The sequence below is a fragment of the Silene latifolia genome, chromosome 3, assembly GCF_048544455.1.
Source record: "Silene latifolia isolate original U9 population chromosome 3, ASM4854445v1, whole genome shotgun sequence".
In the NCBI taxonomy this organism is placed as follows: domain Eukaryota; kingdom Viridiplantae; phylum Streptophyta; class Magnoliopsida; order Caryophyllales; family Caryophyllaceae; genus Silene; species Silene latifolia.
The window spans coordinates 71,026,123-71,096,235 of NC_133528.1; the positions used below are offsets into that span (position 1 = coordinate 71,026,123).

The following is a 70,113-nucleotide window of genomic DNA, read 5'->3' on the forward strand; positions in this document are numbered from 1 at the left end:
ATCAATTTTGATATTGTTCTTAGACCATATTTGCTAGGACCAAAGGTTATTTCTGAATCCTTTACTTTTGTTTATGTATTTTATTTTATGACCATTGATCATCTGTTTTAAATCGTTATAATCCTTCTAGTTTAAGGGAAGTATACAGACTTATTTCCCACATATAGAACAAAGAAGCCTGATCATGATAAAAAAAGAAAAAGAAATAGCGTTTCATCAATTATCATTCCTGAACCCACGGATGCTTACTCTTTGAGAAGCATCTATTCTGGAACAATAACAACAATAATAAGCAGTCGCCAAGGAAAACCAAAAAGAAAAGGGAGCTTCTTCAGAATAAGGTCCCGAAGAATATGAATCTATCCTTTAGGCACGGACCTTTCCAGCAGCTACTTCGGAAAAAGCTACAAGCCTAATCCAACAAAAGCCTAATATACTGATTTCAATCGAATTATTTTACTGATATTACAGTCAAAGTACTTCTGGATTGTACTATTTATGAACCGTAATTTACTTCTATTACAATCAAACAAATTCATTGTTGCTTCAAATTAGGTTAAAATCGAATCAATCATACAAATTTTATATAAAATCCGTGTTCTATTGTTATAAGACGGAAATAATATCTTCTAATTACAAAATTAAATAAATTTTAACAGGAAACTTACCTTTGTCAATGGCGGTGAAGGAGGAGTGTGACGGTGGTCGATGACAGTGAAGAAGGAGAAACGCGGTGGTCGGCGGTGGAGAATCCGGTGATGTGCAGTGATTGGCGACGGAGAATCTGGTGATGTGCGGTGGCTGGCGAAGGAGAACCTGGTGATGTACGGTGATCGAATAAGGAGCCAGAGAAAGAGGAGAAATAAATGTGTGGTTTGTAATGATAAAGACTACAGAGTGTCTAAACTTTTATATGTTCCCGACAAATCTAAATATCGGAATTGTGTATGATCCAGCGGTCCTTATAGGTTCTCATGGTTCTCAATATATGGGTGGTTCTCACTTTGGATCGGACCCTATATATATATATATATATATATATATATATATATATATATATATATATATATATATATATATATACGAGAGAGGAGTTCTAATGAGTCCAACATGTGCCATTGAGTCCATAAGTCCCTCTAAGGGCCATTGGATGGACTCAATGGATGGTTGAGATGAATTTGATTAAGGGCTATTAAAAAGAAAAGGAAAAAAATGTGGATGGTTGGCTTGAGATGGGTGGTTGAGATTGAAAATAACAAAAAAAAATTACCACTAATCAATTTTTTATACACTAATTAATTTTTCTTTCTCTCTCTAGCCCCTAATTAATCAGTTTTGAGTTTCAGATTTCAGAAGTGTAAATGTAATGTTGTATGAGTTTTACAAGTGTAAATCTAACATTTTACGAGTGTAAATGTAACATTTTAAGAGTGTAAATTTGATTTTTTGTGACGGAAATTTTGAATTTATATAATTTTAACATTTTACAAGTGTAAATTTGATGTTTTACGAGTGTAAATGTAACATTTTAAGAGTATAAATTTGATTTTTTGTAACGGAAATTTTGAATTTATATAATTTTAACATTTTACAAGTGTAAATTTGATGTTTTACGAGTGTAAATGTAACATTTTAAAAGTGTAAATTTGATTTTTTGTGACGGAAATTTTGAATTTATATAATTTTAACATTTTACAAGTGTAAATTTGATGTTTTACGAGTGTAAATGTAACATTTTAAGAGTGTAAATTTGATTTTTTGTGACGAAAATTTTGAATTTATATAATTTTAACATTTTACAAGTGTAAATTTGATGTTTTACGAGTGTAAATGTAATTTTTTAAGAGTGTAAGTTTGATTTTTTGTGACGGAAATTTTGAATTTATATAATTTTAACATTTTACAAGTGTAAATTTGATGTTTTACGAGTATAAATGTAACATTTTAAGAGTGTAAATTTGATTTTTTTGTGACGGAAATTTTGAATTTATATAATTTTAACATTTTACGAGTGTAAATTTGATGTTTTGCGAGTGTAAATGTAAATATTTTAAGAGTATAAATTTGATTTTTTAGGCAATTTTCTATATAAAATTTTGAATTTATATAATCTTAACATGTTACCAAGTGTAAATGTGATGTTTTACGAGTGTAAATGTAGTATTTTAAGTGTAAATTTGAAGGTCTGCGAGTGTAAATTTGAAGGTTTAAGAGTGTAACTTTGGTCCTTTGAGTGTGACTTTGGTCCTTTATAAGTGTAACTTTTGTCCTTTACGAGTAAAACTTTAGTCCGACTACCAAAAAACACCACCACCGTCGTCCTCCACCACCAACTCATATCCACACAAAATATGAGTGCAAATCTATATAATTTTAACGAGTGTAAATGTATAGATATACAAGTGTAAATGTAAAGAAATAAGAGTGTAAATGTAAAAAATATGAGTGTAAATGTAAAAAATATGAGTGCAAATGTAAAGAAATACGAGTGTAAATGTAAAGAAATACGAGTGTAACCGTAAAGAAGTACGAATATAAATCTAAAAAATGCGTGTAAATGTAAAGAAATATGAGTGTAAATGTAAAGAAATACAAGTGTAAATGTAAAAAAATACGAGTATAAATATGGAACAATAACAATAACACCAACGAATATTAACAACTAACTTTATTATGAAACTTAGAAAAAAAAACAGATCTTAAAAAGACTAAGTATCTATTTTATAGATCTAAGAATAAAAGTAGATCTAAAAATTTTAAAAAAGCTTTTCGAGTGTATCTATTTTGAAGATTTAAGAAGAATAAAATAAAAGTATCTCACAATATAAAAGAAGACGAATTTTTAAAAGACGAGATTTAAAAAATATAAAACAAGACCATACCAAAAAAAAAAATTGAAAATAAAACCAGGAAAACCAAACACCACATCTTTTAAAAACACTCAATCTAAACACGATAAACAAAAAAACAATAAAAAAAACCAAACAACACATCAACCACCACTCCTTAAACCCGCGGCAGAGGAGGTTGGCGGCAGAGCAATGAGGGAAGTGACGGCGGGAGAGGGAGCGGCAGGAGTGGACGACCACCAAACAACCACCAATGACCCAGAAAAAATGAGATGTAAAAGTTCTAGAAATGTTTTCGAGATCTGGTGGTGGAGGGCGGCAGAGGAGGAGGCGTTAGGTGGTGAGTGTGGTCAGTTGCGGCCTGCCGGTGGTGGGACGTTGTGGTGGTGAGAAGAGTAGACGAGTGGTGGTGGACGGGTGTTTGTTGGCTGCAGATCTGGTTGTCGTGGAGTGGTGGTGGACGGGTGTATTGTTGGTTGTTGTTGTTGTTGACGGCGGTGTTGGAGGAGACGTGGGGTGTGGCTGGTGGTGTTTTGGCCGCCGTGAGAAGGTGTCGTGGGTCGTCGGGTGATGCGAGGCAGTGAAGGAAGGTGGTGGTGCGTGGTGATGTGCGGTGGTTGTGACTCACGACGGATAGGGGGGAGGAGCATGGCAGGGAGGTCGGGGTTTGGGTAGGGTAGGGTGGGGTGGTCGGTGGTGAGGCTGAGAGGAGGGAATTTATTTTTTGATTTTTTGAATTTTTTGAATTTTTGGATTTTTTTGGTTTTCTGAATTTTTTGGTTTTTAGAGAGATGAGAATGATGATATTTGTGTGATAGGAGAGAGAAGTGGGTGGAAAAAGAAAGGTTATATAGTGAAATTAAGGGTTGATTAGTGAGGTAGTGAGAGAGAGTGTCTTACATTAGCATTAATCCCTTCTTTTTGCACTAATCCCTTCCTTTTTTTCCTTCAATCTCAGCCCCTCATCCCATCTTTTCAATGGCCCTAAAGAGGACTTATGGACTCAATGAATATTGGTGGACTCATGAGAACCTATATATATATTTAGATTGAGGATCCTATGAGAACCTCTTTCCCATGAGAACCTCAGGTTCAGAACCTTACTAGGTAGTATCCCGCGCTTCGCGCGGCCTATTTTAAAATTTTATTATTATAATTGAAGAAAAAATAACATAATTTCTATATGACCTTTAATATTTTTAATTGTAAATAAAAATAAATCATTTTTTCTCAAATTTAAATTTTGTAGGCTTAAATTCAATGTTTTAAAATAAAATACATATCATTTTAATTAAAACTAGTAAGTGATAATTAATTATGCATGGTCAACGTTTATAAATTATTTTGTGACTGATCAAATATCATATTAATTAAAATAAAATTTATTCGAATAATGCAACAATTAACATTAAGTTCTCAAATTATATCATTTCACTATACGTTATGTTCCAAATCAATTAATATTTGTTCAAAATGATGTGAATATAATTTTATGTATTTTTAAATTTTTTATGTATAACGTGTGATAATTGTGTATCAAACATATAGAGTTCAAACTCAACTTATTCAAATATTTTGAATTTTGATTGTGTCTTACACGTGTTATGTGTCAAACATATTTATAAGAATTTCACCTTTTGTATTTTTAAACAACTATATATAAATGATGTTTAAGAGTTTACCTGTAAATAAAATAGGTTAAACTTTCTTAAATAATATTTTTTGAGGCTTAACTTCAAGTATTTAAAAGATAACATATCAAATATTTAACTAAAAGTAATAATAGCGAGTCATAATCAATACTTATACTTGACGTATACATATATTAATTGAAGATATTAAAGAAAAATGTAACGTTTTTTCTAATTTTTCATGCCGTTTATAATACAATATTATTTAATAATCATTACTTTTGTTTTGATTATTCAAATGCACTCTTGATCACTGTGTACATACATACTCGTTATCACGGTATAACAATATTATATTAAAGGTTCAAAACTTTTATATCAAATGTACACCAATATTATAAGTTCAAAATTAGATATTTTGATTTTGTTGTGTATTCCCTCAATTTAACCAAACTATTTTGCGCTAGTTTTATTGTTTTCTGTGCCAATGAGAATGCCATGTATATTATGCGAAGTGGCTGGCAAATAAATCATGATCCAACCATTTGGTGTTAGTAATCTAGTACTCCGTATATTATGCCGATATCCAGATTTTAGTGGTGGTCAAACCCGATCACGTCCATCTAAGTTTTATGCCTTGAAGTCGAGAAAAATTTACCCGTGGATAAGATGCTACCACGTATTCCGTATATTTACTTTGAACAGCTAGTGTATCAGCCTACTTACACATAGTTGAACTTTATTATTTGAATGAAATCGCCATTAATAAACTAGAGCAACTTATTCTATCCCTTTGTACAGCAATAAGAAAGTAGCATCTGTTTAATTCGTGCATTGATTACTCGGACTATTGAGCTTAATACTTTGTCTATACAAGCGCTAGAGGATTGAAATTTTGTACCAAAAGTAAAAAATTGGTACAAAAATTCGGAACATTTAATATAATATTATTGTACTTTTAGTATAAAGGTTATGAACTTGAGGTTCTCACGGTTCTCATGGGAAGTGATGAGGTTGTCGCAACCTATCAAAAATAATCAACTAGGTCTAACTAATATAGTCAGGGAAGTCGGGATCGTATCCACAGGGAGGCTAATTGCGATCTATTTGCTAATTCAAGTCTGTCTAAGTAACCAAATGAGATTTGCTTGATTTTTGTTCCAAACTAAAGCAATAAAATAAAAGGTTTAAAGAGAGAAATTGAGTCGAGAAAAATATAAGAGAAAGGAGCTAGGACATCGGTTCAACATGGATTATTACGGGTTATAGGTAGGGTCATAGGCCTGTCTCAATTACCGGTCTATAAGGCAGTGAAAAGGTCCTCTCGTTCCGCTATTCGCCCTAGAATGCTTCTAGCGGGCTCTCGCAACTTACTAGGGCACTCTAATGTGTGTGACAAGTCTAAGCATTTCCAGGCTTTCGATCTTAGGTCGGGGGCTCACCAGTACAATTAATCAATTACGTCGACTTAACTAATTAAAAGCAATTGAATGTCACAATTAACAACATAGACCAATTATATCGACCAATCTAATCACCCAATTAAGACCGTCTCAATCCATGTCTCCCCTAAATCCTAGCAAAAGGAGATTTAGCTACTCATATTGAAACTTGCGATAACAATTGAATAAGACGATAGAGGGAAGGAATACATAATTAAATTAATTGAGAAATTAAATAACATAAAATAAAACTAACAATAATAAGAAGAGAAAATATAGCAATTAAACAAGATGAACGAAAAGGAGAAAAGGGAATTAAAATTACCGATTGGAAATTGAGTATGAGCAATAGAGAAGGAGAAGAAATTCTAGATCTAAAGTTTTAGAGAAGAGAGTACGTAATAATGTTTCTAACTGTCTGCTTGCATCCCTAAAATAAAAGTGTAAAAGTGTAAACCTAATAGAAAAATACAAGAGCTTTTATACTAAAGCCCAAAACATTAAACAAACTAAACGCAAAACTCGACTATCCGTGTACTATGTCGATCGACAATGGGGCTTGGTCGATCGACAAGAGCAAAACTCTCCAACAGTGTTCCTCCTGTGTCGAATGAACAATGTCTATCGACATATAGAGCAAGTGGTCGATCGACATTGAGTAAAGCCTTCAATATAACGTGAATCTGTGTCTAATGGTCATGTCTAACGACATATAGCACTCTGTCTATCGACATAGAGGGGCAAGTTGATCGACATAGGAGACTTAGTCAATAGACAACGCCAAAATCTTCAACATTCAAGGAGTCTGTGTCGTTTGGACAATGTCTAACGACATATGTAACTGATGGTCGATAGACATAGGAGGCCTGTCGATAGACAGCCTGTATAAAACTTCAGTCCTTCTCTCCCAAGCTCGTCTAAGCTTCTCTCTTGTTCCATTGCCGAACGAATTTGGCTTCTAAATGCATAAATGAGTCTCAAAACCTACAAGAGACATGAAACACGCCCAAGTAGCAAATACGGGAGGAAATAGAATGAAATAATCAAATAAACTCATAGAAATGTGTGCCAAACAAGTGAATAAACGCATACAAAAGGCACGCATCAAATCTCCCCAAGCCAAACTCTTGCTTGTCCCCAAGCAAGCAATAGACACAAGACACGGAAAAGGAACTAAAGGAGCGGCATATAACTCAGAGCTAGCTATACAAAAGACTAGTTAAACCAATTTAATGCAAGAGATCACCCATGCTAAGGAATGAAATCCAAAGCTATAAAGCACAAAAACCAAAATGCAAACGAGTTAAACTAATGACCGAAAACTACCAAACCGTCGACCTTGCAAGACCATCTATGTCGGACTCTCACGGGTCACTCATCTCACATTCAAGAACATGGTGAATACAAATTTTGTAAGAGAGAAGGAAAATAGTCACTCACCTAACTACGACCTACAAAAGCATGCATGCAATGCAACATGATAGATATCTCTAGTAACCGTACACATACACTCCAACCAAACGAAGTCCAAAACACATGCCGAGGACTTACATATGAATGTGAGGTGAGGTAATTAGGGGCAAAATAGTTTGGATATGTGGAGGTAAAAGCCAAGCTAGCACCCAACACAACCAAAAGTAGGCATATCCCGCTTATAAACACAACTTGAAGAACCAAGCACAATGCCAAGTATGGCATAAACACACTCACAACAACAGTAAAACTCGTCAAATAATATGGAATAACAACATAGGAGTAATATGAATCTCCATCTTTTTCAACTTCATTTTTCTAATTTTTTTTTCTTTTTCTCCTTCTTTTTCATATTTTTTTTTCACAACTTTGTTTTTGGTTCTCTTTCTTCACCTTCCTTCCAACACAAAAGCATTCTTCATAAAATGACCACAACAAGGCTTCCAAAACTTACCAATAAGACTAGCTTGACAAGGGTAGGCCATATAGGAATGTTGTTGAATAAGTTGGTCAAAACAAGGGAAATTTGGCTAATGTGAGGCTAATAGGGGTAAACCATAAAGGAAGGGTCGCCTCTCTACATGTGTCACTGCCACAAACCCGAGTGTATGTAGGCAATAAGAGACAAATTTCATGCTTATGCAAATTGATGTTACATGCCATGTAAGGAGTACTACTCACATCCTAAATGAAACCGGTCATGAGTGTCACCGATTTATTATGCTCTAAACCTTAGAATTTGTGAGTAGTTTGCCAACATATAGTCAAGTCTATCGTTTGGTAGAAATTATCAAAAGCTCGTAGATTAGGCAAATGAATTTCTCAAAATTGGGTGTCAAAAATGCAAGGCTTAAACGAGTTAGCAAGAGTATAAAAGCAATGTCATCATCAGTATATAACCACTCCGACTCAACCTAAGACTCTACCTAAATGCAAAGTAAATGCAAACATGTTTTTGTATTTTTTTTGAAAATTTTCAATTTTTTTGGTATTTTGAAATAAATGCATGCGGAAATGCAAGAAATATGCATATGGTTGCAACACAGACATATGTATATCCTCCCCAAACCAAATCATACAATGTCCTCATTGTATTCAGCAAACAACAGCAGCATCAAACATATAGGGGAAAGGGCATACGAACAAGATGAATGCAAATGAATAAAAATTAGGAAAAGAGAACTCGCAATTGTTGCAAAATTGACCTCCCCAAACCAGCATCAAAAATAGGGAGGTCGTGGCCAGCTACCACCAATCAATTTTCGTAAAGTTGGGGTCTTCAGCATCAAACTCTATCACGCATATAAGGACCTGCGTGAAACTCAGATGAAAATTAAGTCTCTTCCCAAAATTATATTCATTAAAACCACACTAACATTGTAACACCCCCATTTATTTAGGAGTCTTTAGCTAGACATTCCCAAATAAATAGGACTGTTACCATCTCGGTTTCCCGAGGTAGTGAATAACAAAGTACAACAATACCAAAGTACTTTAAATTAAAACTTAGCGATCACATGTTTATTACAAATGAATCAACTAAAACTTAATATAAAAATATTTACAACTCGCAGCGGAAATAAATAAAGTGATATAATTAATCTATGTGTTCTAGACTTCAACTATGGTCCATATCGAGCTCTCATCCCATTGCTCCCAAGTCAGCTAATCTTTTGTACCTGTCAAATCTGCTCCCCATAAAACGGTTCACCGCAGGTGTTCACGAATACACAGTCAACCGCGAGGTTGAGTAGGATAATCACACAACATTAAAATACAAACTTTAACAGATGTAAGCACGTGGAATAAATACCACCACCATTTCTCCATCATATTCACCCTAGTCGTCCCGGTCCCTGACCGAGGCTCCACCACACCGTCGTCCCGCCAACTCCTGGCCGGGGATAAACACAATTGTCGTCCCGTCCCGAGATCGAGGATATCTCATAACTCATTGTCGTCCCAGTCCGAGACTGAGGATTCTCATAACAATCTCATGTCCCGCAATATAAACACAAATGTCGTCTCAGTCCAAGACTGAGGATAACCGATAAAATAGTATGCCAATACGAATAATCCAATCCAATAAAACAATAATAACTTACGCATCCATTCAATCCCACAAACGAAAACGAGTTGAGTAGTTATCCTACCTCGAAAGCAAGCACTCCAATTACGCAATCCAATTAGTAGAAATCCAATATAAGCTTCTCAACAATACCGTCACCTAATCATAAATAATTATAATTCAATTCAATTCAATTATTCATTTATTTATTCCGTTTGGTATACAAATTATTCAAACCAATTTATTTATTATAATTATTAAAGGTTTACGATTATTAAAACTCGATTCACTTATTATAAATTAATTAATTACGTCAATTATAATCTCGTATAATATAATTCAAAAACACGTTTCAAACCCAACTCCACTCCTGACTCATAACTCTAACTAACTCATAACTAACTCATGTTAACCCATATACTAACTCCTATACACACGAGAGACACGCACACACCTAACAACAATGACACCTCGACAACCCACAAACACCAGACCATCCACAACCCACCAAATTGACCACAACCACCAGACCCGACCTTCTCCCATGACACCTCCACCCACCACCGTAACAACAATAGACAACAATCAGCAACAACACTACCAGGCCAAAACCGAAAACCCGTCATTATTCTACCCGGCTACCATCAACACCACACGACACCACCGTCACTACCCGACCTAGCCACCACCAGCTTGCAACCCAGAGCATCCAACTCACCCCTAACCACCAACTAAACCGCCACTAGAAACTCACAAACTCATGCCTTAAACCCCGCGACAACTACCCCCCTGCTCTCCCCTGTTTCGCGAAATCCCGACCAACACCAACACCAACCACCACCAGCTACCCTACCAACACCCCCACCGTGGTCGACCCAATCCCCTGAAGCCAAACCATCACAACCCAGGTCAAGTTAGTCCCGTTTATGGGTCCAATTACCCATTCAAAACCCCACGACCAAAACCCGTAACCCCCCTGACCAGCCACCTTTAGGCACCTGCCACCGCCACCCTAGGCCTTCCCAGACACCACCTCTACACCCATTCCAACCCTTGCAACCCCACGAACTACCTCCCAAAGTTTGGTCTGATTCCGTCAAGGTTTGGGTCAGTTTATAAGTGTCTTAAGATCGTCTGACATTCAGCTGTATAAAAAAATAAAACGAGATTAAAAGTTGTTACCTATTAATATCGCTTGCTAATTCCGTCTCTAAAAGCTCTTTATTCTTCTTTGTGAATTGTGAATTATATTTTCAGATTTATCATGGTATTTATAGTGTAAGATTAGAGAGAAAGCGAGGTCAACTAGGAAACTATAATTTACCTTATTCTAATTAGTATAGGAATTACCATTATTATTATTACCATTAAAAATTATATTATTATTACATGTATTATTAATCTTACCATAACTAAGATTTCCTCATATAATATTTACTAATTTATTATTGCCATAACTTTATTATTATTATTGATATCATTATTATTACCTTTATATTATTATTTCCATATTATATTATTATTAATTCCCGATACAAATCCCGATTACACTCATACCAACTTAATAAGTTTCGGCCCAAATAACAATGGCACACGGCCCAATGCTAAATATTAGCTAAACCCAATTCCCGACTTGCATTATTAATTTATTATTTAATTAACGTCTTATTATAATTACTATTCGAAATGTCTTTAATCAATTATTAAATTACATAAATTACTTTCATAAATTATTATCAAAATACGGAGTATTACAAACATGCTAATTAAAAACTAAAATAAAGCACACTTGTACAAAACTTTTACAATCCGGGTTGCCTCCCGGTCAGCGCTGGTTTATATAGTCCCGCTCGACCTCTGTCACCTCATTTACCAAAACAACTGAACAGCCCACAACATGGCTGCTGACTGAATGAGGTACCCTCGGCATTCTTGATTTGGGCCTTAGGCCACCACTTTACCTTTTCTGCGAAAATAGAAGGGCATATCGTCGCGCAGGCTAACTCACTACACTTAACCCTCGGGTGTTCCTTCTTTGCACGCGACACCGAATCTCTTGGCATTCCGCCGTAATCAACATCTCCAGCTATAAACTTTGGACCCAAAGCACCAATTCCATCTCCCAAATCCTTTTAGGAGTTCAACATGTCATGTCCTGGAGAAAAAAAAACAATAGTATGGTCCTCCATCTTGCTCCCAACATGGGGCGGAGGTGTCACAACAATAACAAGACATGACTCAACTATAGGACTATCAGCTACCCTATCAGATTCTATAGGGGAAACAACATGACAAGGTACAACTTGCATAGGTGCCCTATGAACATTAGATTGCATGTATGTCAATTTCTCATCCCCCACCATAAATGTCAGAGTCCTGGCTCCTACGTCAATAATTGCACCAGCAGTGTGCAAAAATGGTCTCCCTAAGATAATAGGGGTATAGGTATCCTCGGGAATGTTCAACACAATAAAATCAACGGGTATAAAGAACTTCCCAACCCGCATAAGAACATCTTCTAGGATACCCAAAGGTCGAGACAAGGAACGGTCTGCCATTTGGACAGTCATATTGGTGCATTTAAACTCAGTCAAACCTATCTTTTTAGCTAAAGATAAAGGTAAGACATTGACACTGGCACCCAAATCACATAAAGCATTATCTATAGTATGGGTGCCTATGGAATAGGGGATAGAAAAACTACCTGGGTCAGCTAACTTAGGTGGAGATTTATTTTGTAGGAGTGCACTACACTCCTCTGTAAAAGCAATAGTCTCCACCTCATCAAAACTTCTCTTACGAGTCAAAATTTCTTTCATGAATTTAGCATAAGAAGGTACCTGAGTAATGAGTTCTGTGAATGGAACGGATACCTGGAGATTCTTGACTAGCTTGATGAACTTTCCAAATTTTTGATCAAGTTTGGTATTCAACTGTCGGGCTGGAAATGGGAGCTTGATCACAATTGGTGGCTCAGCAGCTTTTTTCTCTTTATCAGCATTTGACTTCTTAGCAGTACTAGAAGTCGAATCATCAGCAATAGGCAATGGATCAACAATCTTGTGATTGACATTCGATTCTTCAATAACCAAGTCAGCATCATCTTTAGGCATCACCGGTCCGTCATAAGTAAAACCAATCCTTAGGTTGATAACATTAACCATCTCATGTGATTTATCTGGCTGAGAAGGCAAGGCACCCGGCTTCCTACTTGAATTTTGGCTTGATAATTTAGCAACTTGATTGTCCAAAATTTTATTGTGAGCCAACAATTGATTAATTATAGCCTCCTGCTTCTGTGAAGCCGCCATTTGCTGTTGTAACATGGTTTTAATGTCCGACATATCACTGTTTGAAGCTTGAGGAGGAGGTTGCATTTGTTGAAACTGTTTTTGAGGCGGCCTATTAAAGTTCCCTTGTGGTTGATTACCACGATTCTGAGGAATGAAATACGCATTGGTCGGCGGCGGGGTAGGATTTTACACATTGTAGAAATTGGAGTACGGGCTACCTTGCTTGAAAGACTGATAGGCATGAACTTGTTCTATAGTACTCATACATCCAGCTGCAACATGACCATTAGTACCACATCTTCTACAAGGGACCTCTTGTTGAACCAAAGCATGGACTGTCTGCTGTTTAACCAAAGATTGGGTAGTCTTTAGCTCTGCAATTTGTGCAGTCAATGCCTCTAACTGAGCTCCAACGGCGCCATCTGAACTACCCCCTCTTGTACTACCTCTGGGGTTACCATACTCAGCAGTGTGAGTAGCTATCTCATCGATCAATTTCCAAGCATTGGCATCAGTAGTGTTGTTTTAAAACCTCCCATTGGCAGAAGAATCAAGTAAGGCTCTATGGTCGTCATCTAGCCCATTATAAAACTGATTGCATAAAAACCAGATATGGAAACCATGATAGGGAACATAGCGGACTAGTCTCTGAAGCGAACCCATGCCTCATTGAGGTCTTCAGTGGGGCCCTGTTTAAAACTCGTGATTTGGCTTCTAAGAGCATTTGTCTTCTGTGGTGGAAAATACCTCTTGTAGAATGCAAGAGCGAGTGTATTCCAGTCAGTAATAGCATTTGCTTCCATGTCCAAATCACGCAACCACTCTGCAGCACCATCTCGCATAGAAAAAGAGAATAGAACTTGTTTTACTTGGTCCTGCATTACCCCGGCAGTCAAAGGGATTGAGCAACAGTATATAACGAACTTCTCCATATGCTTGGCAGGATCTTCAGTAGCTGCTCCTCCAAACATGTTTCGCTCTACCAGGTTAATATAGGACGGACAGATCTCAAAGGTACCATCATCGGTGGTTGGCAACTTGAATCCCTTAGGAATGGATGCAAGGGTGGGCTCTGAATGGCTTGCTAATGTAGCCATGATCATAGTAGGGGCAGAAGTAGATGTGTCTTCCTCTAAAGACTGATTTTCTGCAATAAAAGCGGCGTAAGCTAAATCAAGCGTACTCAAGTCTTCTGCTTGATATATCTGCTTCCAAAAGTTTCGTCTAGCACGGAGAATTCTTTCTGGTTCTGGATCAAACGGTATGAGCTCAGACCTGAAAGACCTGGGCATAAACAAAACTAGCACTGAAAGGTGAGAAACGGCCTCAAGGAACACAGGTTCCTTGAGACAAGAGACAAATTAAAATAAAACAAATAGAAAAAATGCGTCGCCTCCCCGGCAACGGCGCCAAAATTTGATGAGGCTGTCACAACCTATAAAAAATAACCAACTAGGTCTCTAACTAATATAGTCAGGGAAGTCGGGATCGTATCCACATGGAGGCTAATTGCGATCTATTTGCAAATTCAAGTCTGTCTAAGTAACCAAATGGGGTTTGTTTAATTTTTATTCCAAACTAAAGCGATAAAATCAAAGGTTTAAAGAGAGAAATTGAGTCGAGAAAAATATAAGAGAAAGGAGCTAGGACATCGGTTCAACATGGATTATTACGGGGTATAGGTAGGGTCATAGGTCAGTCTCAAAACTCTCAATTACCGGTCTACAAGGCAGTGAAAAGGTCCTCACGGCCCGCTATTCGCCCTAGAATGCTTCTAGCGGGCTCTCGCAACTTACTAGGGCACTCTAATGTGTGTGACAAGTCTAACTCTTTACAGGCTTTCGATCTTAGGTCGGGGGCTCACCAGTACAATTAATCAATTAAGACCGTCTCAATCCATGTCTCCCCTAAATCCTAGCAAAAGGAGATTTAGCTACTCATATTGAAACTTGCGATAACAATTGAATAAGACGATAGAGGGAAGGAATACATAATTAAATTAATTGAGAAATTAAATAACATAAAATAAAACTAACAATAATAAGAAGAGAAAATATAGCAATTAAACAAGATGAACGAAAAGGAGAAAAGGGAATTAAAATTACCGATTGGAAATTGAGTATGAGCAATAGAGAAGGAGAATAAATTCTAGATCTAAAGTTTTTGAGAAGAGAGTACGTAATAATGTTTCTAACTGTCTGCTTGCATCCCCAAAATAAAAGTGTAAAAGTGTAAACCTAATAGAAAAATACAAGAGCTTTTATACTAAAGCCCAAAACATTAAACAAACTAAATGCAAAACTCGACTATCCGTGTACTATGTCGATCGACAATGGGGCTTGGTCGATCGACAAGAGCAAAACTCTCCAACAGTGTTCCTCCTGTGTCGAATGAACAATGTCTATCGACATATAGAGCAAGTGGTCTATCGACATAGAGACTTGGTTGATCGACATTGAGTAAAGCCTTCAATATAACGTGAAACTGTGTCTAATGGTCATGTCTAACGACATATAGCACTCTGTCTATCGACATGGAGGGGCAAGTCAATCGACATAGGAGACTTAGTCAATAGACAACGCCAAAATCTTCAACATTCAAGGAGTCTGTGTCGTTTGGACAATGTCTAACGACATATGTAACTGATGTTCGATAGACATAGGAGGCCTGTCGATAGACAGCCTGTATAAAACTTCAGTCCTTCTCTCCCAAGCTCGTCTAAGCTTCTCTCTTGTTCCATTGTCGAACTAATTTGGCCTCTAAATGCATAAATGTGTCTCAAAACCTGCAAGAGACATGAAACACACCCAAGTAACAAATACGGGAGGAAATAGAATGAAATAATCAAATAAACTCATAGAAATGCGTGCCAAGCAAGTGAATAAACGCATACAAAAGGCACGCATCAGGAAGGGTGGTTCTCATAGGATCTCGACACTATATATATATATATATATATATATATATATATATATATATATATATATATATATATATATATATATATATATATATATATATATATATATATATATATATATATATATATATATATAGGGTCGAGATCCGGTGAGAACCACTAGTATAATGAGAACCGTGAGAACCTCTCACAACCATTAGATCTCAAGGAAATAGAAAGAAATAAAGGGCTGACATTAATCAACTAACTCCCACACCCTTAGACTCCCCCAATCCTCCGTCATTTAACATTTTTAATTCTAGTCTTTTTTTTCTCTCTCATCGAAACTCGCAGAACAATTTTTTTCCTTTATGGTAGAACATCAAAATTGTAGGTCCGCGAAGCTACTAATCTTTCTCTCAATTCGATCGCATTCAAGGCTATGTAAATTCAACCTCGTTATGCTTTCTTCATCAATGGACGTTGGGGATTCAACGAGGTAAAGACTTGAAACTGATTAAAGTTAGGGTTTGTAATTTTTTGTCTTCAGTTTTTCGATTCATCGATTAAATTAGTCTAATGAGTCGAAATTAGGTTTTATATTCATCAATTTAGATGATGATAATTGGATATTGTCGCTTATAGTAGCTCAATTGAACGACAAGTGTGCAATCCGGCTTGCTGCAATTGAGCTTCATTGCCGTAAAAAATCAAACATAACTGCTGTTGTTGAATTGTACCATTGAATACAAATATTTTTAAGGTGCCACAGTAACAAAGTAACGGAAATCAGACTAGATTGTGTTTTTCGTATTTATATTATGCTAATTACTTATACTAATTCCGGTAATCAGTCACATCGAAGGAATTACTCTTTCTGCACATGGCAATTCAGTTTTATATTTAAATCAAACTTCTATTTAGGAAAACTGGAAGAAGTTTTTGAATTTCTAGAGAAACAAGAGCATTGGATGGTTATGTTGGCCAAGTAAGGATTTCATGAATTTTTTATGACATCTTCTAATAACAGAGATAAAGTAGCATGCTTGGGTTATTGATTTGATGCAAATTAATAATAATTAGTAGGTATGGAAATGAGGCACTCGAGTCACTAATACCTCAGATTTCGACTGCATATGAGCTGTTACAACATAAGGTATGCCATACGCTTGTTTTTTAAGTTGTTTCTGAATTTGGTGTGGCATTGGGCTGGGCAAATCATGCTTTTGTTGTCTATGAATGTCGAGGTCTTTTGCCTAGTTATTACAGTAATGTTTTGTTAGGTTCATATACCTATTATTAGACTCCTCTAATAGTGAACTAATTAACTTCTTAATTATTTGTTTTTTAGATCTAGTGCATGCATAACAAAATAAGAGATTTATGAGAAAAACAATGTCCCTTACATTGATGGTTGGTTCGAAAATATGGGCACAAGTAAGGTAACCTTCCTTTACTTGTTCTTGAGCTTAATATGATGGATGATCCTCCTAAGACTCCAAGTATAGAAGACACTCCAATAAGTTGCACCCAAGATTAATCCCAAAAATTCCTACTAATATTAACTAGATATGTAGTAGAAATATTACCTTAATATTACTAATATTTCTAGTATACCTACCTCTAGTAATAGTTGGAGAGTATTAGTATTTGAGAGAGTTTTTAGCAATTTGCATGTGAGGGAAATACAAGTGAAAGCAAGTAAGTAGCAAGAGAGAAAAATGAGCAACAAATCCCCATTTAAAGAGCCAAAACCGGTTGCTCTTTATGCATGGGGAGGAATATTTTTCTCTTATTTTACTTATAGCTATAGTGTAGGTAGGATTTTGTAAGATGTAGTATGATTAAAGCTTGTGTGATGTGTCACTATCACACTCTAATCAAAATAAACAAAAGACAAAAGGAGCATTGATACCGTCGTTTCAGTACCAAAAATAAATACCTAAGTACAACTAACAGAAGTCAGCGGTAAGTAGGGTCGATCTCCACAGGGAGGCGGTCACTATCTACTTGTCAATTTAGTCCGTCTGAGGTCACAAGATGGGGGTTTTAATTGATTTAATTAAACTACTGAAATAGAGGCAAGAGGAAATAAAAAGAGAGATTAATAATAAGAAAAGGGGACTAGGATGTCGGGTCATCAATGATTATCAGTCAATTGCAGCTAAGGTCACAGATCAGTCAGTTGTATCGGTCTAAGGGGCAACGAATATCTCCTTCCGGTCTCAATTCGCCCTAAACACTAATAGCTTAGCTTCCGCCCTCACTAAAGTGCCCTAATGCTCACTGCAGGTCTCACCCCTTCCAACCTTCCGGTCTAGGTCAAGGCTTACCAATATTAAATAAGCTAATTGTGTCGACTCAACTAGCAGGATACAATTAAAGCAGTGATAAACAACAGAGACATAATAACAACAACAGATCTGCAAACTAATTAACAATTAACGACAATCATCGACTCCCCTAATCCTAGCAGAGAGAATTAGCTAAACATAATAAAGGGAGGAACAGAAATGAAAAGAGAAATAAACAAAAACATAAATAAAGGAGAAAAGGGAAAGAGAGAAAGTTACAGTGAAAAGAATCCGGGAAAAGAGCAGAGAACAGTAGAAAAGTAACAGGAAGAAAGTATTGTAAAGTAGTGTATGAGATAGGGAAGAGAAGAAGAGAGTTACAAATGACGTCCCTCTTCCTATTTATAAGAAAATAGAACTTTTATTTAACCTAATGACGGATTAAAGCTAATAAGGCCCGAGCCCAATAGAAACCACTCGATCGAGTAGAAAATCTACTCGATCGAGTAAACCCTAAATAGACACTGTTCGATCGACTTAAATAAGTACTCGATCGACCTATTATTTGATCCAAAAGCACTCGATCGACCTATAAAGCACTCGATCGAGTGATATTTGACTTCAGCAGCTCACAATTCCGTTAGTTTCAGCTTTGATTTGTCTTTTTAGCTTCCGAAATGGCTTCACGCATCCCATAACAGCAACATTTCCGCTCCAAATTCACTCTTCCTCCAAATGCATGCTAAACGGACGATAAACGGCTTGATTTCACTACTTTCTGGTCCATCCCTGCAAATAGAACAAAACAAACCAAAGTAGCATATTCGGGGCATTTCGTAGCATAAAACTACGATAATAGCATAGAAATACGTGCATAAAAAGGCCAAAAAGGACTGTATAAAATGCACGTATCAAGCATATTTTGCTCTCTCTTTTGGCCGGAATTATGGAGCCATTTTGGTCCATTTTTGCCTTTTGTCATTTGTCCCACAAATGCTTATAAGTCATATGTTTAACTATCTTACATAATTAATTATTAATGTAATCATTTAACACTTAATATTACAATTAATAATATAATATACACTCCACTTTTTGAGTAGTATACTACCATTATATCAACATATAATGGGTCATATAATTGCTAGTTAGTTAAAATTACAACTCGTTGTAACTTTAAATAACTAATTACCTCTACCTCAAAACTTATATAAAACCTTAACTAATTTAATAATTTAACACTTAATTACTAAATTAAATCATATTTAATCACATTACAATAAGACATAAAATCGCACTCCCATAATTAAGGAATTAGTCAGTCTGTATCGCATACAATTAATTAAACATCTATTTGGGCCTCATCCTATAGGTGTGACCTAAAGGGATCAACTGACCACCACCGTCATACGACAGTAATGTCAAACTCTAGTTAGCCAATCATTACCGATTAATGACGATCAGTTGACTATTTAAAGAATCATCCCTCACGTATTCTTAGTATGAGATTATGATATTTAAATCATGTGATCGCACTATTGTTGAAGACACATTTTCCAACAATCTCCCACTTGTCCGAGACAAGTGTGCGTCACCAATTCTCTTGTCCTATTACAATCTCCCACTCAATGCAAGGTGTTTTGCAGGTCGTACTTGCACTTGATCATATCTTGAGTGGTTTCCTCGATCTGGAGAGTAACTGTCTGACCGGAATTATCTATCATGGATACCTTCCGAGCGTGGCCACGCATTTCCAGTTAACTACTCCTCGAGTGGCCTTGAGATTTCAAACAACCTTGACAAGGGGTGGACAATTCCTATTGCATCATTCCCTTTGTTCAGCCACAGATCATCATAACCCAAAATATACCCAGTTTGACCTCATTTACGAAGTCGTAGAGTATAATCAAAGCTAATCAGAAATTTGTGCCAACTTGGGCGAATTGACTCATAAGAATACTATAGTAGCTCTTGCCACGACCAGGCTTTATGAATTACCAGAACTCTATAAGCGGTCACTTCCCGACAGAGTGCCCCATACAGTCTGCCTATGTGATCGACTAGTCATCCCATATGACTCTATGGCACTTGAACTTGCCATCAATCGCATCACACTCTAGTCACTTCGAGACGTCACCTCATATAAGTAACTAGGGGCGAATACCATGTCAATCCAGTTCACTTTAATGAGGTTCAATTTGTCTCTACATCCCATTTGGATAAGACAAAGTAATTAATAAACGAGTTTGTATAAATAAACTCAAACAACAAATGCGATTATCATATATGAACCAAAAACAAAGGTTTTTCTTTTCATATCTTATAATCTAATACAAATTTGGCATACGCCTTAGACCCATGGATACAACATGATGGTCATGCTTTGCTTGCGATAAAGGTTTGGTCAATGGATCAGCTACGTTGTCATCCGTTCCAAGCTTACAAATCGCTACTTCCTTTCTTTCAATGAAATCCCTAATTACATGAAATTTTCTAAGTACGTGTGTAGACACTACAAAAAAAACAGCTTTGGGCGACAAAACATTTCGTCGCACAAAGTCATATTTTCGTCGCCCATATATTTGTGCAACGAAAATCGTTTCATCGTGGCTTCGACGCCCATTATATTTTGTGCGACAAAACACCTTTTTGTCGTCCAAATATGTTAATGTGCAACAATTTGTCATCGTTGCCCAAAATTTGCTTTGTGCATCGAAACGAATATCGTCGTCCAAATATTGAGTTTTTGGCGTCAATATTGGTCGTTGCCCATAATGTATTTTTAGCACAACATAATGTGATATTTGTTGGCCAGTATAAAATTTAATGTCTAAAGGTTTTTGTTACCCATCCTAATTGTTCAACTGTAACCATTTTGTTTGCCCAAATGTCAGTTACGAATGTCTGGAAATATACTACTCGTAGTATTCAATTTTTAGCCCCGACTTGTTATTGCTAGCTATATAGTATAATTCGAACTCCAATATAATAGAAGATTTTCTATATTTACATCATAAGATTGACAAGCATATGCTTTTCATCCATATATATCCAACTAAGTGAAATATAATATCATGTATTACTAAGGCCCTGTTCTTTTGGACTTAATTTCAGTTTAGTTTAGTTGATTGATTGATTCGGCTCGGTTGATTCGATTCGATTCGATTGATTCGATTGATTTGATTCAGTTCAACTATATTATTGTAATTATTATTAGTATTGTAATTATTATTACTATTGTTGTTGTTGTGTTGTTGTTGTTGTTGTTGTTGTTGTTGTTGTTGTTGTTGTTGTTGTTGTTGTTGTTGTTGTTGTTGTTGTTGTTGTTGTTGTTGTTGTTGTTGTTGTTGTTGTTGTTGTTGTTGTTGTTGTTGTTGTTGTTGTTGTTGTTGTTGTTGTTGTTGTTGTTGTTGTTGTTGTTGTTGTTGTTGTTGTTGTTGTTGTTGTTGTTGTTGTTGTTGTTGTTGTTTTGTTGTTGTTGTTGTTGTTGTTGTTGTTGTTGTTGTTGTTGTTGTTGTTGTTGTTGTTGTTGTTGTTGTTGTTGTTGTTGTTGTTGTTGTTGTTGTTGTTGTTGTTGTTGTTGTTGTTGTTGTTGTTGTTGTTGTTGTTGTTGTTGTTGTTGTTGTTGTTGTTGTTGTTGTTGTTGTTGTTGTTATTATTATTATTATTATTATCGTCGTCATCGTCTGGTTCTTTGAAATATAAATAGACAGCAGTGTGTAATAACGAAATTTTTAGTTCAGAAATAGGAGTCATGATAAAATAAAAATAAAAATTATTAATGTCAATACTGTTGGAATATGTGTCCTCCGACAATAATGCGATCACAATTGTCGATCATAATGATCACATGTTTAAGTCTCATTTTAAAGAATACATTTGGGAAAGTATTTTTACTGTCAACTGGTCCACACATATCGGTAATGATTGGCTGACTAGAGTTTGACATTACTGTCGTGCGACGGTGGTGATCAGTTGATCCCCTTAGGTCATACCTAAAGAGTAACACTCTTGATTGAATATTTAATTGATCGTATGACGATACGGGTTAATTAAATTACTTAAAATTGACGGACAATTTTGGAAATATATTTACGGTTCTCATTGTAATTTGATTAAATAAGATACGGTCTAAGTAATCGAATTGTTTTATTACTTAGATGAAATTATTGTTTACGGAAACAATTGAAACGGAATGAATAATTTATTATAAATACAAGATGTTGTGATTTATAAATTGGTAAACCATTTTTGGTACAAGTAATTGTGAATTACTATGTTAATTTTATAAGTGACATATTTTATTAATATGTTGATTTTTAATGGTTAAAAATACATTTTATAAATAAGATGTCATGAAATGTGTCACATGTGACATATTGACAAAATCACAAATAAAATGGACTCATCCATTTTATGTATGTGTACCGAAATGGAGGGAGTATTTAGGATAAAATTGTGTTGATTATGCTAAGTGGAAAACATGATGATTAACCTAATAGACTAGCTTTGCATGCCTAATTGCTTTTGTGAAGAGCATCTTGGCCATGCATTGGGTCCTTCTTCCCCCCCACTCGGTTTCCACCTAGAAAAGAAGAGTGTTTCTTCTTTAATCATTCCTCTTTTACACTACACATTTTTTCTAGTGTAATTTCATTCTACTCTCTAACATTATTACAAGAACTTAGAGAGATAGAAAATACTCCATAATTTTTCCCTCTCTTGGCCGAAATACTAGAGAGCAAAAACAATATTTTGGGTCAATTTTGGTAAGATTAATATTGTTCTAGATCAAGTAATATTAATCTATTAAGGGGTTATCTTGGGTATATGCTTTTGGGAGAGGTTCTAATTTGAACCTTGTTCATCCCATATTTGGAAGCTCAAGAACAAGTGAGTAGGAGAACTCACTTGTGCCCTTTTAATCCGAAAATCATATGGTGAGAAAACGATTTCTTCACTTATCTATTTTAGTTTGCATGCATAAGATTTGTAATTAATTTTATGACTAAATTAATTTGAAACATATATGAATATGTTAAATAATGAGATATAGATTTCTAACAAGCGGTATCAAGAGCCTTAGGTTGTTTGCATGCAAATCGGTTATTGTTTTTCCGAGTTATACGATTAACATATAAAACTTATAAATTTGTGTTTATTATGATATATCACGAAATTTATTATGCATGTTAAAGTTTCTGATCCTAAAATTTATTTAGGATATTTTGGTTAATTTATGGATTTTTATTGTTCATTTTATATAATAATGGCATTAAAATGTGATTTTATGATTAAAATGTCATTTTCGGACTAAAATTAGCTAAACTTCGAATTTTCCAGTGGTTTTTGGATATGTTTTCACATATATTATTTTTAGATGATCTGGAAATTTTTAGAATTTTTGGAGTTTTTATGCTCGAAATATGGATTTTTCATGATAAAAATCGAATTTAAATGAAAAATAGGTTAATATGAGATAAATTTCGAATCTTGTCATAGAAATTTAGTATGTTATCACATGCAATTTTACAAGATGTGTGTAAAATAATAGGCTATATTGAAGTTTTTATGCATGATTTATGAATTTTTGATGAAAAATAGCATAAATAGTGACTTAATTAGTGAATAATTGCTAAAACATACTTCATGACTAAGGAAAAACGTCACATGTTGCATTTTATTATCCTTTTCAGATTTAAAATTGAAAAGTTGATGAATATAATTTTTCTCATGTTTTTATGATTATAATTGATAAATCCGATAATCCGCAACATAGTTTTTCCGATAATTTTTCGAAAGTTTAACCTAATTTTTTGAACATTATGAGTGTCATGGTATTTTTTCAGAATGTTCATGAGTTTAAATTTCAAATTTTGAATTTATTTGAAATTTTTGTGATTTATTTGAAGTTTATAGCATTTTATTGTAATTTTGAGTCCATTAATGAACAATTTTAAGAAATATAAGTTAATTATAGTCAAATAGTTAGTGGAGACTAATTTTGAGCCCTAAGTTGGTTAGGGTAATTAACTTGTGCATAAATATGATTTTATGTAATTTATTGTGATTTTAAAAGGTTGAATCACGCAAATCCGTAAAAACCGTTTAATATACGATATTGGCTCCTTAAAGGCGATTTAGCATAAAATTGGGCATGTTCATACATATTATAATGCTGCATTTTATTTATGATTGTCATAATTTTATTTTATGCAATTTTGAATTATGTAATTTTTACTTAGTATGGCCTTAGTTTTTTAATTGGTATTACCCGAAATGTATGGGAATATCGATTCGGTTGTAATTTATTGTGATCTCGTATCATCGTTTTGTAATTTAATAGATTTATTTTATTTTAATTACAAATGTATAATAGGAAATTATGTAATTTGTTATGTAATTTATTTATTCCGGAGTTCCTTGAAGACGGTGTCACTCAAGAAGGCGATACATAAAGACGGAGTTACCTCGAGATGCGTGCCAAAACCGAAGTTCAAGGGACCAATGGAGTTGGTTTCCGAATATGTAATAGTTAATTAGATTTTCTATTTTAGGAAGGCCATACTAGGATTTAATTTATGCTTTGCATTTTATTTATATGTTGCATGCATCGCTAAATCGTCATAACTAAAACATGCATTATCTTTTTATCGAGTATATCGACCGTGTCAATTACAATTATCGTAGTTCACCGCTTTAGTTCACTTAAAACGTGATAGATAATAAATTGACATGACCTCTCGCTAAAAATAAACAATTGAGACATAGCCTTACCAAAAAGTAGAAACCATGAAAACCTATTTCGTGAGGAAGTGCACTCGGCCACACCGGGGTACACACCTTGTTACGTAAGGGAAGTGGGTGATAAATGTCTATCCACCGAATTTATGTTAATGAAGGGTATTTCGGCACACCGTGCCCTAAGTTGATATGAGTTTGGATCATGGACACATTTATTCGAAATTTGGGTTGAACTCAACGAAAGTATTCACGACGATTTCCGGATGTGATTCGGGCTAGAGATAAATATTAATGTAATTTTATCGACCAAGAGTTCTAAAAGTAGAATCGATTAAAGAGTTAATCCACCGAGTTATATTAATAAAGGGTATTTCGGCACACCGTGCCCCAAGTTAATATGAATTTGGATCTTGGAATCATTTATCATAGTTGGGTAGAGGTCACTATGTAAATGCTTTACTTGTTATTTACAAGTATTATTATAACGATGAATGTTTTGTTTTCATTATTCCGTTATCATATTGTTCTATTTCTTTACCACAATTCATATACGATATCATTTCGATTTTTGATTCAAATCTCCATTAAAACATCGTAACTAAAGACAAATATGAATTTGCTTCTAAAATCTCAAATGAACCATTGCTAAGGATCTCTTGTAAAGAGTATAGATTAAAGTTATTCATTATCAAACAAGTTTTTGATTCTTGACTAACACATCTACTTACAATGGATTGTTTTTCCATATACTTAATTGAATTAAGTACCTTGAAGCGATAAATTGTTTTGGTAATTAGATTTGTCGGAAATCGTAATAGACCAAAATAACGCAACCACTTCAATGAAAGTTTTAAGACTAAAGGATCAAATGAGGAGTAGTCTTCATGAATATAATTTTGCCTCTCAAAGCAAAGACTCATTGAAACAAGTGGGAGCATTATCTTAAACCGTTAAGAAAGGAATGAGGTTCAAAGAAGTAAAATTAGAATGGAATTGATACAAGGTAATGTTAAAAGTAAAGTTATTGAGAATAACGATACTAAACCTATCAATCCCGACCAATAAAGTTTCCATTGTCTTAAATGTTGGACACTAGAAAGGAAACTACCCCAAGTTGTTAAAGAATAAGCAAGTTAGTTGTGGGACATCTAATAAGACTTAGTTCTTTATTTATTTGATTGACATAAATTTTGCTAGTACTACTTCGTCTATATTAGAAACCAGTGGTAGTTTTCATCATTGTATGCGATACATAGAATGATTAGAATATGACGACTAGCAACAATAATGTTGAGACATAGAGTCATTGTATACTCAATCTAGTTTTTGGGTTTAGAGTTGTACTTAATTATGACTATTAAGTGCATAAACTCTAAATAAGAATATAAACTTGTTAAGATACAAAAGAGGTTTCACTTTTGTGACCCTATACACCGTGATTTGATGTATGGCTAGCCCATTATCAAGGTGAATATATTCTAAACCAAACTAGAATGATATATCATATAGATGATGAAAGACTCAAATTGGTATCCCAGGATTAAACCTTAAAATTCTAGAATGATCAACGCAAAGAGTTATCGAGTACTCTTGAAACCATTAGATCTTATGGTATATATCTTGTATTCAAAGTAAGATGTCTCGTGCCTTTTTGGTTGAAAAGGAGATCGAGGTTGTAAATCATTGATCCAAATTAGATTGATCATTTTCTTTTACCACCGATTTAAGTTGACGCTAAAATGTTCACTTAATAAGGTAAATAGAGAAATCTTTGAAGAAGTTCAAAGTGTTCAAAGAATCACGATTTAGTCGTGATAGGGTTATCAAAGTGAAGACTTTGATATAAGCCAAATGAAATGTGATATAGTATCACAGGTTAATCTCTCTTAGCACGCATTATGGGACAATGTGTGGTTGGATAAGAAATCAAATGTTATTCGATATGGTTTGGACTTCGATCAAGTTACTTTGAGTTACTTGATCCTTTTGGGGATTTTATCATTTTGTCTAAATTATTTTTCCACTAAATCTAAAACGATTCATATGAAATATGAAATGGTAAGGTACCATGTTTGTAAGTTTTTCAAAAGAAACAAACGCTCATTTTTCTTACTGTAATCACAAGTACAACATGCTTGTGGCTCGTGAAGCTGTCTTTTTAGAATACAAGTTTATTTCTAGAAGACAGAGTGGGAGAAATTTATTCAAGAGCTAGCCACAAAAAATGTTATGTCGCAAGAAACTGGTCTTTCTTGACTACATGAGAGATTTTGTGTAAAACGTTGTTTCTTCAAAACCTAGGAGGTTAAAGTCATCACTTGTTGAAGATGATGAGTTAGTGTTACTTTTAAGAAAGTAAAGAGCTTACAACTTACAAAGAAATTGTTTGATTCAAGTTGATTACTTCTGGAAAGTAATGAATATATGACTTACATGAGAGTATATAAGTCACAACTCAATACAAGGCTTGAAACCATGAAAATCCGAAATAAAAAGGCTTGATTAGTGACAAAGGGTTATTGCACTAATAAAGAGAGATTTCAAAGCTTGATTGGTGGCAAAGGGTTTTGCACTAGTTGAAATGCTTAAGTCTATTTGGATCTTCTTAGGGATTGTGTTTCATTATTATGAAATACATAGCGAGTGAATCTAAAACCCACTTCTTCAATTAGAAGGAATGTATTCAATACATGTCTTGAGTTTTGTAGATTTTTGCAATCCTAAGATAATGTGAAACTTAAGAGAGAGTCTTAAGTAGGACATCAGTGAGTTGGAATCAATGTTTTGATCATGTTATAAAACTTTTCTCGATAAGTCAAGAAGTTGTGTTTATACATGGAGTTTAGTGGGAGTAACGGAAATTTTAATTAGTCTTATATGTGGATGACATATTGATCATTGGGAATGATTTAAGACTTTTGGAGTAATATAATACATCTTGAATATCCGATTTTATGGAGATAAATCCACATGATATTAGCATCAAATAAGAAGTCTTATGTTGATAAGATTCATGATTAGTTCAATCGAGTTGAACATATTTGGTTGATTCCATTTGCTTCCGCTGCCGGATCAACTAAATAAGTAATGATGTATAACACTTCATATGCTTTGAGTATGATGAATTGTTTCAAAATCGAATTTAAGTAATAATTACCATGTAGCCATATTGATTACCCTTAAGTTCTTGCAGAAGCATTAAGGATATAATGCAAAGTGTTTTTGATGCAATTTTGTGTAAGGGTGTTACACAAGTGACAATTGACAATTGAGATTGCGCATGGTTTTCGACAAAACCATAATCAAAACACATTAGGATGGTTAAGATACCATTGTGGCTATGTTATTTAAAGAAATAGATTTTCTAGAATCATTCTAGGCAATAAAGAACAATGAGAAATATTTACAACGGAAATTGAGTACACTTGCAATCATGAGATGTGCAAGAAGGATGAGTCCTGCACACTGTGATAACAGTGGGAGCTATTCTAAGGCTAGAGGGCTTATGTCTTGATTGGATCTCGACACGTACTCAGAAAGTTTTGTAATGCAAATGTATACATTACAAAGGAAAAACGAGTATGTAGTAAGGTTGAGTAAGGTACAAGAAGTTGATAAAACCTACTAACCAAAGCCTTCTCATAGGCTTAACATGATGAGTCATGTCATTTCAATTAAATTGAGATGAACAACTACATTCAAGATCAAACTGGATTATAGAATATGAAGTAGTAATCAAGTATTGACTACTCATACGATAATCACATTTATCGTTCGAGTTTTTTTTTATCTGAAAACTCCTTTTGTACTTTGTTACATCAAAACGGGTTGTAGAGACAATATTGAACCCCGTTAAAGTGAACCTGGATTAACATAGTATTTGCCCATAGTCACTTCTATGAGGCGACGTCTCGAAGTGACTAGAGTGTGATGCGATTGATGGCAAGTTCAAGTGCCATAGAGTCATATGAGAATGAACAGTCGATCACATAGGCAGACTGTTAGGAACATTTTGTCGAGCCTTATGACCGCTTATAGAGTTCTGGCAAATTTATATAGCCTGGTCGTGGCGAAAGCTACTATAGTATTCTAATGAGTCGATTCTTTTGACTAAAGACTATTCACCTAAGATGGCACGATTTGGATTAACTTTGATTTGTGTTACTACGACCTTCGTAAATGGGGTCAAATGGGCATATTTTGGGTTATGATGGTTGTGGCTAGTCGAAGGGAATGAGTGCGATAGGAATTGTCCACCCCTAGTCAGGGTTATAACAATATCTCAGGGCCACTCGAGGAGTAATGAACTGGAAATGCGTGGCCACGCTCGGAAGATATCTATGGTAGATAAATCCGGTCAATCAGTTATTCTCCAGATCGAGGAAACCACTCTCGATATGATCACTTGCAAGTACGACCTGAAAGACACCTTGCATTGAGTGGGAGATAGTAATAGGACAAGAAAATTGGTGACGCACACTTGTCGAGGACAAGTGGGAGATTGTTGGAATATGTGTCCTCCGACAATAATGCGATCACAATTGTCGATCATAATGATCACATGTTTAAGTCTCATTTTAAAGAATACATTTGGGAAAGTATTTTTACTGTCAACTGGTCCACACATATCGGTAATGATTGGCTGATTAGAGTTTGACATTACTGTCGTGCGACGGTGGTGATCAGTTGATCCCCTTAGGTCATACCTAAAGAGTAACACTCTTAATTGAATATTTAGTTGATCGTATCAGGATACGGGTTAATTAAATTACTTAAAATTGACGGACAATTTTGGAAGTAATATTTACGTGTCTCATTGTAATTTGATTAAATAAGATACGGTCTAAGTAATCGAATTGCTTTATTATTTAGATGAAATTATTGTTTACGGAAACAATTGAAACGGAATGAATAATTTATTATAAATACAAGATGTTGTGATTTATAAATTGGTAAACCATTTTTGGTACAAGTAATTGTGAATTACTATGTTAATTTTATAAGTGACATATTTTATTAATATGTTGATTTTTAATGGTTAAAAATACATTTTATAAATAAGATGTTATGAAATGTATCACATGTGACATATTGACAAAATCACAAATAAAATGGACTCATCCATTCTATGTATGTGTACCGAAATGGAGGGAGTATTTAGGATAAAATTGTGTTGATTATGTTAAGTGGAAAACATGATGATTAACCTAATAGACTAGCTTTGCATGCCTAATTACTTTTGTGAAGAGCATCTTGGCCATGCATTGGGTCCTTCTTCCCCCCCACTCGGTTTCCACCTAGAAAAGAAGAGTGTTTCTTCTTTAATCATTCCTCTTTTACACTACACAACTTTTTCTAGTGTAATTACATTCTACTCTCTAACATTATTACAAGAACTTAGAGAGATAGAAAATACTCCATAATTTTTCCCTCTCTTGGCCGAAATACTAGAGAACAAAAACAATATTTTGGGTCAATTTTGGTTAGATTAATATTGTTCTAGATCAAGTAATATTAATCTATTAAGGGGTTATCTTGGGTATATCCTTTTGGGAGAGGTTCTAATTTGAACCTTGTTCAACCAATATTTGGAAGCTCAAGAACAAGTGAGTAGGAGAACTCACTTGTGCTCTTTTAATCCGAAAATCATATGGTGAAAAAACGATTTATTCACTCATCTATTTTAGTTTGTATGCATAAGATTTGTAATTAATTTTATCACTAAATTAATTTGAAACATATATGAATATGTTAAATAATGAGATATAGATTTCTAACAAATACATCAAATGCTTGCAATTGTGAAAAATGTTTAGATTCAACGCAAATTACAAAATTTAGTTATTCGGATCATCTACTTCCATATGTTCTTCTTCGTTGTCATTTTGCGACACTCCATCTTCATGCTCTTCGGGATTGTTATCTTTCCAAATAGCTTTAGCTATATCCATTCTCACTTTAGACATAAGGCTCATTCGATCTTTATCATCTAAATTTGTATTTGTTCTCCCAATAACTGCATCATGTTGTACAATTGGGATATCAAGCTTATACATTCGTATGAAATTATAAAGTGTAAAACATGAAACGATAATTGACATCTGATACTTTGGTAACATCTGGGGCATAGTTTTCAGCACCTTCCACCTTTTCTTCAATTGACCAAACGCACATTCAACTTTCATTCTTAATGAAGAATGTCGGTAATTGAAATGTTCTAACATTCCTATAGGTGGTCTGTGCTTAAATTCCGGCAAATGGGATCTGACGTTCGGATCGCAAATAGGAGACAAATATCCAATAGTATTAAGATATCCGGAGTCCACCAAATAGTACTTACCTACAAAGTAAAATAAAAATTGCGTGAGAATCGCAAAATAATGAGCTATAAACAAATAAAGAAAATTAGTTAATACTTACCTTCAGTTGGATGAGGAAAAACATATTTTGAAGCAGTTAGAGAATCTCGCCATACTGTAAGATCATGGGCACTTCCTTCCCAACCCACGTTGATAAATGTAAAAATCCCATCAAATGAACAACAACCCAACACATTCCAGGTCTTACGACCATTGCGATTTCAAAATGGTGTACCAGTACGATCACTAATAACTGCTTCTATATGCGTTCCATCTATGGCACCAATAGCATCCTAAATAATAGTAGTAATAGAGATGTTAAAACTCAAAGACATAAGGTAGTAAAAAAAAAAATATAAAAAAATAGCTAAATGCACGAGGTACAATATTACCTTGAAATAAGGCCAATCAAGTGAGTTATTTTCTACCTCCGGAGGCACCTCAAGTAGATCGCGGTGTGGTCTAATGATATCATGTGACAATATAACCAAGGCAATCAACACTTTTTTAAAATACACACATATTGCAGATATGGAATGCTTGAATCTATCAGCAACATCACGATAGGAAGAGCCTTTGGCCAATATGTATAAACAAATTCCTATTTGTTCGTCCACTTTTATATACTTACCATCAACTAACAAATTCCTTTCAATCATCAAATCTACAAGTTGTAGAAACATTACCCTATCAAGTTGTAGTTGTTCAAAACATGATGTAACGTTTTCATTCAACAACCTGTGAATGTATTCAGCTCCACTTTCCCCTCTTTCTCTTCTAGGCCGCCTACTTGATGATGTTCGTTGTATACTAGCATCACTTGGTACAAGTGATCTTCGCAATTCTTCTAATGCAATAATTATAGATGCACGTCTAACATTATCCATTCTACACTAGAACAATTAAAACACAGTTATATCAAGTTCAATTATTTTGATATTAAAGTTCAAATATCTTAACCACAAAGTTCAAACATATGAAAATGAAAGGTTCAAACACACAAACTTGAAACTACAAAGTGCTTCTAAAACAAACTAGTAAAGGCGAGTGAACAAGGGATCTACGTTCATCACTCTTAGATATATCCACTTTTGATTATCATTTTTAAGGGATAGGAATATCTTGGCACGTGTTTCATCACTTAAATATCTGACAGCGGAGACAAAGTACGCGTCACCCGATTCTTCTGCAACTTTCATTCTAGTCAATTCATCACTAACCATCTCAGCTGTAGAAGGCTGCTTACTTGAAGAACCAACACCAGTTCCCGACAATAGTGCGATAACTCTATCAAAACTAGTTTCTCTTCTCTTACGTTCTTCTGGACTAATGGATTCTTCAACCTTTCGTTTACGTGAGGTTCCCACAAAAACTTTTTGGTCAACTAAAGTTGGTGGAGCTTTATGCTCATCATCAAACATGGTTTCTTTAAATTCATCATCACCTGAAACTTCATTGTCTTGAGATGTTTCATCATTAGTAAGATCCTCAATTTGCCTACTCAAGTAAGATGGCCCTTTTGCCATTACCGGAGAAAAACAACCACCCACCCCATGCGCAAATTTTCCATCAAATAGTTTGCTCATTTCATCAATGTTAGCCGATTCTCCTCTGATTATTTTTAGCCCATACTTTCCATTCCGCTGTATAAAACAAATTATAACTTAAATTTAGATTTAACTAATATTATAGCAAATTGGAGGTAATTTTAAGATGAGTTAATAATAAATTTACCTCTATGAATGCGTTATATCTCTCCAAAGACTTCTCATCTACAACAACTTTTTTAGTAATAGGATTGAATGATATGCCAGATAAACCTTGCAATTCCTCCCAACCCTTGTATCTTTCTTTCAAATCTGAATAATGATTTTGCACTTGTTTTCCAGTCACATTACATTCTTTTTGTGCATTAAATTTCTTGGTAATGTTTCCCCAATTAAATTTGCTAACTCCTCTGTTTTTCTCCTCATTTAGAATGTTGAGCAAAATTCTTGAATTTTCATCGGGCCAAGAAGTTCTTCCCATTACGTTACTTTCAAATAAATCAACACAAATTCATTAAAATATTATCGATACGAAGATTATATATAAAAGGCATGGTTAAGAATGATCAAAAGTAACAACTACTTTGGTAAAACACATATGACAAACACGTTTAAGATAAAAAAAAAAAAAAAAAAAAAAAACAACACACTTTGGCAATTACATATTTGCACGAACGCACCATCTAATGATTTGCAAGTGATCTTAGCTCACAACTTAAGTTTGAAAAAGGCAGCCTTTCAAAATTGGTACAGTATATGGTTAACCAGGCTGTGTTTTCAGGTAGAGCAACTTGGTGGAGAGAATGTGACTCTCTTTAAGCAGCTAAATGAGGCAACACACCACCTCAAAGAAGCCTTAACTAACAACAAAGTTCTTAAGTCAAATGTCGAAGCTTTGAGAGCTAAGGTACGTACATCCCTACTTTTAATTAATTGTAAGTAAATTCAGTGCCATAACAACAACATATCAGGTATACAGGTTCACCATTCACTAGTTAGTACATTTAATAATCACAAAATCTTATTTGTGACGGCGATATCAGTCACAAGCTCATGACGGATACCATTTCCTCTCACAAAATACCCATGAGAGGTGAGTGGGGAACCACATGGGGGGTGCCCCACCTTGTCTCCTCTCCCTTTTTATGAGAGGTCACAAGCTTGTGACGGGATTATCTCGTCACAAACAAGACGCTTTGTTTAATAATATGGATGACATTTGTGATTCATCCAGGTGAAATTGGCTTTTAACATGGCCTTACCAGACGCTCTTGCTCTCGCCGCTATTATGTCTTCTAAGGGAATTGTTGATGTTGGTAACTTTGTCATGTTCAAATAGTCCGTGTAAGTAATTGACTAATTACATTCATTCCCATCCAATAATGATGTTTTGTTTTGTTTTAATTTCCCAATAATAATATTTTGTAATTAATATATTTATTTATTTATTTTGGCTGGCAACTAATTGAATATGAAACATTTTCCAACTTAATTCTAATGACGACGGTTCCATCGTCACATGGAATATGACACCGTCATATTCCATGCTAATATGCTATCAAACTCCTTTTATACTGATTTTAATGTCTTCTTGAAATTATACAACCGTCTTATATAGAAATAATTTGCGATCTAACAACAAAGATTCAAACTTTTTAGATCAATTTAGAAGAACACATATAGGAAACAACATAATATATAAAATCACGTCTTAATATCACAATTGCAAAACAAAAGCAAGAAATAAAAACAAACCCATTAAAAAAAAATATGTGAATTCAATCAAGGCACAAAAGAATCAAAGGGTAATACAGAATTAGTGAATACCTTCAAAAGATTGACTGTTGCGTCAAGGTAGGATTTTTTTTTATGAACAAATTCTAAGGGGAAAGCAGGTTGAAGGCACAGTATTTGTTAAGTTAAATTTGAGTAATACGTAGGGTTTTTTTATTTTGGTTTCGATTCGATTCGAGTCCATTAAGTTGATTGATTGAGTCCATTAAGTTCATTGATTCGATTCGATTCGATTGATTGATTGATTGATTCGATTCGATTGATTGATTTTGATTGATTGATTCGATTCGATTGATTGATTGATTGATTGATTGATTGATTCGATTGATTGATTGATTGATTGATTGATTGATTGATTCGATTCGATTCGATTCGATTCGATTCGATTGATTGATTGATTGATTCGATTCGATTGATTGATTCGATTCGATTCGATTCGATTGATTGATTGATTCGATTCGATTGATTGATTGATTGATTGATTGATTGATTCGATTGATTGATTGATTGATTGATTGATTGATTCGATTGATTGATTGATTGATTGATTGATTGATTGATTGATTCGATTGATTGATTCAATTCAATTCAATTCAATTCAATTCAGTTTAGACGGATTCAGTCCAAAAGAACAAGGCCTAACTAAACAAAGCTTTCTTTAAAAAAAAATAACTAAACAAAGCTTACATTATTTCTTGCACTAAGTATTACTAGTGTATTACTAACTAAACAAAGATCAATTACCTAACTGCAACCTTCAGCCTTCACCACATGTGCCCAATATATTCAAAGATCCCTAAAGCAGTTTAGTGTGCACCATTACTGCGTCCTCTTCATTTGCTCAAAAAAAATTTCCTCGTGGCCTCTGTCTGCACTGCATAGTTTTCAAAGTATGAGTGAAACCCAATCTACAGTTCAAACCAGGACAATAAGACCTTCAACTAATCAAATAATAAAATAAGAAAGAGGAGTAAAACCACTTTTACAATTCACATTAAAAACCCATTAATTAAATCTCAAATCATCAACAAACTCAAGAGATTCACCCGCTAACAATAACACCTAATTTTCATAAACCATTTACTCTAGCAAACATTAACCAAAAATACAAGCAACACAAAAACGGAGTATTCAATTAGACAAAACATTGAATATTGTTGAATAATTACATTACACTCCGTTTTGTAGATCTGAAGTCATAATTTGAAACTCAATACTAGATAAATCTAACCTACAAATCAATAAAATAATTTGGGTATACGGTCTTACATAAGACGAATTCACATTTAAGTTCTAAAAACACGATTTATTTAGGATAAATCAAAAGGATTGAAGGACTAATTAAGCAAAAAATTACAATTCAATAAATGAGAAAGTAAAATTAATTAGTTTGGTGAACTCACCTGAAGGACTGATAGGCTTACACGAATCTTCCAATGTTGTCTCACACAGAAAAATTTGGGAGGAATAAGAGGGCAGAGAGACTTAGAGATTGAGAGGCTTAGAGATCTAGGGTTCTATCTTTCATTGAATTTAAAGGTTCTTTTCTTTTCATTGGGAGTGCAGAATTTTTGTTCTTTTTAGTTTTTAAATTGAGTTTTCAAATGTGTGAAAATTATTTGGAGGTAAATTATCGCGCCTTCTTTTTATTTGACAAAGGACAACGAATACAAATTTTTTGTAGTCCAATTTGTTGTAAATAGGCGACAAATGGATAAGGTTGTTGCCCAAAAAACGTTTTGTGCAACAAAAACCACTTTCGTTGCACTAACTGTTATTTTGCGCCACAAAACTAAACCAAACGCCCTTAATGTTATTATTGTGCGACGATTATTTTTTTTGTTGCCTTTGCTTACTACCTTCGTCGCCCAAAGCCGTTTTTCTTGTAGTGAGACTTGTTGCTAGACTTGGGTTCTTTAGCTTGAAAGATTGCCCCACTATTGTCACATAAGATCGTGATAGGATCTTTGGCGGTGGGAACTACCCTTAGCCCTTCCATGAATTGCCTAATCCACACGCTTCCTTGGCAGCTTCTGATGTTGCAACGTACTCAGCCTCCGTAGTAGAATCCACAATCACAGCTTCCTTGAAGCTTCTCCAACTTATGGCACCACCATTGAGCATGTATATAAATCCAGCCTGGGATTTCATATCATCTTTATCTGTTTGAAAACTCGAGTCTGTGTAACCCTTAACACATAACTCGGAGTCACCTCCAAACACTAAGATAGAATCCTTAGTCCTTCGCAAGTACTTAAGGATATTCTTCACAGCTATCAAGTGACTCTCACCTGGATTCTCTTGATATCTACTAGTCATGCTTAAAGCATATGAGACATCCGGACGAGTGCATATCATGGCATACATGATTGATCCAACAGCGGAAGAATAAGGAATCAACTTCATGCATTCAACATCTTCGGGTTTGGAAGGAGATTGAGACTTGCTCAAAATGATTCCGCTACCCATAGGAATTAAGCCTATTTTAGACTTATCCATGCTAAAACATCGAAGAATCTTTTCAATATAAGATTCTTGACTTAATGCCAATATCCTTTTGGGTCTATCTCTATAGATCCGTATACCTAGTAAGCGTTGTGCTTCTCCTAAATCCTTCATTTGGAAATAATTTCCCAAATACTCCTTGACGGAGAATAACATTGGAATGTCATTTCCAATAAGTAGTATGTCATCCACATACAATATTAGGAACACAACATTGCTCCCACTGAACTTCATGTATAAACATGGTTCCTCAACACTTCGAGTAAAACCATTTTCTCTTATAACATGATTGAATTGATGATTCCAGCTTCTAGATGCTTGCTTGAGACCATAAATGGATCTCTTAAGCTTGCACACTTTGTTAGGATTTATCGGATCTACAAAACCTTCAGGTTGTAACATGTACACCTCCTCTTCTAAATGCCTATTTAGAAAAGCGGTCTTTACATCCATTTGCCATATTTCATAGTCATGAAATGCAGCAATCGCTAACAATATCCGAATGGATCTTAGCATGGCTACAGTGGCAAAGGTTTCATCATAGTGAAGACCCTGAACTTGGGTAAAACCCTTTGCTACTAGCCTAGCCTTGTAGACATCATCATGTCCTTCTATGCCATTCTTTACTTTGAAGATCCATTTGCATTGAAGAGGTCTCACTCCTTCAGGCAAATCTACCAAGTTCCAAACTTGATTTTCATGTATAGAACTAATTTCGGATTCTATGGCTTGAAGCCATAAAGCTGAATTAGGACTAGAGATTGCAGCTTTGTAGGTGGCGGGTTCGTCGCTTTCTAGAAGCAACACATCAAGACTCCCATCATCTTCGATAAGTCCCACGTATCTATCAGGATGGCGAATTTCTCGAACTGACCTCCTCAATTGAGGAATAACTTCCGAATTAGACGACGAAGGAACGTCTTCACGTGCTTCTTCATGTGTCTCTATTTCGGTTTGTGTCTCTTGAACTTCATTAAGTTCAAAATTTCTCCCACTCTGTCTCTTAGAAATAAAATCACTTTCTAAGAAGAGAGCCTCATTAGACACAAACACTTTGTTTTCTTGAGGTTTGTAGAAGTAGTAGCCTCGGGAGGTAGTAGGGTAACCTACAAAGATGCATTTTTCGGATCGCGGGGCTAGCTTGTTGTCGGTCTTTACCTTGACGTAAGCATCGCATCCCCAAATCTTCATGTAGGATATATTAGGAACCCTTCCTTTCCACATCTCATATGATGTCTTTTCGGTTGTCTTTGATGGACTATTGTTCAATGATTTGATTGCGGTTTGGATTGCAAAACCTCAAAACGAGTCGGGTAACTCGGTTAGACTCATCATAGATCGAACCATATCTAGTAAGGTTCGATTTCTCCTCTCAGCTACACCATTAAGTTGTGGTGTACCAGGTGGAGTGAGTTGTGACACAATGCCACAATCTTTCAAGTGTGAATCAAATTCATTACTGAGATACTCTCCACCACGATCCGATCGTAGTGTCTTTATCCTTTTGTTCAATTGGTTTTCTACTTCATTTTGAAATTCTTTAAATTTCTCAAAAGCTTCACTCTTATACTTCATTAAGTAGATATACCCATATCTACTTAAATCATCGGTGAAGGTAATGAAGTAATCATAATTACCCCTAGCGATGACACTCATTGGTCCACACACATCGGTATGTATAAGGCCCAAAAGTTCACTAGCTCGTGTCCCTTTACCACTAAAAGGATTAAGAGTCATTTTGCCTAGGAGAAGATTGGAAATCAAATGGTTTAATCACGTTAGTAGAAACTAATCTTTTAATGCGATTCTCATTGATATGACCTAATCGACAATGCCAAATGTACGATTCATTTGGTTCACTTGATTTGATTCTCTTGGTTTGTATATTATAGATGTCATTCTTTGGATTTGAAGTCTCTAGAACATAAATGCCATTAATAGAAGAGCCTCGGCCTATGACCAAGTCATTTCTAGAAATAATACAACAATTGTTTTTAATGGCAAAATTAAAGCCCTCTATGTCTAACATAGCAACTGAAATAATGTTCTTAGATAGAGAAGGTACATAAAAACAATTATGTAAATACAACTCAAATCCATTCGCTAGAACAAGTACATAAGTACCCTTGGATGTGGCCGCTACCCTAGCTTCATTCCCAAGTCGGAGATCAACATCGCCTTTGCTAAGCTTTTCCACGTTTCTTAGCCCCTGTAAATAAAAAAGGTGAGAACCGCAACCAGTATCTAGTACCCATGTTGTGGTGGAAGTGAAATTTACATCAATAACATAAATCTCAGAAGGAATTTTACCAAGTGGAATAACAAGTCCATCCCTTATATTTCCCAAATATATGGGGTAATTCCTCATCCAACGTCCCATGCCATGACAATAATGGCATTCATCATCAACTTTGGCTCCTCTGGTAGTCCCACTAGCCATCTTGTTACCATAGTTGAATTTTCTCCCTTTCTTTCCCTTCCTCTTGAACCATTTCCCTTTTGTTGCAAGAACTTTCTTGCTAGGACTCCCACTTACTTTGGCATCCCTTTCTTCCAAAGTTAAGGATCTCATAGACTTAGTGACATGGTCTACCCGAGACGCATTCCCACAAGGCCTAGTTATAGTAGGAGGTATGGAGGAAGTGATGAAATTGATATTTCCATCAGAACCGATCCCAAAATGAAGCTCTCTAGTAGTATCGAGGTGGTTATTGGAGCAAACTTCGTCAAATAAGTTGTGACATGACTCAATGGTTATTGGTGTTGTTGCTTGTGATGGATCCATTGTGATATATATCAACTACAAATATGGAGGTAAAGGAAATATTAACATTTGTCATTTTAATCAAACTTGTAAACATTTTTAAACAAGTTTTAACATTTATATAGTGACCTCCACCCAACTAATATAAATGATTCCGAGATCCAAATTCATATTAATACGGGTACGGTGAGCCGAGTCATCCCTTATTAATATAACTCGGTGGATTAACCTCTTAATCGATTCTACTTCTAGAACTCTCGGTCGATAAAAATTACTCTAATTTTCATCTTTAGCCCGGAACACATGCGACTACGGTCACGAATACTTCCGTTGAACTCAATCCAAATTTCGATGTAATAACATTTTATTACCCACTTACCCAACGTAACAAGGTTTGTATTACGGTGAAGCCAGATTAACTCCCTTATGGATTCATGGTTTCTACTATTTGGTAAGGCTATTTCTCAATTATTATATGTGAGAGGTCTTGTCAATTTATTATTTATCACGTTTTAAGTGAACTAAAGCGGTGAACTACGATAATTATAATTGACACGGTCGATGACTCGATTTGATATGCATATGTTATTATGGCGATTTGGCAATGCATGTAACATATTAAAAGAAATGCAAAACAATAAATAAAATTCCTAGTATGGCCTTCCTAAAATAGAAAATCTAATAATCTATTACATATTCGGAAATCAACTCCTTTGGTCCCTTGATTCTTCAAGTGGCACGCCTTCCAAGAACTCCGTCTTCGTCGGATCACCTTTCCGAATGACACCGTCTTTGAAGATGCTCCATAATTACAAATAATAATAAAAATACAAAGCTATTCCTATTATACATTTGTAAAAATGGAAAAACTAATAAAATAAAAGTGATACGAGATCACATTAAATTACAACCAAATCAATATTCTCTTTCATTACGGGTAATATCGATTAAAACTAAGGCCATACTAAGAGAAATTACATAATTCAAAATTATATAAATAAAAACATTCAACAATTGACATATGCAGCATTATAATATGTACCTATCATGCCAAATTATGTGCCAAATCGCCCTATTTAACTTATGTCGTACATATAACCCGGTTTTATGGAAATGCGTGATAATAACCTTTTAAAATCACTAATTAACACTTAAATCACATCTAAGCTCAAGTTAATTATCATAAAACCTTTTAGGACTCAAAAATTAGTCATCACTCAATTTTTGACAATAATTCAACTTGATTTAATTTTTATGCTCATATTTGACCTTAAAATTATCATTTATATGAAATAAATCCAAATTAAATCATAATAATTTCAAAATTTTAATTTTAAATTTTTTAACATTCTAGAATATATCCATGACACTCATAATGTCAAAAATCATGGTTAAAATTTTCGAATTTATTTTAGAGAAAATATGGTTGCATTTTATCGGTTTTATCTCATAAAATATCTAAAGTATCCAAAAATTAATCCAATAAATTTTACAACCTTAGATCTGATTAGTGGGATATTTATGCAACCTAAAATAATTTTCTTATGCCATGCAATACGTTTCCGCTATTTATGCTAAAGTAGTCACTATTTATGCCATTTTTACTCTAAAAATTCATAAATCATGCTAAATGAGATCATTTAATCTCTAAATTTACATACACTCTTTAAATTATGCATGTGACAACATATTAAAATCTCATGGCCTAATTCGAAATTTAACTATTTTTAACCATTTTACCTCTTTTAATCCATTTTTATCTCATAAAAATCATAAATCATGCAATATTAATCCAATTAATACGAGATTTTACACACAACTTGTAAAATATGCATGTGAGGTCATATAAAATATCCAAGGTCAGAGACTTAGTTTAACCATTTTTAGCATTTTAATTCTCATTTTAGTCATAAAAATGTAATAAAATGACCAAAAATCACTAAAATGAGCAATAAATTTCCATAAATCATAAAAATGACCTAAAAATATTTTAGGACCAGAATATATAACATGCAAAAATTTTCGTGGCTTTATCTTCATAAAACTCAAATTTTTAGTTTTATATGTTAACATTTTAACTCGGAAAAACAATAACCGATTATGCATGCAATATCCTTATGCTCTGATACCACTTGTTAGGTTCATATACCTATTATTAGACTCCTCTTATAGTGAACTAATTAACTTCTTAATTATTTGTTCTTTAGATCTAGTGCATGCATAACAAAATAAGAGATTTATGAGAAAACAATGTCCCTTACATTGATGGTTGGTTCGAAAATATGGGCACAAGTAAGGTCACCTTTCTTTACTTGTTCTTGAGCTTAATATGATGGATGATCCCCCTAAGACTCCAAGTATAGAAGACACTCCAATAAGTTGCACCCAAGATTAATCCCAAAAATTCCTACTAATATTAACTAGATATGTAGTAAAAATGTTACCTTAATATTACTAATATTTCTAGTATTACTACCTCTAGTAATAGTTGGAGAGTATTAGTATTTGAGAGAGTTTTTAGCAATTTGCATGTGAGGGAAATACAAGTGAAAGCAAGTAAGTAGCAAGAGAGAAAAATGAGCAACAAATCCCCATTTAAAGAGCCAAAACCGGTTGCTCTTTATCATGGGGAGGAATATTTTTCTCTTATTTTACTTATAGCTATAGTGTAGGTAGGATATTGTAAGATGTAGTATGATTAAAGCTTGTGTGATGTGTCACTATCATACTCTAATCAAAATAAACAAAAGACAAAAGGAGCATCTTTTGCTCTCTCTTTTGGCCGGAATTATGGAGCCATTTTGGTCCATTTTTGCCTTTTGTCATTTGTCCCACAAATGCTTATAAGTCATATGTTTAACTATCTTACATAATTAATTATTAATGTAATCATTTAACACGAGTAAGGCGTTTGGTTCGGGGGCTTTAGGAAAGGGAAAGAGAATCAAATGGGACGATTCCGTTTGTTGTTGTTTGTTTGACACAATCAAAGGGTAACCCATACCCTCCCTTACCCCCAAAACCATACTCACCCATACCCCTCCCCCCGGTAACCCCATAACCCCCTTTCCCTTCTACTCCCTTCCACCACTGCCACCAACACCAACCATCAACCACTTCCACTAACACCCACCGTCAACCACTTCCACCAACACAACCACCATCAGCGACGTCGGCGGTCCCTCATTCCGGCCCACTCATTGGTGCTCCACGCCACCCATGCTTTCCATTCGGACCCACATCCCCAACCACTAAACACCACACCAACACCTTCAATAACTTTCCCACCCCACCGAAACTCCCTCCCTCGCCGATAACCTCTCTTTCCCAACACCAGATCTTGTGTTTATTAGGGTCAGGGAGGAGTTTCGTGGGTGGTGGCTTATTTTTAATTGTTTGTGAGGCTTTGGGTGAAGAAGGAGTTTCGTCGGTGAGAAAACGACGGTGGGCCGTCGGCGACGCTACTGTTGGTGGTCTCAGTGTGGGTAGTGGTGACAGGTGGTGCGTGATGGCGGTGGCAGGTGGTGGAGTTAGTTTTAATGGTGACGATTCCCTTTCTCTTTAATATCCAACCAAACAATAAAGGATATTAGGGGTGATCCCATACCTTTCCCATTCTTACCCTTTCTTGATTTCATTCCCTTACCCTTTCCCGTACCAAACGCCCCCTTAAATATTACAATTTGTTGTGAAATAACGAGAAGGGAGAATAGTAGAGAGAAGGTAGGGAGAAGAAAGTAGAGACAGAACTGTATATTATTCCATTATGAGGGGGTATATATACACATACAATGAGGTAGAGTTTCCATAATATAATATACCCTAGAATATTCTAAGATATGGACATCCATATAATATTATAATGTAATATTTCATAACACTCCCCCTTGGATGTCCATCACTGAAGAAGATGCCTCGTTAAAAACCTTACTAGAAAAACCCTATGGGAAAAAACGCTAGAAAGGAAAAGAGTACAATAATCTTCAAACACGCATAATAATAACTGCCTCGTTAAAACCTTTTCATGGAAAACCCACTGGGACAAAACCATGGCTAAGGAAAAAGAGTACAGTAGCGTGTTACTCCCCCCCCCCCCGATGATTACATAACTTGATAAATCTTGAAATGATCCATGCTTTGACATTACTTCTTGATGATCGTTGAAGTAGTACCCATTGGTTGATAAACTTGAATCTTCGGTCAATAGAAATTCATGACAGTTTCGATATCATATTTCTTTAACAACTCACCGTCTGGATATAATTATTTCATAACTCTTGTTTCTTCACTTGAATTAATACCTCCATAATTTTGATAGAGTTTCCGTAATAGATGACATAGTTTCTCCTCAATAAACGACATAACATTATATGTCGAAAATAATTGTCATCTCAACAATATTGATGATCATGACTATAGCGTAATAATGCGCTTATACTGCTACCTTGTTAAAAACCTTGTTAGGAAAAACCCGTTGGGACAAAAAACCTAGTCGAAGGGAAAAAGAGTGTAGCCATCATTCCTTAATTCCTTGTATTAAGGAAAATCAATCTGATAATTATTGAATAAATCATCAAATTCCTTTGAGCGGTTTTCTTTGCTAAACCACATATATGTATGTATTGACATTCTCATTGTAGACTTTAAATACGTTATTTTTCCAATCGTTATGGTACTTCTGGACCATAAGCTAATTTCACATGGTTAGCAAGAAGCTCATTTAAATCTGAATTCTCATATGCTCAAACTTCAGGTTGAGACAATAACTTTTTAAATAAACTCTATAGGAGTTTTGATGTTCCATTTTGGAACTAATCACGATATCTTTCAATCGTATTGTAGAGGTTTATATATTTCATCAAGAGTTTTCAATAACTCAATTGATCAACCATTAACAATTGATGATCATTTATAAGAGGCTCCTACAGGGAGTTATCCTCAAAGGAGTAGAGATCATAATATATTTCTCCTTTCCAACATTATCCATTCAAAATTGTATTATGAAACATGTGCATGCATATGATATGAAACTAAGTTCTAAATAACAGATTCTAACAAATATGCAATAATAATAATGTATAAATTAAAACTAAGATGCAATGAAGAACTTATTCTCTATATGCACATGATGATGACTCAAAATGCAAACTGTACAGTTTTCTTTTCCAATATTCATAATTTGGATTGACTTCAAGTCAATAAGTGGACTTCTAGTCCATGAGCTCATTTATAATCATTGATTATATGTCGACAATCAAAATTGACTTAAATTTATGATCCCTATTTATAAAGTCCATAAAATATCGCGCGCAAATGTATGTAGGTTCCATAAATATATCGATATAATTTCATCATCTCTTGATGATATCAGTACTGTTTAATGATATCTGAATCTGAATATGTATGTGGTACCATTATATATTCATTTAAGCCATCTATTATCCTTCAGATATCGTGTCACTTCAGGGACACTACAAATATAGCAATTATATGTCATACCAACTGCTTGAACTTGCTATTTCACATTTATTCATTGGAACCGTCAATTCATCTTGACTTTTATTATAATACACTTCAAGTGTATATACTTGTATTAATTTGGTAAAACATATGGTTATATCAAATTCAAAAACCTCTACTCAATGAATTTAACATATAACTTTCTCTGAACTTTTAGTTCAGTATGGGATCAATTTTGTTTTTACCAGCTTTTAACTCACATTTCTCCCCCTAAGGTGGTAAAAACTATAATCAATTTATAGTCCAAGAATTATCATAACCACCTTAGACATCAATTTCTCATATCATCGATGAAAATTTATATGGGCATCTTTGTACAATAACAAAATATTTATGGAAGAAATGTGTGATGCAGTTGGATTTTTTTTTTTTTTTTAATGTGCTGATTCACAATGCCCAGTTTAAGAGATCAACGATTTTATATAAAAATCTGAATGTGATTTTTAATCACGAGAACCACTTAGAAAAATCATTATTGTAGATATAGTGTCAATTCATACACGAACATTTAAGTTCTTTATTCAATATCGAGTAGTTTAGATCTCCAACATTATATATATACTCAATCGCAGTGTAGTGTCTTGCCTTTAATAAAATTTCTACACGAGAAAATTCAAAGACTTACCTTTTCTTGAAGATAAACTCAAGGTTTATCAAAACGGGTATAGTAAGAACCCGGATGGCTTTAATTTGTCACATCTGAAACATTTCATGTCAACTTTTTTTTTAGTTTGCCCACAATTTATGACAATATTTTATAAGCACTTGGCTGTGTATAGATAATTTAATTTATCACATGCCACTTTCTAGTTGACAATTCATCATGGTAAACTTATGGTTAGCAATGTCATATCACATGCAAATTTGTAGTGGACTATAATAATAGTGCTAAACTCCCAGTTAGCAACATTTCATCATATGAACTCAAATTAATTCTTTTGCAGTCAGCCAGATAAACAATAGATGTGACATAAGACGCTGACTGGTGTCTCATTTATATTGGCAAGACTATCGCAATATTCCTTCAGAGATTATAATACATTGCTCTTTCTTGTAGTATGAACACAAATCATACATCAAAATTCCTTCGAGGAATACAAATAATCATAACTAAACTGATTATTTGAATAATCTCTGTTCAACCCAATTAATGATTCATCCGTCCCTTCAGGGGAGGTGGTGAATTTCATCGAATTCCAGTGATCATTCTCTTCATAGTATTAAATAATTTGATCACATATCACTTGGATTATTTTCATATTTATCATCGTATTAGCCACACCGCTAACCGTGGATATAAGAATCCTCAAAATATACACATTGATCTTGTCAATGTTTAAGTCCACGCACTTAATAACTTCAAGTGGTATAATATTCATCCAACTAAATGTAAGTATCATCGTATTCATTTCGGAGAATATTGACTATTTACCAATCAGATGGAATCCACATTTTTCAAATAACTCATTACTTTGTCAATCAACTGAGTGATTAATATCAATTTAAATAATTGTGAATTCCTTTATCACGCTATATTATCTACCTGACAATAATATTTGCGTTTAAGGGAGACCTTTTTCTTCCCTTACATCTTTATGTGAGTTATAATTACCCACATAATTCATTTGTAAACACTATGGACTTCAAGCCATAGTGTGAATGTCAATATCTCCACCCGAGAATTTTTTTCCTTTCTCATATTGAACTCTTGCATATACGAGTCTTACGAGGATTTCTATGAGATATTCAGTTTCATGAGATATTTTCATTTCTTTCAATGAATGAATTTGGCTCAATAAGGCCACATCATTAAGCTCAATTAAGCCTCTTTTATTTGGCTCATTAAATGCCACATTATTAGGCTCAATTAATGCCGCGATATTAGGCTTATCATAACGCCATATTCTCGATCTCTGCTACAGACAGAGTCTTTATGAGATGTCACATTCACTTCAAGGAATGGACCAAATTTCATATCTCATTATACTGTTCAACTTTAGGTGAACAAGAATCAATTAGCAAATAAATTTGCCTTTCATAAAGACCGTTTTAAACTCAACAGTGGTTCATATTCTCATAGACGTGGACTTCTGGCCACTTACACTTATACAATATGAGTATATTGTACTGATGAGACGGTGTTAAACTATTACACACCTTTAAAACTTTGAACTTCAGGCCAAAGTTATAATATGGACATATTTGCTCATCTTTATAATATAAAACCTTTTGAAATTTCAAGTCCAAAATTATATGATACGTCCTTTATTCAAAATTTGTTGAACATACGCATAAATGTTTTAATGTCAAAAAAAGAATAAAATCGTAGCCCATCATCAGAATTTTACGGTCACGGTTCTGATTAAATTAGAGTTTGCAAATAATTAAGACTACATACAATGCTCACGCAAACAACTTAAAAACTTTGTCACAATATATAATTCACAAGCCAATAAATTATCATCACAAATTCACAATACCCTTAAAGTTTGTCATCCAGAAATTAAGTTCAATCATTGATACTACAGAACATGTTTATAGTCAAAGATTAAAGGCAACAAATATTTTATAACGATATTCAACCTTAGAAATTAAGAATTAACACATCAGTTATATTGGCTAATGACACATGCTACACAAATTCGAGTCTTTTGTGATTTTGGCTTTCTCGCATGTTTTTTTTTTTAAGGGAGATTCACAATAAGCTAATAAGGTCACACATAAAACAAACCCAACAAAGCAAACGCTATGGTTAACAAAGAGGGTATTCATTAGACCAATTACTCCGTAATAAACAATGGTTATAGCATTATCCTTATTATTAGCCGTAATAGATATAGATATAGATATTACTAACAAGTCAAGACTTTATCTCAATTTATAAAACACAACTCAATTGACTAGGACTCAGTAAATTCAATGCAAACGAAAGTGGCCGGACTACAAGTTACTTCATGAATATAATAAGTACGAGATAATTATTTCATAAAGAGATAGATTTCCTATACCAATCAAAAAGAGATAAGTCATACTCCATACGATCGTAAAGAAAAATAATGTTATTGCATGTTATTATTGACGTACCTTTCGTTTAGCTACACAAACAATTCAGTAGATAAATCACAAAGCAAGTCAAACGTAAATGATAAAGATGGATACGAGACTTACAAATTAATGCGGGGTAGAATTTATCAATTACGGAGTAAAGAAAATAAGTAAGACCCAATAATCCTTTTACAATTAAATCCAAAGAGTTGCTCAGTCGGTTAAGGTTCGTGCTGATAACGTGTTGTGAAATAACGAGAAGGGAGAATAGTAGAGAGAAGGTAGGGAGAAGAAAGTAGAGACAGAACTGTATATTATTCCATTATGAGGGGGTATATATACACATACAATGAGGTAGAGTTTCCATAATATAATATACCCTAGAATATTCTAAGATATGGACATCCATATAATATTATAATGTAATATTTCATAACACAATTAATAATATAATATACACTCCACTTTTTGAGTAGTATACTACCATTATATCAACATATAATGGGTCATATAATTTCTAGTTAGTTAAAATTACAACTCCTTGTAACTTTAAATAACTAATTACCTCTACCTCAAAACTTATATAAAACCTCAACTAATTTAGTAATTTAACACTTAATTACTAAATTAAATCTTATTTAATCACATTACAATAAGACGTAAAATCGCACTCCCATAATTTAGGAATTAATCAATCTGTATCGCATACAATTAATTAAACATCTATTTGGGCCTCATCCTATAGGTGTGACCTAAAGGGATCAACTGACCACCACCGTCATACGATAGTAATGTCAATCTCTAGTTAGCCAATCATTACCGATTAATGACGATCAGTTGACTATATAAAGAATCATCCCTCACGTATTCTTAGTATGAGATTATGATATTTAAATCATGTGATCGCACTATTGTTGAGGACACATTTTCCAACATGTTTCAAATGGAGACTTTAGACTCTTCTTTTTCCCATGAAGTAGCGAATGTTCATGCCGATTTAAGTTAAGGGGCCAATCTAGAATGGGATATTTCAAGGGAAAGAATGTATTGATGGTGACTTTTTTGCACAAAGTGGTCAACATTTGAAACTGAAAATCAACTCACAAAACTATGATACAAAGCTGTTTGTGCAGAATTTTAAATTGTTGCAAGACAAAAGCTGATGCTAACCTTAGAGAATAGTGTATTCAAGGAGTGGACTTCCTGTCTTTCTTCAACAAAAGCCCTCGACATGATATATACTTAAGCCTTTGATTTTCGACCAATTGTGGACAGTCTGACTATACGGATTTTTATACAAATGTGGGCATGCTCTTATTTGAAGGACTAAAAGCAGAAGTTATAGTGATGAAGTTACTTGTTATATTTTCCATGTCCTCTTATACCTTCTATTTGACGCTCTAGAGCCGTGATAAGAATGACTAAGGTCCATTGAAAAAAATCAAAAGTAGTTCTCTCAAACTTGTTCCTTTGTATAGAGGTGAACAAATTTATTTGATATAGTCATTACCGTTTAAACATTATGAATATATACATTTTACTTATTCGAAAGCCAATTAGCTCAAATGGTAGAGCATTGTGCTATGCACAAAATGTGGGTTCGACTCCCATATTGGCTATGAAATACCATTATTTCTTTTACTTTAAGATTGAAAAATTATATGTAATTGGTAATCGTATTTTAAGTAAGGCATGCATGGTAATAGTTTTGATAGATATGCTAGTCTTTGAAATGCTTGTTGAACTTCTTATTACTGCGAAGCTAATTAAGCTATTGTACTCGCTCATCATTCTCTTTGTTGCTTCTCGCATGAGTCTATTCATGGTTTGCACGTCATTGCCTGAATATGATTATGGCCTCCTTAATCATAATTGTATTGTATTGCTCGCATCATTAGTTTATGACACGTTTCTATCACGAGATTTACGATTTAATTGGCTATCTGGGACTCGAACCCATACCTTTGTGCAAAATTTGCACATTGCTCTACCATTGAGCTAATAGCCTTTAAAATACGCTAAAAAAATCATAATTGTATTGTATTGCTTGCATCATTAGTTTATGACACGTTTCTATCACGAGATTTTACGATTTAATTGGCTATATGGGACTCGAACCCATACCTTTGTGCAAAATTTGCACATTGCTGTACCATTGAGCTAATAGCCTTTAAAATACGCTAAACAAATACGAGTACGAAATAACTGACATAAGTACACAAAAATGTTTCTCAAATATTAGTAAGATATGTAATAGATACACTAAAATGCCTTGTGGTTACATAAAAGACCGGTAAATACATTAAATATCCTCCACAGTCATTTCCCTTATTTCATGTACATAGAACCTTATTTGATGCACATATAATCTTATTTCATGCCCATATAAAATTAACTTATGTCATTAATCAACAGTAATTAGTATCATAATATAACTAACTGATGCAACAGAAAAACTTTTTAATGCACATAGAATCTTATTTCATGCACATAGAACCTTATTTCATGCCCATTTAACACTTATTTCATGCACCTATAAAACCTTATTTCATGCACATAGAACCATATTTCATGCCCATATAAAATTAATGGCCTTAATCAACAGTAATTAGTATCATAATATAACCAACTGATGCAACTGAAGAACTTTTTAATGCACATAGAACCTTATTTCATGCATATAGAACCTTATTTCATGCACATATAATTTTATTTCATGCCCATTTAACACTTATTTCATGCACACAGAACCTTTTCATGCACATATAACCTTATTTCATACACATAGAATCTTATTTCATGAAAATTAAATGTCTTAAAATAACTACTCTATAAAACAGCACATCCAAAAATCCATGGAAGAAACTCAAATCACAATTTAATTGATTTAAACACAGTTTTATTATACGTCATTAGGAAACAACGTATGTATGTTTTCAGCCAAATGGTACAATTATGCACATCAACCACATTTACCCTAACCTTACTCGTACCCTTACGTTCATGAGAAGATTAACTACTCTATCCAACAAGCAAAATATAGCTTTGAAGAATCATAAATTTCGGACAGTGCACAATCGAGAGCATTGAAATGTAAACAAAATATACCTTCTCTCATATATTAATAGAGTTTTCATAGGTGACAAAAATACACCAGTGAATATAAAACACTGCCAGAAGCCATACCTTAAGGGAATTTTATGAGTCAAGGGCAGTGTCGCCTCTTCACACCCGGTTGATAACCTGCATATCATCCACAACACAATTGATCCTGAGCCTTGCGACAATCCGAGGGTACATTACCATTTGATTTACGACTCTGAAAACTACTCCTTATATGACCATGACCACGGTGTGATGGGATTCAAGACACCAGCAGAAACTACTCTGTTTCACAGACAGTCTATAAGCAAAAGGTTAACCGTGCTAAGACACTGTTACTATTGTCAAACTAAAGACTGAATGAACTGGGATGCAATTGTAGAAATTGATTCAGAAAAACCAAAAGAGCTGAAATTATTTTTCTTGCTATGAAACTAATAATGAAATGAAATTCCGGGTCTTATTTCTTGTGCATTCTATCGCCTTTTCGATACATGAATTGATCTCTAGGAAGCATTTAAATTGCTACACAACTCATTCTTGTATTCTTGCAGCTTTATGGAATTCTGGTGCCTCTGAATGAATGTGATACTGCTTATTGCTTAACATAACGCATTTCTCATCATTAGAAAGATCGAATTAAGAAAGCAACTTTTTAATGCATATAGAAAGCAATGGCATAAGCACTAACAGTAGGAGTAGGGGCATTGTAGAGATCGGCTTCAGGAAGAAGGGGAACGCAACCATATCTTGAAAGCTTTGCACAAAAATACTTGTCAATTTGAATATTTATTGCATAAAATTCATTCTAATTTGCCTGCCAATCAACATGGATGTATCAGATAACAAATATCTTTTGGTTAGACCACTTTTTTCCTCTAATGAACTTCATTAAAGTAGAATGATACCAATTCAAGATCACTAGAAAGTTCAACTCTACTCAAGAATCATCTGACTGCAATCTTCACTAATACCAGATCCGCCTCATTTATATTGTTCCATTTGATATATAAAAGCGGTAAAAATAGCGATAAATACATGTAACTTGAATCGAACAACAATTGAAATGAACGAAAATGATCGAAAGAAGTAAAAAAAACAGGAATGCAACCCTAATCAACTAATTTAAATCATAAAATCATTAAAACGGATAAATAAGAAAGAAATTGGGGGAATTAAGGAATTACCTAAATTGTAATCTGCTCGAGTACAGAAAAATCGATGATGAAATCAGCGATAACGAAGAAGGAATCAAAATTGAAGTCGGATTTATGAAGTATTTTGGTAGAAATCACAGTAATGGCGCTCGAAATCCACGACAATGAAGAAGGAAGCATGAACAAGAGTTATCGCATAAGAGAGGGTGTGATGATGGAGGAGATAGAAAGTCGATCGAAAAGAAAAATAGCAAAATGCGTGATAATGTTATTAAAATAGATGGTGAGACTGGTTGGATTATTCTCAAAATATGGTTAATCTTAGCCCTTAAAGAGGTTCTCAGGATTCTCATTATCTTGATGGTTCTCACAGATCCCGAATCTATATATATATATATATATATATATATATATATATATATAGAGAGAGAGAGAGAGAGAGAGAGAGAGAGAGAGAGAGAGAGAGGGGATCAACTAAGGTCCATAGAAATATAAAGTCCATAAGTTCTATTATGAGCCATTGGATGGAAGGAGATGGATGGATGAGATCAACCCCAAAAAAGTGTGTTTATAAGCTAATCTCACCATCTCTCTCCTCATTCACTAATCCACTCTAATTAATCACTAATTTACTTTATATTTCTTTTCCACTCATCCATTTCTCTTTCATCTTACACATTTCATTTCTCTCTTCTCTCAAACTCTAAAAAAAAAAACCCAAATAAATAAAAAAACCCAAAAATCCAAATAAATAAAAAACCCAAAAAATCCAAATAAATCAAAAAACTCAAATAAATCATTCATTCTTCTCTTCCTCATTCACCACCACCCACCACCACCCCACCCGACACCAAATAACCACCCACCACCCCCGCCGCCGCCACCCCACCTAATTTGACTTTTTTTTTTTTTTTTTTTTTTTTTTTTTCAACTTTTTTTTTTTTTTTTTTTTTCGTTTTGTATTAATTTGTATGTTTTTAGTTGTTTTTTCCATTTATTATTTTTTTTGTCTTTTATTTTATTTTAGTTGTCTTTTATTTTGTTAGTTATCATTTTTTAGTCATTTTCTTAAATCTCTTCTTGTTATATTTTTTTTTTTAAGATTTCGTGTTTTAAATCTCGTTTTTTTTTTGTGAGATACTTTTTTTTCATCTAAGACAAAAATGGAGTAAAGTTATACAAAAATGAACCAAAGTTATACAAAAATATACCAAAGTTATACAAAAAATTGGACTAAAGTTTTAAAAAAATGAACCAAAGTTATACAAAAATGAACCAAAGTTATACAAAAATGGACCAAAGTTATACAAAAATGGATTAAAGTTATACAAATATGGATTAAAGTTATACAAAAATGGACCAAAGTTATACAAAAATGAACTAGAGTTATACAAAAATGCACTGAGTTATACAAAAAATGCACCAAAGTTATACAAAAAATGGACCAAAGTTATACAAAAATGCACTGAGTTATACAAAAATGGACCAAAGTTATACAAAAATTGGACTAAAGTTATACAAAAATGGACTTTGGTGCATGTTTGTATAACTCAGTGCATTTTTGTACAACTTTGGTGCATGTTTGTATAACTCAGTGCATTTTTGTATAACTTTAGTCCAATTTTTGTAGAACTTTAGTCCAATTTTTTGTATAACTTTAGTCCATTTTTTGTATAACTTTGGTGCATTTTTGTATAACTCTGGTCTATTTTTGTATAACTTTGGTTCATTTTTGTATAACTTTGGTTCATTTTTGTATAACTTTAGTCCAATTTTTGTATAACTTTAGTCCAATTTTTTTTATAACTTTAGTCCATTTTTTGTATAACTTTGGTGCATTTTTGTATAACTCTGGTCTATTTTTGTATAACTTTGGTTCATTTTTGTATAACTTTGGTTCATTTTTGTATAACTTTAGTCCAATTTTTGTATAACTTTAGTCCAATTTTTTTTATAACTTTAGTCCATTTTTTGTATAACTTTGGTGCATTTTTGTATAACTCTGGTCTATTTTTGTATAACTTGGTCCAAAATTGTATAACTTTAGTCCAAATTTGTGTAATTTTAGTCCAAAATTGTATAACTTTATTCCATAAGAGTATAACTTCAGTCATAAAATGTATAACTTTAGTCATAAAATGTATAACTTTAGTCGTAAATAGTAAAAAAACCAAACAATAAAAAAAATAAAATCAAAACATACGTATAACTCTAGTCATACAATGTATAACTCTAGTCACAGTTTGTATAACTCTAGTCATACAATGTATAACTCTAGTCACAGTTTGTATAACTCTAGTCATACAATGTATAACTCTAGTCACAGTTTGTATAACTCTAGTCATACAATGTATAACTCTAGTCACAGTTTGTATAACTCTAGTGATTCAACGTATAACTCTAGTCACACTGTATAACTCTAGTCACAGTTTGTATAACTCTAGTCAATTTTTTGTATAACTTTAGTCCAATTTTTGTATAACTTTAGTCTTTTTTTGTATAACTTTGGTCATAAAATGTATAACTTTAGTCATAAAATGTATAACTTTAGTCATAAAATGTATAAATTTAGTCGTAAATAGTAAAAAAATCAAACAATAAATATGAAAAATATGAAAAAAAAAAAAAATAATAACAAAAACCAAAAAAACTCATAATAACAAAAACAAAAAACCAAATAAGAATAATAAAACCAAAAAACCAACAACCCAACCAAACCCGAAATCTGAAATAAACCAAATAACAATAAAAAAAAACCAAATTTAAATATCGTGTGTATAACTCTAATGCACGCAGTGTATAACTTTAATAGACAAGATGTATAACTTTAATGTTTTAAGTGTATAACTTTAGTCATAAATAGTGTAACTTTTATAAAAATCAAGTAAATATGAAAAATTAAAATCAACAAATCTAAAACCAATAAGGAAAAAAAACCCGTTAATCTAACAAAAAAACTCGTAAATCTAAGGAAAACAAAATCAAAACAAAATAACAAAATAAAAAAAACAACAAGAATCAAAACAAAATCAAAACAAAATAACAAAATAAAAAAAAAACAACAAGAACCGGCTTTCTAAATCAAAACCAAATAACAAAATAAAAAAAAATAACAAAAACAAATTAGGTATTCATGTAATTAAGTGGCTAAAAAGCACACGATACCATCACTATCATATGAATATGATATACATACTATTTGCACGACAACAAATTCAAGCAAGAATGTAGTAAACAATATCCTTTTGGTCGTTTTAACTATAAAACAAGTTTATAAACTTGAGGAACAAATATGAGTTCAGGTACTTGTGGATGTTGTGAGTACAAAAAACAAAAAACAAAATCAAAACAAAATTTCAGATCTGGGACGGATGTGGTGTTGTCGGCGGTGGTGGTCGGGTTAGCAGGTGTGGCGGGTTGGCAGGGGTGGTGTGGTCGGGAATGTTGTCGGGGAAGCAGGAGGAAGGAGTGTGGGGAATGGTGGTCGTGGGTGGTGTCGGGGTGGTGGGCTCGGGATATGTCGGCGCGACATGAGGCGGGAGCAAGGACGGAGGGAGTTATGAGTGATTAGGGAGGAGGATTAGTGGGCTGTCGGCGCGGCTATGGTGGTGGAAATGGCGGTTGGTGGGTGTCGGTTTTGGGGTCAGTGAGGGGGAGCTGATGGGTTTTTTTTTTTGTTAAGATGGGTTGATGATTGGGGTGTAGGTTTTTTTTTTGGTTTATTTATAGAGAGAGAATGAGAAATGAAAGTGAATGAGAAATGAGAAATGAGAAATGAAAGTGAATGAGGGAGTGGGTTGGGAGATTAGAATGAGATAGAGTTATACAGATTAGGAAGAGTTATACAAGGATTAGGGAAGGAGATTATGGAGGTTCATTTTGTGGCTTGAATGAGATGTAATCTCATCCCTCCATCCTTCCATCTAAAAGCCCTTATAAAGGACAGGACTTATTAGATGTAGTGGCGCTATAAACCACTTTCTCTCTCTCTCTCTATATATATATATATATATATATATATAGAGAGAGAGAGAGAGAGAGAGAGAGAGAGAGAGAGAGAGAGAGAGAGAGAGAGAGAGAGGTGAGATCCGGTGAGAACGGTCACTCAGTGAGAACGGTGAGAACGACCTTACTAACATCCTAATGACTACTGTCTACACGCCCCTCCTGCTCACATGTCAGATCTCATAACCAAACTTCATCTCCCCCAAATTATATCCCCTCTCAAACCCTAACCACCCCTCAAACAATTACCCCATCATCTGTCGTCGTCATCACCACCCGCCGTCGTTGCCGGCGACGATCACTAGCAACTCCGGTGCACCGCTGCAACATGCCCTGATGCCGAGACAACTCCATCGACTCTGTTGAACATTTCGAACCCATAAATTTCGAACTCCAGATGTCGATTGTCCTTTTTCAAATCTTGATTTTCCGGCGACGTTTCTAGTAGTGCGTCGGCACACCACGACAGCATCACCGGTGCACCAATGACACGTATCAAGTACTAGACATCCAACAGACCTTTGTTCGTTTGGGTGATTGATTACTGAATCCGTATAATGAATGAATGGTAATGCTAGTTTCTAAGTCATCTACTGGATTCATTGTGTTTCTATATATAGGTGTTATTTTTGGGGCTCTTCTATACATCAAAGAAGACTTTAAGGATGTCGAACGCAAAACATGATTGCAGGAAACCATAGTGGCCATGGCTGTAGCAGGAGCCATTGTGGGTATTGGGGATTGGTTGAATGATAAGTTAGGAAGCAAGCCGGCAATCATAATAGCAGATATTCTGTTTTTCATTGGTGCTATAATCATGGGCCTTGCTCCAAGTATAGAATTCAGGAAAAAAAATGTATGTATAGTAGGAAAAAAATGTATGTATAAGTAGGAAAAAAATGTATGTATAGTAGAAAAAAGTGTATCTAAAAATGTGTATATAGAATTCCGATAAAAAATGTACCTAGTACAAAAAAAAGTGTATCTATATTATTAAAAAGTGTATATAAAATTCTGGTAAAAAGTGTATCTACGATAGTCAAAAGTGTATCTGAGATTTGGGAAAAAAAAAGTGTATCTACATTATTAAAAAATATATATAGAATTCTGATAAAAAGTATACCTACGATAGTAAAAAATGTATCTGAGATTTGGTAAAAAAAAAATGTATCTACATTATTAAAAAGTGTATATAGAATTCTGGTAAAAAGTGTGTCTATACGAAGAAAAAAGTGTATCCGAGAAAAAAAAAAAAAAAAAAAAAAAAAAAAAAAAGTGTGCCTTGTATTCTAATGTATATAGTGCGTTCTCACCGTTCTCACTGAGTGATCGTTCTCACCGGATCCTAAATCTATATATATATATATATATATATATATATATATAGTAATAAGATCATCTAAGTCCACCTCTTACATTTGAGTCCATAAGTTCCCTTTAGAGCCATTGGATGAGGAAGATGGAGGGTTGAGATTGAAAGCAAAAAAGGAGGGATTAAAGCTCATTAAACCCACTCTCTCACTACCTATACTAATTAATCACTAACTCTTCCTAATTAACTACTAATTTAATATATATACTTTTCCAAAACACCACTTCTCTCTCATATCTCATAATTTCACCCATTTTTTATCTATCAAAAACCTCTCCTCTCTAAAAAACCAAACAAATTCAAAAACAAAAAAATCCCAAAATTCCCCCCTTTTTCTCCCACCCCGCTGCCACTGTGCCGCGTCCACCCCACCACCACCACCACCACACGCACCACCTACGCCCACCCACCACCACCCGCATCTCACCTCCACTGCCGTCCGACCCCGACACCTTATCTCCCACCACCACAACCCACCACCTTACGACATCAACAACAACAACACCACCGCCTCACGTCACCCCTACACTTACCGACCATCACGACAACCCAACAACCACCATCGTCGATCTCACTCCCGCGCCCTCAACCACCTTCCTTTTTCTCGCCACCAACCCGTAACCGCACCTCCCACCAACAATGACCTCCTCCACCTCCCGCCATGTGACTTCCCCCAATACCGCAACCACCACCAACAACGAGCATTAAACACCTCCCCTGCCGACAACCACACCTCCCCTGCCGACATCCACTTTTTTTTTCAATTTTTTTTTCTTGCTGTGTGTGTGTCGTCCTCTTCTCCTTTTCTCCCTCATTTTTTTTTTCTTTTTTGTTGGTTTGTTCTCAGTTTTGTATTTCTTGGTTTCTTGGTTTGTTCTCCCTCGTGTGTCGTCAAATTTTGTATTTTTTCTTTTTTTTTTCTTTTTTTTGTGTATTTATTCCACATTAGTCTTGTTGTACCAAATCTTGTATTTTTTCTTTTTTTTTTCTTTTTTTTGTGTATTTACTCCACATTAGTCTTGTTGTACATATTTCTTTCAAATTTCCTTTATATTTTTTCCTAGATCTTATTTATATTTTGTGAGATCTCATTTTTTAACTCTTTTCACTAAATTTTTTAGTCTTGTAACTTTTTTCGGCTAGAATAACATTTTTTTCGGCTAAAATTACACTTTTTGTTGTTAGAATTACACTTTTTTCTGTTAGAATTACACTTTTTTTTTCTGTTAAAATTACACTTTTCTTCATTAAAATTACACTTTGTTCTGTTAAAATTATACCTTTTTCTGTTAAAATCACACTTTCCTCCATTAAAATTACACTTTTGTATGTTAAAATTATACTTTTTTTTGCTAGAATAACACTTTTTCGGCTAAAATTACACTTTTTGTTGTTAGAATTACACTTTTTTCTGTTAAAATTACACTTTTTTTTGCTAAAATAACACTTTTTTCGGCTAAAATTACACTTTTTGTTGTTAGAATTACACTTTTTTCTGTTAAAATTTCACTTTTTTTGCTAGAATAACACTTTTTTCGGCTAAAATTACACTTTTTGTTGTTAGAATTACACTTTTTTTTGCTAAAATTACACTTTTTTTTTGCTAGAATAACACTTTTTTCGGCTAAAATTACACTTTTTGTTGCTAGAATTACACTTTTTTTGGCTAGAATTACACTTTTTTCGGCTAAAATTACACTTTTTGTTGTTAGAATTACACTTTTTGTTGTTAGAATTACACTATTTTCTGTTAGAATTACACTTACCTCTATTGGACTAATGTTACACTCTCAATGAACTTGGTCATATTCTCATATTCTCATTGGACTAATGTTACATTCTCAATGGACTTAAATTACATTCTCAAATTGGTGAAATTATACTTCTCCGGACTAAAATTACACTTTTTCGGACTAAAATTACATTCTCTTTGACTAAAAATAACAATCTCATTGGACTGAAATTACACTTAACTGGACTAAAATAACACTTTTTGTCATTAAAAGAACACTCGTAAAATGCTAAATTACAATAACTTGTGATAAAATGACAAAAATTCAAAATATTATTCGTTAAAATCACTCGAAAAAAATTGAAGTTAAACGCTAAATTCTCGAAAATATTTCTTAAAATTACACTTTTTTCTGTTAGAATTACACTCGCAAAATCCTAAAATGTCGAAAACTTGTCTCGAAAAAAAAAAAAAAAAAAAAAAAACGAAACGAAAACTTGTCTCAAAAAAAAAAAAAAACGAAAAAAAAAAAAACGAAACAGAAAAATGTTAACAAAATTTTCATAAACTTTGAAATATAAGACAAAATATGGTGTTAATTGTGAATGATAATGAATTAGTGAATGTATTATTAAAACTAGAGAGAGAAGTGAACTAATTAGTGTTAAGTGTGTTTTTTTGCTTTCAATCTCAACCTTCCACCATGCATGATCCAAGGGTTGTGGGAGGGACTTATGGACTAAAAAAAAAAAAGGGACTTAGAAGAACTTGACACTATATATATATATATATATATATATATATATATATATATATATATATATATATATATATATATAGGGCCAGGATCCGCGAGAACCCTTACTAAATCATCATCAAATCTAGTTCCGAAAGTTTTGATGGATCATTTACCCTTAGTTTAATTTATTAAAACTCATTTTTAGTGTAGCTAAACAAGATTTATGGAGTTTATTAACAAAATATAAACTTAATGTACAAAGTACAATTAGGTATAATAAAATGGCTATAGATGCACGAAAACGAATACTAGGTGCATAAGAATTGTTACATGCATGAAAATAATTACTAGGTGCATGAAAATATCAGGCTCTAGGTGCACGAAAACGAGTTCTAGGTGCATGAAAATTGTTAGATACATGAAAATGAGTAGTAGGAGCATGAAAGTTAATAAAATGTTTCTCGTCTCGATTCCCGTCAATAATTTATATTTTTTGGACCAAGAAATATGTTATCTAGCTATAAAATTCTATTCTGAATCCAAATATGTCATTATTTTTTAGAAAAAAAATCCGTAAGATAGAGTTCTCACGGTTCTCACTATGTAGGTGGTTCTCACTGTATCCCAAATATATATATATATATATATATATATATTCCAGAAACCAAGGAACTTCAATGTAATTAAATAAAATTATTGTCATAGTGAAAAAACCATGGATAGAGAGAAGACTTCTTTCTCAAGGAAACCCTGAAAAAACCCAGAAAAATACCAAAAACACGTCAATTTTTTTCCTTTTTTCAGCTTGATTCCATGGCAAAGACTCGCGCACGTCACAAGGCAGTTACGGTAGATGATAGAGGAGGGGTTGTTGATGCATCCGATGAAGTTTTAGTAATAAATGAGGAAATTACTGCACCTAATACGGAGGAATTGGAAAATCATTCAGGTAATCCACCATCAACTTTAGGCCAATTGCTTAATTTGACTGGTTTATTGGATAAGCCTGTAACTACATCTGAGACTCAAACTGTGGAAACTGATAATCCATCGACATCTAATCTTACACCACCGGTTACGGACCTTGGAATTGGAATCACTAAAACCTGGAGTACAGTGGCAAAACCTAAACCTGGAATGACCCTTTATTTTTGTGATAAGTCTGCGGATTCTAGGGTTGTAGTGGTTGAGGAGGAAGATGTTGAGGACGAAATTAAGTTCTGGCAAAATACTCTGATGGGAAATTTTCTGGGTTCCAAACCTAAGATCAAGGAGGTGGATGAATATGTTCTGAAATACTGGAAGAATGTAACCAGACCTATAGTACAATACTATAAGAAAGGATGGTACAGCTTTCGGTTTTTTTCAGCAGATGATATGAATGAAATATTGAAGGGAGGACCTTGGAATATGGGGATGAGCACTTTGGTGCTGAAGCAATGGACACCTACTTTCTCCAAAGAAATGGATTCTGTGTCTATTGTTCCTGCTTGGATACTTTTCCCTGATTTGGACCCCTTCATGTGGTCTGAAAAAGTGTTAAGTAAGCTGGCTAGTATTGCTGGGAAGCCACTGTTTGCTGATTTGCCCACCACTTTTAAATCTAAACTCTCATTTGCTCGTGTGTTGGTGGAAGTGGATGTATCAGAGGACTTGCCAACTTCTGTGCAGCTTCATTCACCATACCATGGGGAAACAGCTCAGAGAATCATATACGAGTGGTTGCCACATTATTGTCATTGCTGCAGGAAGCTGGGACATGTACAAGAGAAATGTAAGTTCACAAAGATCAATAACAATCTTGAAGAAGCCAGAGCTAAGAATGGGAACATGGTTTATAGACCAAAAAAACCATCTGGTGGCACCACACCCACTGTTTCAGTTTCTCAGGACTCAGGAAGTACTGTGCCAGGCCATAGTCCTCCTAAGTTAGGGGATGAGGCAGCTTTAGAGACAGAGAATACGAACTCAGAATGTCTAGGACTAGGTTCACATTCTGCTGTCTCTGAGGAGGTCTCTCCATCTAATGATACAGAGGTAGGCTCAGGACGCACTGTACCAGGTCAAATGAGAACTGTCAACAGGGATGTGGGTAAGATGCCACAGGGGGAGTGCAGGACTGCTATGATAGAGTCTGACTCAGGAATTTCTTTGCAAAATAATTACGCCATTCTGCAAAATGAGGATAATATGGAGACTGAGTTAGTAGGGGAAGTTCTACAGGAGAAGGAACCACCTCCTGACCCTGGTAAATGATTATCTCATCTTGGAACATTAGAGGGTTTAATGACCCAATAAAGCAGCAGGAAGTTAGGGGTTATTTGGCTATGAATAAAATTGAAGTTTTTGGATTATTGGAGACTAGAGTTAGATTGAATAATGCTGCTGCAATAAGTAGGTTATTTTCTTCTTATAGGATTATCAATAACTACTCTCATCACTATAATGGGAGAATCTGGGTGTTCCTTGACACTAGATTGGTTACTCTACTTTCTTCTAGAATCCATGATCAACTGATACATCTGGAGCTGTTGCATCATGTTTCTAATAAAGTGGTCCATGTGTCCTTTGGTTATGGGAGTAATGATGGTGCCATTAGAGAGAAACTTTGGGATGAGTTGAGGCAGCTGGCTACTATGGTTAATGACTGGGTTGTCTTAGGGGATTTTAACATTGTGAGAGCCATGGAGGAAAGAATTGGTCCACACCCTCCTTCCTTTTATGAAATTATGGCTTTCAATCAATGTTTATTGGATTGCAACTTGGATGATCTTCAGGGCTATGGTTGTGAACACACTTGGACCAATAAACAGGATGTGGGGACTAGAGTTTGGTCTAAACTTGACAGGGTTCTCACCAATGCTTCGTGGTTGGTGGCTTTCCCTCATACTCAGGTGACTGTGTTGCCTCCTGGAATCTCAGACCACTCTCCTTTATTGGTCCAAATCAAAGAGAGTTAACAAATCAGAAGGAGATTTAGTTATCTCAATTGCTGGGAGGAGCATCAGGATTATGATACTCTTGTTACTGAGGCTTGGCAGATCCCTACCAAAGGGAATGCCATGTTTATTCTGTTTGCTAAACTCAAAAATGTTAGGCAAAATCTTATTGGTTTGCATAAAAGTAATTTTTTCTGATCTAGCTACCAAAGTTAAACAGGCTAGGGAGTCTTTGGAGGTCTGCCAGAAACAGGTCCAACTGCAACCATTGGATATCCAATTACTCATTCAGGAAAAGAATTTATTGGAAACATATTGGCAGTTGAGGAAAACTGAGAGAAGCAGTCTCATTCAAAGGGCTAAGATTCATGATATTAATTACAATGATGCTGCAAACAGCTATTTTTATGCAAAAATTGCAATCAGGAAGCATCAGAGTATTATAGGCAAGATCAAAGATAAGGATGGTCTATTAAGGGAAGGGATGGAGGCTGTAAACAATGCTTTTGTGGATTACTATCAATGGTTGCTTGGCACACCCACGACCACTGCTGATTTTCCACCTGAAGCTTTGGAGGGGCCTAAAATCCAGGACACTGAGTGGGATTCTCTTTGTAGGCCTGTTGAGGAAATGGAGATAAGGAAAGCTTTGTTCTCAATTGCTTCTAATAAAAGCCCTGGCCAAGATGGATTTTCTTCCCAATTTTTCAAAAAATCTTGGAATCATGTGAAGAGGGAGTTTTGTGCTGCTGTCCAGGCTTACTTTAAAACTGGAGTAATGTCTAAGCAGGCTAATACTACTCTCTTAGCACTCATCCCTAAGAAACCAGTGGTTACCTCTGTTATGGACTATAGACCAATTGCTTGCTGCACTGTCTTTTACAAGACAGTGAGTAAGATCTTATGTGACAGACTTAAGCCTCATTTGCCTATCATTGTGGGGGAAGGAACAAGGAGCTTTTGTGGCTGGCAGAAATATTTTTGAGAATATTATGCTTACACAGTCTCTGATCAAAGGATATGGACACAAAGGAATTTCCCCAAGATGCATGATAAAGGTAGACATCAAAAAAGCTTTTGACTCTTTACAATGGGATTTCATAGGTAGAATGTTGCAGGTCTATAACTTTCCTCCTCAGTTCAGGAAATGGTTAATGGGGTGCATTACATCTACCTGGTTCAGTATTAAGGTGAATGGTACTACTACTGGGTTTTTCAAAGGTGCTAGTGGTCTTAGACAAGGTGATCCCCTTTCACCCTTTATCTTTGTTATGGGAATGAAGATGCTCTCAAGAGTTTTACGTAGCATCCATAGCAGACATTAGGTTACTTATCATCCAAAATGTGGCAGAATGGGACTCAATCACCTCATCTTTGCTGATGACTTGATGATATTTGTGAGAGGTGATTCCCCTTCAGTGAATGCTGTGTCTGACTCTCTAGATTTGTTTGCTAACATGTCTGGATTGAGGGCCAATTCAGAGAAGACTAACATCTATATGGGAGGTTTAAGAGATGCAGTTAAGGAGTTAATCCTTAAGGACACAGGTTATGTGGAAGGAACCTTTCCTTTCAGATATCTGGGAGTACCTTTAAATGAAGGAAAGTTGAATAAGGGGATGTTTCTTTGATCTTCTTAGTAAAGTGCAAGCTGCCTTAAATACCTGGTCTACACACAAATTATCCTATGCTGGCAAAATTAATCTGATCAATACTATCATTTTTGGGATGGAGCAATACTGGTGTGCTACTTTACTAATTCCTAAAGGAGTGCACAAATTAATCACAAAGTTTTGCAGAAATTTTTTATGGCAGCCTGAGGATGGGAAGAGAAAGATGATAATGAAGAGCTGGTCTTCCTGCTGTGCTCCTTATCAGGAGGGAGGCTATAACATTAAAGAAATACTGTCTTGGAACAAATGTATTATCTGCAAATGGATATGGGCAATTGAGACTAAATCTGAAAGTGTGTGGGCAGCTTGGAATTACAAGTATAACATTAAAAATGAGGATTTCTGGGCAATGGAGGTCAAACCTCACCACTCAGAAAGCTGGAGAAGTATACTGCTGGTTAAGAATGAGCTAATTACTAGAACAGGCAGTATTGCAGAAGCAAAGCAAGTCTTGTTTCGTAGTGTGCAGGCAGGTAAATTGAATCTTAGCTTACTGTATGATTACCTTAGGGTACCAGCAGTAAAGATTAGTTGGGCAAAAGGAGTTTGGAACACTGCTGTCTTACCTAAGCATGGGTTTATTATGGTATTAGCTGTGCAGGGGAAGCTAGCTACTGTTGATAAGCTAAATCAGAAAGGGCAGTGCATTGTGAATAGATGTATCCTTTGCAAGAAGGATAATGAATCACATCAGCACCTATTTTTCAAATGTTCCTTTGCTAGTACAGTTTGGATAGGAGTCTTGCAATGGTTGAGAATGAGTTATAGAACAAGGAACATGAGGAAGGAACTACAATGGATAGCTAGATTTCAGAAGAGGAAACATTGGAAAGCTAGACTGTACTCTAGCAGTTTAGCTGCCACGGTCTATTGCTTATGGGAGGAACGGAATTGTCGTCTTTTTCGTGAAGAAGAGCATAGTTCTGAGTACATTTTGAAACGAATCCAGTATGTAGTTAGTGTGAGGCTTCTTTTTGTAACTAATTCTCGATATAAGAATGAGGTGGTAGATTATCTACAGTGCTAGATAATTATTGGTTATTCTTTGTAAGATTGGCCTTTATTCCCTTTATGGATGAATAAAATGGCTTGCTTTTCTTGCAAAAAAAAAAAATGTAATTAAATAAATCTATACAACTTAATTATACTATATAGTTTTAATCGATAGCACCGTGTGATGGACCCGACCAAGGGACTTTAATGTAAATATTATATAGTTTTGGTTGAAGTATAAATTTAGATAATATCAATATATGGTGATTTTCCTTAAAATAAACATGTCTCACTTAATCATATAATTATATAATTATTTAACATACACAAATATAATATAAGTAGGTTATATTTTGAAAACTATTAAAAGGTAAATAAATCAAGCTAGATTTCCAAAAGATATAATATTCTATAATTATTTCGATTTGATTTAATGCATATATGTAATATATTTATATAAATATATAACCTCTTAAATTTGTATGGCTAAATAGTAAAAGTAATTATGTTAGTAGTGAAAATAATTGTATTAACATTGGATATAATAACATGTTAGTAATCACTCATTTGAATAGTCAAAGTAACTATATTAGCAAAGGGAGTAGTGAAAGTAATGGAAACAACAACGAGAGTAGTGAAATTATCAATATTCATGCGACAGTAGTGAAAGTAACAATAATTATGGCGAGAGTAGTGAAAATAACCGTAGTAATAACGAATGTAATAAAAGTAACAATACTAACAACAAAAGAAAGCATATATGAGCAATTAACTAACTAATCGATTTAATTAAAATATTAATAGCGGGGGTAGTGAATTTGTCTTATAATTTATTTCATCGTAATTTTAAGATATGACATAGAAAAATATATTAAAGATAAACTTATTAGTTATGCAACTTTAAAGTAGTTTTATTTAATTGAAAATAAATTTTAATGGTAAATAGAGGTAGCTCGGGCGCAGCCGGGCACCAATACAAGTTATACTATATAGTTGATTCGATATACAAATATGTTAATTGTTTAACATACACAAATATAATATAAGTAGGATATATTTTGGAAACTGTAAAGGGAAATAAATCAAGATTATTTTAAAAGATACAATATTTTATAATCTGTATATATTCCATAAAATTAGATAATCAACTGATTTAAAATTTCTTCTATGTCGCAGAGTTAAAACCAAAAAGTATTTGTTTCCTTCTTGATACAGCTGCAAGTTTAGTTATTCAAACTCTCGCGGGAGCTTGGACAAGAGCTTACCTCGGTTACGAGTCTAAATCGAGAAGCTTTTTTTAGAAATTCCTGATGTCCTTGTCCAACCTCTCTTAGCCCAAGGCATTGTGGGAAATTATCTGTATACTTCCCTTAAACTAGAAGGATTATAACGAGTTTAACAATGATGATCAATGGTCATAAACAAAATACATAAACAAAGTATAAGGATTTAGAATTAACCTTCGGTCCTAGCAAAATTGGCCTAAGAACAATATCAAAATTGATATTCGCCTATTAGTTGCACCCAAGACGATATGAGATATGCCCTTTGATTATGCTAGAAATCGATCTAAAATTTTCTGTAAAATTTTGTTGTTTTTATGTTTTTCTGATGAGAGAGAGGAGGCAAGGTCAAGAAAAAGCATTAGGGTAGAAATAATTCTCTCCCTTTCTTTTTATACTGACCGAATTATCGAGTTAATTAGGAAAGAATAATACTTTCCTAATTTTCGGCCATCAGACCGAAATAAGGACTATAAGCTCCTTATTTTTGGTCTTTCCAAAAATATATAAAGTTTGTTAAATTGTCATCTAGTGAGGATCGAACCCATGACCTCTTGGCTTGTGTACCCTCACTATTACCACTATGACACATTCAACTTGTTGATATTAAATACAACTGATTATATTTAATTATGAATTAACAGATTAATTCGTCCAAGCTAACATTACATATATTTAATTAGATATAACTTATTATATTTAATTTACGAATTGACAGTTAATTCGTCTCAACTAATATTATTTAATTTTCATTAAATAATTATCTCATCAACACATCGACTAACTTTTTAGTCATTTTGGGCATCAATGTGATTATATTTCTATAACCACATTTCTCAAACACATCCTATAGGTGTGACCTTTAGGGACCAGTTGATCACCACCATCTGTATGATAATAACGTCAAACTTTCTAGTAAGCCAACCGTTATTAGGTAAACGTTAATCAACTGATTAAATATACGAAGTATACCCTTGTGAACCTGTAAGAGATTTACAAATGTTATCACACTAATTTGTGGAGGACACAAGCTCCAACAAACTCCCACTTGTCCTCACAAGTGTATGTGCGATAACCGATTCTCATATCCTATAAAATTTCTCCCACTCAATGTAAAACAATTTGCAAATCCGAATTTACAAAGGTCGTATTTTACAAGCGATCATTATCAAGAGTGGTTTCCCCGACTAGAGAGTAACTTAACTGATAAACGAATCAACATTTGAGCATGGCCATGCATTTCAGTTACAACTCCTCGAGTGGCCCTGAAAATAACTATACCTGATAAGGGTTGGATATTTTCCTCAACTCGAATCCTGCAGATGTAAGCGCAGTATGAAATGACACAGAAAAAATCTACTTAGCCTCCGATTCACGGCAGACCGTGAGAAAGAAACCAAAGTCACCCAAAAACTGCCTTAATCTCAAGAGACAGTCGATAGTCAAAAGAATCGACTCTAGGAACACAATGGATGTCCTATCCACGACCTGGCACCGAATGTTATTTAAACATTTAGGACTCCATTACGTTGTCACAAAAAGTTGTCCTACGAGGTATCGTCATAATCTCGTATCTCGTGATCGATCGTCAACCGTTTGACTTATGGCTCGTTGAACCCACCATCAATCGATTGCACAATATAATAGCCGGAGTTTTCAGCTCACATTGGCGATTACGGACCAAAACAAATATAATGTAATTCAGTTCACTTTGTGGCGTTCAATGTTGTCAGTACAATCCACATGAAAAACAAAATATTATATATATAAAACGATGAAGTTATAAATAATATATGAAAAAGATAATGTATCAAATCCATAATCAAGTACTACAACTCAGGAACATGTTTAATTCCCATGGAATTAACATGCCCTACATGCTTATCATAATTCAATGGTTTGGTGAGAGGATCCGCGACGTTATCATCCGTCGCAATCTTGTCAATCACTATCTCTTCTTGCTCCACGTAATCACGGATCAGGTGAGCTTTCCGAAGTACATGTCTAGATTTGTTGCTAGACTTTGGCTCCTTAGCCTGGAAGATGGCACCTCTATTGTCACAATAGATGGTGATCGGGTCATTCGAACTAGGAACTACCGAAAGCCCTTGTAAGAATTGACGCATCCATATCGCTTCCTTTGTCGCCTCCGAAGCGGTATAGTACTCGGATTCGATAGTAGAATCGCACGACACTCTGTTTGGAACTCTTCCAGCTGACCGCATCACCATTAAGAGTGAAGACGAACCCGGACTGAGATTTTGAATCATCTCGATCCGTTTGGAAGCTAGCATCTGCGTAACCGGTTGCGCATAGCTTAGTATCGCCTCCATAAGTCAATACCCAATCCTTAGTCCTCCGTAGGTACTTGAGGATATTTTTGACTGCTATCCAGTGTGTTTCACCTGGAGTCTTTTGGTACCGACTCGTCATACTCAATGCATATGCCACGTCTGGACGTGTGCATATCATGGCATACATGATTGATCCTATTGCAGATGCATAAGGAACACGACTCATGCGCTCAATCCCTTCAGGCGTCGTGGGTGACTGAGACTTGCTCAACTGCATCCCAGTCGTCATAGGAAGGCTCCCCTTCTTGGAGTTGGTCATGCTGAACCTCTCAAGAACGTTATCCAAATAAGACTCCTGACTAAGTGATAACGTCCGTCGTGATCTATCTCGTAGATACGGATTCCCAAAATGCGCTGTGCCTCACCCAGATCTTTCATCTGGAAATGGTTCTTCAACCATTCTTTAACCGAATAAAGGAGATGAATGTCATTCCCAATCAAGAGTATGTCATCGACATACAATATCAAGAATACAATCTTGCTCCCACTCGACTTGATATATAAGCATGGTTCCTCGACCGATCGAGTGAAACCATA

The 70,113-nt window shown here is 34.5% G+C and overlaps 4 protein-coding genes and 1 non-coding gene across 7 annotated transcripts; 2 read left to right on the plus strand and 3 right to left on the minus strand.

Annotated features, from left to right (window-relative positions):
* Positions 1 to 11,328: 11,328 nt before the first annotated feature.
* On the minus strand, positions 11,329 to 12,840 carry LOC141649199 (uncharacterized). The gene is made up of 2 exons (XM_074457894.1): positions 11,725 to 12,840; positions 11,329 to 11,592 (listed from the first exon to the last, which is right to left on the minus strand). The coding sequence occupies exons 1-2, from the start codon at positions 12,838 to 12,840 to the stop codon at positions 11,329 to 11,331; spliced, it is 1,380 nt and encodes a 459-aa protein (XP_074313995.1).
* A 532-nt stretch (positions 12,841 to 13,372) lies between these two features.
* LOC141650359 (small nucleolar RNA R71) lies at positions 13,373 to 13,478 on the plus strand. The gene has a single exon (XR_012546398.1). It is a non-coding gene; the product is annotated as a small nucleolar RNA R71 (small nucleolar RNA).
* Positions 13,479 to 30,442: 16,964 nt separating this feature from the next.
* Positions 30,443 to 31,273, minus strand: LOC141647716 (uncharacterized). The gene is made up of 2 exons (XM_074456013.1): positions 31,114 to 31,273; positions 30,443 to 31,033 (listed from the first exon to the last, which is right to left on the minus strand). Exon 2 carries the CDS (start codon positions 30,915 to 30,917, stop codon positions 30,531 to 30,533), a length of 387 nt encoding a protein of 128 aa, XP_074312114.1. The 5' UTR covers positions 30,918 to 31,033; positions 31,114 to 31,273; the 3' UTR covers positions 30,443 to 30,530.
* A 247-nt stretch (positions 31,274 to 31,520) lies between these two features.
* LOC141647715 (uncharacterized) lies at positions 31,521 to 36,052 on the minus strand. 3 transcript variants are annotated; one of them, XM_074456012.1, is made up of 4 exons: positions 35,797 to 36,052; positions 35,138 to 35,262; positions 32,787 to 33,087; positions 32,036 to 32,695 (listed from the first exon to the last, which is right to left on the minus strand). In XM_074456012.1, exons 3-4 carry the CDS (start codon positions 33,078 to 33,080, stop codon positions 32,087 to 32,089), a joined length of 903 nt encoding a protein of 300 aa, XP_074312113.1. In that variant the 5' UTR covers positions 33,081 to 33,087; positions 35,138 to 35,262; positions 35,797 to 36,052; the 3' UTR covers positions 32,036 to 32,086. The 3 variants fall into 3 exon arrangements, 2 of the variants coding, with proteins under 2 accessions (XP_074312113.1, XP_074312112.1); XM_074456011.1 differs by having other exon boundaries at positions 35,138 to 35,267; XR_012545801.1 differs by lacking the exons at positions 32,036 to 32,695; positions 32,787 to 33,087 and adding an exon at positions 31,521 to 31,940 and having other exon boundaries at positions 35,138 to 35,267.
* A 28,949-nt stretch (positions 36,053 to 65,001) lies between these two features.
* Positions 65,002 to 65,973, plus strand: LOC141649201 (uncharacterized). The gene has a single exon (XM_074457895.1). It carries the CDS (start codon positions 65,002 to 65,004, stop codon positions 65,971 to 65,973), a length of 972 nt encoding a protein of 323 aa, XP_074313996.1.
* Positions 65,974 to 70,113: the final 4,140 nt, after the last annotated feature.

Bases quoted from the DNA above. Each gene is read 5' to 3' on its own strand.
- LOC141647715 (XM_074456012.1), bottom strand. From the start codon at position 33,080: ATGGGAAGAACTTCTTGGCCCGATGAAAATTCAAGAATTTTGCTCAAC. The intron at 32,696-32,786 runs GTAAATTTATTA...TGTTTTATACAG, and splicing joins GATATAACGCATTCATAGAG to CGGAATGGAAAGTATGGGCT.
- LOC141649201 (XM_074457895.1), top strand. From the start codon at position 65,002: ATGGAGCAATACTGGTGTGCTACTTTACTAATTCCTAAAGGAGTGCAC.
- LOC141647716 (XM_074456013.1), bottom strand. From the start codon at position 30,917: ATGTTAGAACATTTCAATTACCGACATTCTTCATTAAGAATGAAAGTT.
- LOC141649199 (XM_074457894.1), bottom strand. From the start codon at position 12,840: ATGCAACCTCCTCCTCAAGCTTCAAACAGTGATATGTCGGACATTAAA. The intron at 11,593-11,724 runs GTAGCTGATAGT...AACTCCTAAAAG, and splicing joins CCCCTATAGAATCTGATAGG to GATTTGGGAGATGGAATTGG.